We start from the raw sequence: 72,089 nt of genomic DNA, 5'->3' as shown, positions 1-72,089 counted from the left end.
CAGGGGGATTCAGCTGATCCTTATGGATTTTAGGCAGAGTATACAGTATAGGGTGAATGGGGTGAGTGCAACTCAGGAAGTCAAACTCATCTTGGTCAATCCATTTCTGTTGTACAGCATTTGTAAGTGTCACATCAATTTCTTTCTTGAATTTTGTATTGGGGTCCCAGGTGAGTTTTTTGTAAGTCAAGTTGTCACTTAGTTGTCGCAGGACTTCAGTGCGATATTGGGCGTAGTCCATAATGAGACTATGCTCTCTTTAAGTACATTTACTAACTAACCCTATACCTATACTGTTTCGTACACATATGGCTCTCTGGATAGATATGGTACTCTTAACATACATTAGCACATTTTGGGCAGACTAGGGCTCTCAGATCCATACAACTATCTGCAAGTCAGACGGCTTCTCTTAGCCTTTTTGGGATATGATAGAAGTATACAAGCAATATAGACCCATGTTATGCTGTTGTTTTTGTGATATATACTCAGATGTTTAGACAATTCACCCCTTTCCTACAAGTGTAGGTATGTACAATAATTTTTTGGCTTGCCCCAGCAGTTGCGGCTAACATCGGTTAGCTGTCATCTAATGTTTTCTGACTGCTTGATACAACCCCCCCCTGATGACGTCAGACGGCTATGCAAATTAGCCATGCTCGCTGACACCGTTGCCTGGTCTGAGGAAGGGGTCTGCGTACCCCGAAACGTCACCTTAATAAAAATTTTTATTTTATATACCAAATCCAGTGAGTGCAGTCCTCTTCTATAATGGATTATTGATATACCTGACTTGGCACCCTGGTTGATGTCCCTATTGCATTGTGAGTGCAGACACACATGGAAGTTATATATTCCTCGTCTTTCTTTCTTCTACTACTATATATATATATATATATATATATATATATATATATATCGCCACATGTTACAGTGGTAATCGTAAACATATCCACTGTTAAATGCACCTGTGTGATAGACTGTGAAATGAATTATGACAACTGACAAAATATGATGTTATGAAGGTGATGTTACCTAATAGTGAAAATTACGAAAATTAGAAAATGTAATATTAATGTAGACAACAAATAAGTAAACAAAGTCCTAGGTGTCATAAATCAAACGCTGCTAGATCTACTCATTCATTCAATCCGTCAGGGGCTAATGTGTGCAACTTGTGTATCCAATAAGCTTCTCTACGACGCCAACTAAGCATAGGATTATGGCTATTTTGTGGTATCTATTCAATACAGTGCAATGGGTGTTTTGCACTTTTTAATCGTTCTACTTTTTGGAGATTTAGGGGCTGTCCTGTTTGTAAGCAGTTTTCCCTGTTAAGGGAGGAAATAGCTAAACTTCAAGCTAAGGTAAGTAACATACCTGTTACCTCTACAAAGCTGCCTCAGAAAGAAGCCCCTCTACCCCAGAGATCAGCAAGGAGAGGCAGATGGATCACTGTAGGCTCTGGAAGAATTAGAACAGTAGACCAGAAGCATTGCCCACAACCTCTGCCATTGCAAAACTCCTATGCTGCTCTTGCCGAATATACTTGTGATGAGGAGATTGCTGTTTCTGAGCCCTCTGAAGCTGTAACAGGTAATTTAAATCTATTGGCACCTGATTCTCCAGGTAACATAACACAGGAAAGAACTGCAGATGTGTTTTTGAGAAAAAGACTGTTAGTGGGTGACTCTATTTTGAGGAATGTGTATTTAGGTGAAAGTAAAGGAGAAACAAGGGAGGTTAGATGTCTTCCAGGAGCTACTGCTCACAGGGATAAGAATCGTATTTTGAGAATTGTTAAGGCAGCAGAAAAGGGAAGTGAGTTAGATGTGATTGTACATTTAGGAACAAATGATCTGGCTAGTAATCATGTTGCTGCTGTTCAGAAAGAGTTTTGTGACCTAGGTAATCATTTAGAGACTGTGGCATCAACTCTATCATTTTCTGCTATTTTACCTGTGTATGGCCAGGAAGCAGGAAAGATGGAGCGGATAACAACATTTAATTCTTGGTTAGATAAGTGGTGCAGGGAACGAGGATTTGGTTTTATTGGCCATTATAGCTCTGTTTGGAAAGATACTAGGTTATTTAGGAGAGATGGCTTGCATTTGGATGCTAAAGGAACAGAGTATCTGGGAGAGGAGTTTAAATACTTTATTAGAAATCATTTAAACTAATAAAGGGGGGTAGCATTAATATATCCTTCTGCCCCCCACAGCATGCCAAAACTGTTAGTCCAAGTAACAATTCTAGAAATTCTAGTAGAAAAATTCTTCGTGCCATGAGCACAAATGCTCGCAGCTTAGGAAATAAATTACCTGAACTCATTTCAATAATGACTAGGGACAACTTGGATTTAGTAGCTATAACAGAAACATGGTACAATGATTTGCATGACTGGGACATAGTCATACCTGGATACAGGTTATTTAAAAAGAACAGAGTAGGAAAGAAAGGTGGAGGAGTTGCTTTGTATGTAAATGAAAATATAAAGGTTACTGAAATTGTAGGAACAAATGATGAGGTGGAAAGTATTTGGGTGACTTTGGAAATTGGAGATAAAAATGTTTTTAGAATAGGGGTTGTATATAGGCCTCCATTGCAGGATGAAAAACTGGACAATCTGTTATTAGATGAAATAACCAAAATGACCATGAAGGGTAAGGTTATAGTACTGGGGGACTTTAATTTGCCAGATATAGACTGGAAGATTCCTTCTGCCAGATCGGCTAGAAGCAGGTATATTCTTGAATCTCTGCTAGGGGAATCACTTGAACAATTAGTCAAGGAACCAACTCGTAAGGAAGCTATATTAGATCTAATACTTACAAACAGTGATACAGTTTCAGATGTGTCTGTAGGTGAGAACTTAGGATCCAGTGATCATCAATCTGTTTGGTTTAGTATTCATGTTCAGGAACTGTCCACCCAGACTAAAACAAAAGTTTTAGACTTTAGGACGGCAGATTTTTCATTAATGGGAGAATACCTAAAGAACTATTTAAAGGGGAAAACTCTTATTACAGGGGTTCAAGAACAGTGGGAATTTGTGAAAGGTGCCATTTTAGATGCAACCGCACACTGTATTAGACATGTCTGTAAAAGTAAAAGAAAGCGGAAACCAATTTGGTTTTCCAAAGAAGTAGCACATGCTGTAAAGACAAAAAAGATAGCTTATAAAAATTACAGACACACACAAGCAGATGATGATATGAAAATATGGAGACTCCAACAAAAAAAGACTAAGCAGTTAATTAGGAAGGTTAAAGCTCATGCAGAAGAGAAGATAGCACAGTCAGTAAAACATGGGGACAAAACATTCTTTAGATATATCAGTGAAAGAAGAAAAAATAAGGTAGGAATAGTAAAATTGAAATCAGTTGATGGTAGAATAATAGAAGCAGATAAGCAGATTGCAGACTGTCTCAATGATTACTTCTGTTCTGTTTTCACTAAAGATTGTGAAGATACAATGTCTACATTAAGGGATGCAACGCAAAATAGAAACAAGCTTAACAGTAATCTTTTTACAGAGGATGAGGTTTTGTTAGCATTATCAAAAATAAATGTTACAAAGGCAGTGGGTCCTGATAATATTCATCCAAGGGTTTTAAAAGAACTTCGATCAGTGCTAACTGTCCCATTAACTGATCTGTTTAATCAGTCACTATTAACAGGAGCTGTCCCAGATGATTGGAGAATAGCAAATGTAATACCCCTTCATAAAAAGGGCAGTAGAGAAGAATCTGGCAACTACAGGCCAGTTAGTTTAACTTCAGTAGTAGGGAAATTAATGGAAAGCCTCTTAAAAGAAAGAATTATGACTTACATAAAGACAAACAATTTAGAGGACCAAAATCAGCATGGTTTTACTTCAGGGAGATCATGTCAGACTAATCTAATTGACTTCTTTGATTATGTAACAAAAGTATTAGACAAGGGAGGAGCAGTTGATGTAGCATATCTAGATTTCAGCAAAGCATTTGACACCGTCCCACACAATAAACTTATTCACAAACTATATCTCCTTGGTCTAGATTCAAAAATTGTGAACTGGGTGGAATGCTGGCTTAAGGACAGAAAACAAAGTGTCTTAGTAAATGGAGTTCATTCAGCAGAGGGGGCTGTTACTAGTGGTGTTCCTCAGGGGTCAGTTCTGGGGCCTGTTTTGTTTAACATATTTATCTGCGATATCAGCAAAGGGCTACAGGGGAAAGTATGTCTCTTTGCAGATGATACAAAAATTTGCAACAGAGTGGATGTTCCAGGGGGGGGTAGACAAAATGAGAAGTGATATACAACAATTGGAGGATTGGACAAATGACTGGGGTCTAAAGTTTAACACAGCAAAGTGTAAAATAATGCATTTAGGGAAGAAAAATCCAAATGTTAATTACAGACTCAATGACACTTTACTGACTGTTACAGACGAGGAACAGGACTTGGGAATTATTATTTCAGATGATTTAAAACTTAGTAAACAATGTAGTAATGCAGCGAGTAAGGCTAGCAGAATGCTTGGATGTATTGGTAGAGGTATTTGCAGCAGAAATTTGCAGCTGGGCCTATGGCTCTTATCTGCCGTCAATATCTATGTTTCTATGTTTCTAGGTAATATGGAGGTCGTTTTAAGACTTCCTTTGTGTGCATATGCACAATGTGTAGATACATTGTGTTTTTAAAAATTCCATAAGTAGATTCACATGATAGTCTCTTAGTAATCTTAAATTGCTCTCCTGTCTGATTAGATGAAAACATTTTGGTCCCACTTTCAAAATAAGGGATTGTGTTTTATAGCACTCGATAGTGCTACAATTGCGTCTGATCCGTCAAAATTGTCCGTAGAGTGAGTGAGACTCTGCCCAGCGAATTATCTTTGAGACTTCTAACATCGCTAGGGAACTCCTGGTTCCCCCTTGATGGTTGATGTAAGCCACAGTCGTGATGTTGTCCGACTGAAATCTGATGAACCTCAGTGTTGATAACTGAGGCCAAGCTAGAAGAGCATTGAATATTGCTCTTAACTCCAGAATATTTATTGGGAGGAGTTTCTCCTCCTGAGTCCACGATCCTTGAGCCTTCAGGGAGTTCCAGACTGCGCCCCAACCTAGAAGGCTGGCATCTGTTGTTACAATCGTCCAATCTGGCCTGCGAAAGGTCATACCCTTGGACAGATGGACCCGAGAAAGCCACCAGAGAAGAGAATCTCCGGTCTCTTGATCCAGATTTAGTAGAGGGGACAAATCTGAGTAATCCCCATTCCACTGACTTAGCATGCATAATTGCAGCGGTCTGAGATGCAGGCGCGCAAATGGCACTATGTCCATTGCCGCTACCATTAAGTCGATTACTTCCATGCACTGAGCCACTGACGGGCGTGGAATGGAATGAAGGACACGGCAAGCATTTAGAAGTTTTGATAACCTGGACTCCGTCAGGTAAATTTTCATCTCTACAGAATCTATAAGAGTCCCTAGGAAGGAGACTCTTGTGAGTGGTGATAGAGAACTCTTTTCCACGTTCACTTTCCACCCATGCGACCTCAGAAATGCCAGAACTATCTCTGTATGAGACTTGGCAATTTGAAAGCTTGACGCCTGTATCAGGATGTCGTCTAGATACGGAGCCACCGCTATGCCTCGCGGTCTTAGAATCGCCAGAAGTGAGCCCAGAACCTTTGTAAAAATTCTCGGGGCAGTGGCCAACCCAAAGGGAAGAGCTACAAATTGGTAATGCCTGTCTAGAAAGGCAAACCTTAGGAACCAATGATGATCTTTGTGAATCAGTATGTGAAGGTAGGCATCCTTTAAGTCCACTGTGGTCATGTACTGACCCTCTTGGATCATGGGTAGGATGGTCCGAATAGTTTCCATTTTGAATGATGGAACTCTGAGGAATTTGTTTAAGATCTTTAGATCCAAGATTGGTCTGAAGGTTCCCTCTTTCTTGGGAACCACAAACAGATTTGAATAAAATCCCTGTCCTTGTTCCGTCCGCGGAACTAGATGGATCACTCCCATTACTAGGAGGTCTTGCACACAGCTTAGGAATGCCTCTTTCTTTATCTGGTTTGCTGATAACCTTGAAAGATGAAATCTCCCTTGTGGAGGAGAAGCTTTGAAGTCCAGAAGTTATCCCTGAAATATGATCTCCAACGCCCAGGGATCCTGAACATCTCTTGCCCACGCCTGGGCGAAGAGAGAAAGTCTGCCCCCCACTAGATCCGTTTCCGGATAGGGGGCCATTCCTTCATGCTGTCTTGGGGGCAGCAGCAGGCTTCCTGGCCTGCTTGCCCTTGTTCCAGGACTGGTTAGGTTTCCAGGCCTGTCTAGAATGAGCAACAGTTCCCTCTTGTTTTGAAGCGGAGGAAGTTGATGCTGCTCCTGCCTTGAAATTTCGAAAGGCACGAAAATTAGACTGTTTGGCCTTTGATTTGGCCCTGTCCTGAGGAAGGTTATGACCCTTGCCTCCAGTAATGTCAGCAATAATTTCCTTCAAGCCAGGCCCGAATAAGGTCTGCCCCTTGAAAGGAATGTTGAGTAATTTAGACTTTGAAGTCACGTCAGCTGACCAGGATTTAAGCCATAGCGCCCTACGCGCCTGGATGGCGAATCCGGAATTCTTAGCCGTTAGTTTAGTCAAATGAACAATGGCCTCAGAAACAAATGAGTTAGCTAGCTTAAGCGTTCTAAGCTTGTCAATAATTTCATTCAATGGAGCTGTCTGGATGGCCTCTTCCAGGGCCTCAAACCAGAATGCCACCGCAGCAGTGACAGGCGCAATGCATGCAAGGGGCTGTAAAATAAAACCTTGTTGAATAAACATTTTCTTAAGGTAACCCTCCAATTTTTAATCCATTGGATCTGAAAAAGCACAACTGTCCTCAACCGGGATAGTGGTACGTTTTGCTAAAGTAGAAACTGCTCCCTCCACCTTAGGGACCGTCTGCCATAAGTCCTGTTTAGTGGCGTCTATTGGAAACATTTTTCTAAATATAGGAGGTGGGGAAAAGGGCACACCGGGTCTATCCCACTCCTTGCTAATAATTTCTGTAAGCCTTTTAGGTATAGGAAAAACGTCAGTACACACAGGCACCGCATAGTATCTATCCAGCCTACACAATTTCTCTGGAATTGCAACTGTGTTACAGTCATTCAGAGCAGCTAATACCTCCCCAAGCAATACACGGAGGTTCTCAAGCTTAAATTTAAAATTAGAAATCTCTGAATCAGGTTTCCCAGAGTCAGAGATGTCACCCACAGACTGAAGCTCTCCGTCCTCATGCTCTGCATACTGTGACGCAGTATCAGACATGGCTCTAACAGCATTTGCGCGCTCTGTATCTCTCCTAACCCCAGAGCTATCGCGCTTGCCTCTTAATTCAGGCAATCTAGATAATACCTCTGACAGGGTATTATTCATGATTGCAGCCATTTCCTGCAAGGTAATCGCTATGGGCGTCCCTGATGTAATTGGCGCCATATTAGCGTGCGTCCCCTGAGCGGGAGGCGAAGGGTCTGACACGTGGGGAGAGTTAGTCGGCATAACTTCCCCCTCGACAGAACCCTCTGGTGATAATTCTTTTATAGATAAAGACTGATCTTTACTGTTTAAGGTGAAATCAATACATTTAGTACACATTCTCCTATGGGGCTCCACCATGGCTTTCAAACATAATGAACAAGTAGGTTCCTCTGTGTCAGACATGTTTAAACAGACTAGCAATGAGACTAGCAAGCTTGGAAAACACTTTAAAACAAGTTTACAAGCAATATAAAAAAACTTTACTGCGCCTTTAAGAAACACAAATTTTCCCAAATTTTGAAATAACAGTGAAAAAATGCAGTTACACTAACGAAATTTTTACAGTGTATGTAATAAGTTAGCAGAGCATTGCACCCACTTGCAAATGGATGATTAACCCCTTAATACCAAAAACAGAATAACAAATGACAAAAACGTTTTTTAAACAGTCACAACTGCCACAGCTCTACTGTGGCTTTTTACCTCCCTCAATACGACTTTTGAAGCCTTTTGAGTCCTTCAGAGAAGTCCTGGATCATGCAGGAAGAAGCTGGATGTCTGTGTCTGTAATTTTTGCTGTGCAAAAAAACGCCAAAATAGGCCCCTCCCACTCATATTACAACAGTGGGAAGCCTCAGGGAACTGTTTCTAGGCAAAATTCAAGCCAGCCATGTGGAAAAAACTAGGCCCCAATAAGTTTTATCACCAAACATATGTAAAAAAACGATTAAACATGCCAGCAAACGTTTTAAAATACACTTTTATAAGAGTATGTATCTCTATTAATAAGCCTGATACCAGTCGCTATCACTGCATTTAAGGCTTTACTTACATTACTTCGGTATCAGCAGCATTTTCTAGCAAATTCCATCCCTAGAAAAATATTTTAACTGCACATACCTTATTGCAGGAAAACCTGCACGCTATTCCCCCTCTGAAGTTACCTCACTCCTCAGAATATGTGAGAACAGCAAAGGATCTTAGTTACTTCTGCTAAGATCATAGAAAACGCAGGCAGATTCTTCTTCTAAATACTGCCTGAGATAAACAGTACACTCCGGTACCATTTAAAAATAACAAACTTTTGATTGAAGAAATAAACTAAGTATAAAACACCACAGTCCTCTTACGACCTCCATCTTAGTTGAGAGTTGCAAGAGAATGACTGGATATGTCAGTGAGGGGAGGAGCTATATAGCAGCTCTGCTGTGGGTGATCCTCTTGCAACTTCCTGTTGGGAAGGAGAATATCCCACAAGTAATGATGATCCGTGGACTGGATACACTTAACAAGAGAAATAAGGTCATCTATGTATCGGCCATAGAACACCAGACTCGCACCCATAGGAGACCCATACACATGGGTCTCCTCAAATTTGCCCATGTAAAGATTGGCAAAACTGGGTGCGAATCTGGAGCCCATGGCCGTAACTTGTATCGTTAGAACAACAAGGGCGCCCCCCCTTTTTAATTAGACACTTCTTTTTTCACCTGAATGCTAGCCTGTCTAGTCATTTAGGTGGGCTCCTGCTAGAATCACTTTCCTGGGCTACATAGGAATCACTTTCCTGGGCTACATAGCAGCTTGTTCCAGGCAGCGGAAGGACCCGTTTGGTGGAGCTATCTAGCCGGGGTAGCCGGGTATCCGTCACAGTTTCCATCTTGAAGGACGGTACTCTGAGAAATTTGTTTATACTCTTGAGATCTAAAATTGGTCTGAAGGTTCCCTCCTTTTTGGGAACCACAAACAGATTAGAATAGAACCCCTGGCACCGTTCCTGCATCGGAACAGGAACTATCACTCCCAGGTCGGAGAGGTCCCGTACACATTGTAAGAACGTCCCTCCTTTTGTCTGGTCTACAGATAATCTTGAAAGCAGAAACCTGTCCCTGGGAGGAAAGTTCTTGAACTCTAGTTTGTATCCCTGGGACATAATGTCCACCACCCAGGGATCCTGAACATCTCGAACCCAAGCCTTAGTGAAGGAAAGTCTGCCCCCCCCACAAGATCCGGTCCCGGATCAGGCCCTTCATTATGTCTTTGATTCAACAGCAGGCTTTTTGGATTGTTTTCCCTTGTTCGAACAAGACTGATTGGGTCTCCAGGAAGGTTTGGACTGTTCCAGCTTGGAAGAGGAAGTGGATTTCCCTTGAAATTTCGAAAGGAACGAAAATTACTCTGACGTCCCTTTTGTTTGTTTCTCTTATCCTGAGGGAGGAAATTGCCCTTTCTTCCCGTAATGTCAGAAATTATTTCCGTCAAACCCGGTCCAAACAAGGTCTTTCTCTTGTAAGGAAGGCCAAAAGTTTAGACTTAGATGACACGTCCGCAGACCAAGATTTTAGCCATAAAGCTCTGCGGGCTAGCACAGCAAAACCTGAAATCTTTACTCCCAGTATAATAACCTCCAGGGAAGCATCCGTAATAAAGGAATTGGCCAACTTAAGGGCCTTTAGCCTATCCTGGATCTCTTCAAGGGGAGTGTCTGTCCTTATAGAATCAGACAACGCATTAAACCAGTATGCAGCCACACTAGTGATGGTAGCAATGCACACCACAGGTTGCCATTGTAAACCCTGGTGTACATACATGTTCTTAAGTAACCCCTCTAATTTTTTGTCCATAGGATCCTTAAAAGCACAACACAACTATCCTCTATGGGAATAGTGACCAGAGTGGAAATTGCTCCTTCCACCTTGGGTACTGTTTGCCAAGACTCCTTGATAGAGTCTGCTATGGGAAACATCTTCTTAAATATAGGGGATGGAGAAAAAGGAATACCCGGTCTCTCCCATTCCTTAGCAATGATCTCAGTAGCTCGATCTGGTACAGGAAAAACCTCCACCGAGGAAGGTACATCAAAATATTTGTTTAGCTTACTGGATTTCTTAGGATTAACTACGACCATAGTGTCACTGTCATCCAATGTAGCTAAAACCTCCTTGAGTAACAGACAGGTGTTCTAGCTTAAACCTGAAAGATACAACTTGAGTATCAGCAGGAGAAATTACACTGTCAGAATCTGAGATTTCACCCTCAGATGCTACCGAAGTATCCTCCCTCAGGCTTCTGAAAGGGGGCGTTCGAAATAGTGACAACTGGATCAGTAACCTCGCTAACTGAATGTTTATTTTTTCTCTTGTGTTTTCCCTGCAACATGGGAAAAGCAGACAACGCATCAGAAACTGCAGAAGGGAAGCAATGTCTTGCAACGTAACTCCAGGAGAAGTTAGAGAGGAAGCGCAGGGCACTGCATGTGTGGGCTGTAAAATTTGGGATGCTTGAGGAGAAAGCTGTAGCAAATATTGAACATTGTCATTAGACTCCTGAACAGCATCCGCCTTAGAAAATGATGGCTCAGAAAAAAGTTTATCCCTATAATTTAAAGTTTTCTCAATACATGAGGAACAGAAAGGGATTGGTGGTTCCACATTGGCATCAAAACATAAATAACAATTGACATTTTTCAAAGCCTCTTGGTCCATTCTGACTCACAATGGATCAAACTATCAGATAAAAAGATCAAATTTTTTAATAAAAATTAAACAGAAAAACATTAGTCACTTTAAATTTTAAACCGCAACTTTTTTTATTTTTTATATGCAGAGAGGCTTACATCACTAAACAATACTGCAGAACACCTCTACACCTCAGCTTACTTTGCTGAGGTGCCTACCTGCCCTGCTGACACTGGCTCTTCCTGTGCAGGAGTCGTTCCCTCTAGCAAAAAATCCGGACTCGGCAGCAGTTATAGAAAACCGGTCTCCGGTCCTAGAAACGCATGCTTTTAGAAAAACATGCGTAATCGAAATTTAGACTCTACTCTCTTTCCCTCCGGTCACTAGGAAGTGAGGGAAAAGTGGCACCTAACTTTACCACTTCCTTGCTCTAACATAGGCAAAAATAATGACTGGGGTGGGAGGGAAGGGAGGTGATATTTAACAGCTTTGCTGTGGTGCTCTTTGTCGCCTCCTGCTGGGCAGGAGTGATATTCCCATTAGTAATTAGATGATCCGTAGACTCATCATGTCATTAGAAAGAAATACTTTTTAACAAAGTCACTAACAAAAGCTATTTTAATATGTAGGAAGGACATGCTTACTTTTCAAAATACCATTAATATTTATTTGAATATATATTTTAAGTCCAGATATAGAGATAGAAGTTTACTTCATTAAAGGGAAGTTGTTCACTAAACTTTGCATAGATGTGTTGTAGATGATTCATTTATGTAGCTCATCTGGGGGTGTTTTTGTAAAAATGTATAGTTTTGCTTATTTTTAAATAACAATGTGCTGATTTTCAGACTCCTAACCAAGCCCTAAAGTTTTAGATGTATACAGACTTTAGATTGCTTCTGTTTGTATAATAGGTCTATTCATATGCAGGGGAGGGTCTGCTCTCAGCCCCTTTCAGTGGGTGTGCCAGACTAATCTCATCAACAGTGCTAAATTGGGAGCTTTTAAGTAAGTTTTTAAAAGGTTTTATACTGGATTTTTATATCAGTATCTGTGCATATTTTTTATAGTAGTGTCTATAACATGCAGTTAAATTAAAATTGGTATGTACCTTCACCTTAAATTTTTAATTTTCGCACCTTTTGTGGAACATATATTTTTATGTATCAAATTTGACTTGCATAAAGTTATAGACTCAATTTTACATGTGATCAAGTTTACTGATTCTGGATAACCCAAGAGCTGTTGCCCTTAAGGAAGAAGTCTGATCTGAGTATACATGTAGGCATGAGAATATGGGTTTCAAGGACTAGAGGTTTGATTTAGGCACTAATCTGGGTATGGGTCTGGCATAGGTGTTGCAGTGTAAGAAGTCTGATCTGAAGGCTAAATATGGACAGGGCCTAGCAGAGGGCTAAAATATTTTATAATTTTTATGCTGTACATATTTTAACTTTTCTCCTGCTTATAAAGAGTTACGATCGATATTGAGGACAATATAATTTTGAGCTTGTAGAAATCATTGTGAAAGTAAAGCTCTAACATAGTTTTGCCAAGACCTCTTTTTTAATATTCTTAAAACAACCTCTTTTAAATGACTGAGCAGCACAAAATAACATTTATAGGCATGTTTAGATATCAAAGCTCAATATACCACAAAAGAAATTCTACAAAACAAAGTCAAACCATTTGTTTACAGTCCGTTTATTTGAAAATATCAGTATAATTTGTTATGAAGAAACAAGAGATAAATCTTCAGGCCAAAGCCACAATATAAATTGCATAATAAAAAGGACTTACATACTTTAGAAGATTATAGCAATATTGTGTACAATCCATTTCAATCATCAAGTATGTCCTCAAATATAATCAGGTTGGTTAAAAATTTTCAGAATTCTAAACCTATAAAAATGTATTTACAAACACAAGTTTAGCAAACATTTCAGTACTAAAGCCTTTTCCTTATAAATAAACAAAAATTGTATAGAAACATTTCTTTTTCCTATTGGTTGCCTGCATTGCGTTTCATGAAATTATTTTATAATAAAGAAAAAAAAAAAAAAAACTTCAAGTATGAAAAGTGCGTTATTGCAGTAATACCTCAATGCAAGTCCAAAAAAACCTTTATTAAAACAGTCATGTGTAAAAAGAAGTAAAACAATCAGTGCATTCCACTCATCCATGAAGGAGTTCCATTTACGTCCACAAAGCCCAAATGCAGCACCAGGGCCGGAGTGGATGAGCGTGAACGGTAAGTGTTTCTACCCACTTTATCTCACTATTTGTGATGTACATTTAGTACTTCAAACCAATCGTTATCCGTCATAGGTTGCAGACACTTGCATGTTTCCAAGTTCATCATCTTCATCAAGTGTTCGTTTTACACTTCCTGAACAAGAAGAAATGCATTAACCTATGAAACATGGTGCATATTCTTGCTTAAAGGGACAGTAAACATCTTGTAAATTGTAAGATATTTCTATCTTGCTATAGAAGAACAGACAAGTCTAAATCTTTTCTAAAAAAAAAAAAAAAAAAATCAAAAGCCAAACTCCACCCACCACTTGCCTCATTTGGAGGAGCAAATCTGGGCTCGAGTCTGCAACTGACAAGGCTAACTACAGTCATATTGATAGTATAACGTGCTTTGTTTTGCAATTCCTATACTTTATAGGCAATTATGGAAAGTTATGTAGCAGGGTCAGCTTTGATAAGTCACAGTTACATGAAATGGGACAAAATAATAAATGTATATTGCACTTTGTATTAAAATCTCAAAGTATTCACGGTTTACTTAAAGGGACAGTCTAGTCAAAATTGAACTTTCATTATTCAGATAAGACTTGTAATTTTAATAAACTTTCCAATTTACTTTTATCATCAAACTTGCTTTTTTCTCTAGGTATTCTTAGTTGACACTAAAAACTTAGGCAAACTCATATGCTAATTTCTAAGCCCTTGAGGGCTGCCTCTAATCACATGCTTTTCAACACAGAGACTGAAAGTACACGTGGGCCATATAGATAACACGGTGTTCAGGCACAGAAAGTTATTTAAATTTTAGCACAACACAATGCTAAATGCAAGTCAATAGATAATAAACAGTCACAGTCATGTGATCAGGGGGCTGGAAGAAGGTTCTTAGATGCAACATAATCACAGAGGTAAAAAGTATATTAATATAACGGTTGGTTATGCAAAACTGGAGAATGGGTAACAAAGGGATTATCTATCTTTTAAAACAACATTCTATTGTAGACTGTCTCTTTAAAGTGACTGTTGCAGGTGGAAAAGCTAAATAATGGAATCAAATAATACTTTTCTCATCTGTACTAGAATACCAGGAAAGTAAAAACAAATGTAATTTTGAGATATAGGCAAAAAAGGATTCTAGTAACAGTAAGGAAAAGTTCTGTACACAGTAGTAGGTTGTCTAACTGTTCTACTGTCACAATACAGAAGCTGCCTTGTGACTGATGGGGCTATGGATACCCATGAAACATAAGCAGCTATATTTCTAGTACTTTGAACTTAATGGACAGCTGAGATATTACCAATGAGACAAGTGGCCATGATTACATCATCAGGAATTCCAGTGATCTAGTGACCAAGCTTAGTACTCAAAGAGATTTGGAATTATGTGGACAAATAATTCCCATGTTTTATTTTACATAGTGTAAAAAACAATAATGTGCTTTAAATATTACAAAATATTGAGCAGGAAAGCTATAGGTATAATTCCCCCCTCACTCAAGTATATATAATAGTTTCACTTTGTCCCGCAAAGAAAGGAGAGTGTAGAAGCCAAGCCCTCCTATCAAAGCAGGATATGAGAGAAAAAAAAAAAAAACAGTAACGGCAAGTATAAGTTTGTGCTACGCCATACCAAGCCAAAGGAGTTAGTGTAACTAACATGTACATTAATCGCAACACCCACATCTGACACCTTACCTGTAGCACCAGACTGAATAGATAAAGGTCTTCCCAGTTGAAGTGGAGACATCATTTTGATGGTTAATTTTGCTAGATAGATGGCTTCATATTCCTAGAAAAGAATATTAAATATGCAATGTGGTTAATTGCAATGAACCAGATAATGTTTTTTTTTTAATGTATTGTGAAAAAGGCCCCTGAAAACAGAGAATAATTAAGTTACAAAAACTGTGATACTTTCCTTACATTATAAATGGATAAAAATGATCATATTCACAAGTATTTTCAAACAAATGCAAATAAGAAACAGAAGAAAAAAACTACCTGAAGTTGATGAACAAATCCAGCATTGGGATTGATACAGAATCTTCTTTCTTGGACATATGTAAAAGCATCCCTTAACAAAAAAAGGGGAAAGGCTGTGAAATTTATTGACACAACAGGAAGGTGTGATTTAATAAAAACAATAAAAAAGATTCAGGCTAGTATATCATTTTATCACTGACAACACTGCAATGCTGTGTGTTTAACTTTTACAAAGTGGTACATAGTTAAAGAAATTAAACTTCCATGATTCAGATAGAGCACACAATTTTAAACAACTTTCCATTTTACTTCTATTATCAAAATGTGCACAATATGTTTATATTAACTTTCTTCGCACCAGCTCCTACTGAGCATGTACAAGAATTCACAGTATATACATTTTGTGATTGGCTGATGGCTGTCACATGATGCAGGGGAGATGGAAAATTTTATTAACTTTAAAATTCTGAATAAATGCTATTTCATCATCTTTTTAATAAAAGTACTGCTCGGGAATAGCAGGTAAGTGGAGGGTCCAAAGCAGAAATGGTTTATGATTTAATCAGTAGTGGCAGTCATTGGGCGTGTTCACTCAAGACCAGCAGTTTTCTGCTGCTCCTGAGTGGCACTTGTACTATTTGCTTAACCCTTTCAGCAGATTAAACACAAAGTTGCAGGGTCACTAGTGATAAAATTACATGCTCTAATGAATTAAGAGCATGTAATATTTTCACTATAATAGCCCTTTAATTGCCAATTCTTTTTAGAACTTTGAAATAAAGAAATTGAATTGTTATAATACTTACCTCTTAAATACAGTTGCTTGTCTCTATAAAATACTTTTAAATCCATATCTAAAAGCATTAATAAAAGTAAAGGAATACCTGCATAAGTTCCTTAAAGTTTGTATTTCATATAGAACATGTTGCTCTGTATCTACTCAGCAAGATCAAACAATAAGTGAACTGGAGAATTTTGCATCTGACAAATATTTTGATTGTATTAACTAAAGCATATAGCAATAAGTTTCAGCTAACTTGGTGCGGAAGTACAATCTAAAAAAGGTGCGAATCTCATCTCATTGTGTTATCCACCTGGATGCTCATGTAAAACAGAAAACAACATGTGACTAAAGAAATTACCAATTACAGCACGACAGCCATACTTTCTGAGCAATTGGATTCAATTGTAACTCCATCGGTTCTGACAAGGATTTAGATTTTTTTTTTTTTTTTTAAAAACACCAATTTCATACTTTTTCTCTGCAGTGTACATGAGAAACACAGTTTTAACAAAGCTGGTGAGAAGATTCTAAATGACTTCAGAGTTACAGCCTCGATTTCCAAAGCCATGATGTCACCGTTTATTATTATTTTTTTTTTTTAAAGTGAATAAACTGAGTATTATCAGCAGATATCGTCCTGCTGCTGCGGATTACCAGCAATGTGTGAGGTCAGTGCACTAAGCTTTTAGTCCTCTTAATAAAAAATAAAGAAAATGGTACAAACAGTAATAGTCCACACTTGATATGTGGATTGCAGATACTGAATAACTGTTCTGTGTTCAATAAAGGTGTTACAGATTACATTCCAGGTGTAAACTTAACGGATATAAGATTCTTGTTACAAATTAACATTACACCTGGAACATGATTTAGACCATATTATCTAGGCCTCATCATTGAAAATAAAAAAATGCAACTGTCATAAAGCTGTAGGTAGGTAATACAACGTTTAGAAATATTTAACACGTTAGCAAAAACTATGTTATCTTCACAGGGACATGAACATACCTATCAGTAGAGGTAATGTTCTAGTATTTTCTAACCAAATAAAATAATGTGTAGAACAGGTTACATATTCTCTTATTTCCTAACCCACAGCTACTATGTATATAATCAAACTTATTTTAACCTCTTAAAGTGACGGTAAACTTGACATGCTTTAATATCAGGTCCGGAATCTAAGCAATATTTTAGAAAGACTTTATTTGATCACTTCTTATGAAGATGCGCTGTAACTTACTTTTAAATCTAGCCATGACATTCTAATATCCCATGCTCAGGCAACCCACTTCAAAACTAGTATTTTTTGTGAACTAATGGTTTGAACTGTTCTCTAATCTGCGCTCCTCCTGAGGCATCCAGTGATTGGCCACTGGATCTGATACCAGCATGCACTGGATCATGCTAGTATTTAGGCTCAATTTAAGTATACAATCTCTGTTACTGGCTGTCACAGTGATTGTATACTGCTGCTGGTTGGCTATCTGTCCCTGTGATCGCTAGCCTATTAAGCTATTTCTGCACTTCCTCAGTCTATAACCGCCACATGCCTCAGAGGCACGCTAACAGCCCAGGACATCAATATTGTACAGGGAATGCGCTGGTCCTTAATGACTAAATGACCAGAGCAAGGGGTTAAAAAAAAATCTAGAGTAAATGGAAATTTATGTTTTACAGTTTAATAACACTGTTAGCAAAATGTCATGTTTTATCATATGACATTGCTCCAGTTCACTGATGAACTTCAAATTAATTCAGGCACTGTATAGGTGTATTACCAAACATGACCAGTATAAACATTTAAAGGGCAGCTTAAAGCATCGGCATACCATACCTGTATTTTATTCCAAATGTTTCCATAATATATGCAATAACTAAGGCAGCACTTCTAGAAATCCCTGCGTTCCCATGAATAAGAACCTTTCCTGCATGTTGAGAAAAAAAAAAAAAACATATATAAATTACAATGTAAAGCCTAGATATTCCCCTACTGTTCAGCAAATTATGCTGTATTTGTAGGCCTTGCTTCATATAAAAAAAAAAAGATTTACTGCAGTACTATGTAACTTACAAAACCTAGAATATTACAAAATGTTTCCATAATATATGCAATAACTAAGGCAGAACTTCTAGAGATCCCTACATTCCCATGAATAAGAAAAGAACATTTCCTGCATGTTGAAAAAAAATAAATATATATATAAATTACAATGTAAAGCCTAGATATTCCCCTACTGTTCAGCAAATTATGCTGTATTTGTAGGCCTTGCTTCATATAAAACATTTTTTACTGCAGCACTATGTAATTTACAAAACCTAGAACTATGTAAAAAATTTAACAAGTGTAAGAAAACGCAAAAAAGTTTGTTACATTAATTTGAAACCTGTTTCATACTGTGTTTGGTTTGCAAATTAAGTTTAGTGGGTCTACTTTTTTTTATTCATATTGAATCCACATTTTATAAAAATGCATTTCTTTGTTGCTTTAAAACATCAAAATTAGCTACCTAAGTGTTGATGTTTGAACTCCTAAATATTTAGTTTAAGCAAAGGCATGGGAACATTTGCATATTGTAACTGAACTGAAAAAATCAACATAAAAAAGTAAAAATGCTCAACATAAGCAGATAAATCCAAACATACCTCCATTTTGCAAACTTCCGTCAATAAACTCCTTCGTCTACAAAAAAAAAAACTTTATTAAAAAAAAAAATGTGCATCTAAAATGAGTATCTTTCTATGGTACAGTATCTCACAAAAGTGAGTACACCCCTCACATTTTTGTAAATATTTTATTTCTTTTCATGTGACAACACTAAAGAAATTACACTTTGCTTAAATGTAAAGTAGTTAGTGTACAGCCCGTATAACAGTGTAAATTTGCTGTCCCCTCAAAATAACTCCACACAGCGCCATTAATGTCTAAACCGTTGGCAACACAAGTGAGTACAACCCTAAGTGGAAATTTCCAAATTGGGCCCAATTAGCCATTTTCCCTCCCCGGTGTCATGTGACTCATTAGTGTTACAAGGTCTCAGGTGTGAATGGAGAGCAGGGTGTGTTAAATTTGGTGTTATCGTTCTTACACTCTCTCATACTGGTCACTGGAAGTTCAACATGGCACCTCATGGCAAAGAACTCTCTGAGGATCTGAAAAAAAGAATTGTTGCTCTACATAAAGATGGCCTAGGTTATAAGAAGATTGTCAAGACCCTGAAACTGAGCTTCAGCACGGTGGGCAAGACCATACAGCGGTTTCACAGGACAGGTTCCACTCAGAACAGGCCTTGCCATGGTCGACCAAAAAAGTTGAGTGCACAAGCTCAGCGTCATATCCAGAGTTGTCTTTGGGAAATAGAAGTATGAGTGCTGCCAGCATTGCTGCAGAGGTTGAAGGGGTGGGGGGTCAGCCTGTCAGTGCTCAGACCATATGCTGCACACTGTATCAAATTGGTCTGCATGGTTGTCGTCCCAGAAGGAAGCCTCTTCTAAAGATGATGCGCAAGAAAGACCGCAAACAGTTTGCTGAAGACAAGCAGACTAAGGACATGGATTACTGTAACCCTGTCCTGTGCTCCGATGAGACCAAGATAAACTTATTTGGTTTAGATGGTGTCAAGCGTGTGTGGCGTCAACAAGGTGGGGGAGCGCAAGGTCTCTAACATCCACCAGCACCGTGATGTCATCATGGAAGAGTGGATAAGGACTCCGGTGGCAACCCGTGAAGTTCTGGTGAACACCATGCCCAAGAAGATTAAGACAGTGCTGGAAAATAACGGTGGCCACAAAAAATATTGACACTTTTGGACCAATTTGGACATTTCCACTTAGGGGTGTACTCACTTTTGTTGCCAAAGGGTTAGACATGAATGGCTGTGTGTTGAGTTATTTTGAGGGGACAGCAAATTTACACTGCTATACAGACTGTACACTCACTACTTTACATTGTAGCAAAGTGTCATTTCTTCAGTGTTGTCACATGAAAAGATATAATAACATATTTACAAAAATGTGAGGGGTGTACTCACTTTTGTGAGATACTGCAGGGCTCAAAATTTCAGGTTGTAAACTACTAGCCAGGCCAAAATGTTACTCGCCACTTCTAATCCCATTCCCACCCACTACCTGCCCACACCACACCCACTACTCCACCCCCTCTTTGCATATTTTTTAGCCATTGTGAAACACATTATTGTGCATTCATTTTTAATATTTATTATTTTATACCTCAAGTTAAATAATACTACATACAGTAATAGATTAACAAAAATAAGCGCATAGCAGTTAGCAACATCAACTTGGTGGTTCTGGGTAAGACAACAGCTGGATAGAAATAGGAAGTTGTTGAAGTGAGAGAATGCAGAGAGTGCTGACAGCCATGGAAGGTCATAGCAGACCTGGAGATTTCCTTTTAAAAATTATCATCTCCTCCCTTTTCTCTCTTAACTATCTTTCTCCACTCCCTCCTCTCTTCAATCTCTATTTTTACCCTCTTCCATATCTCTCAGGCCATATCTTCTCTTTACACTCTCTTATATCTTTTTACTCTCTTTTTTCCCCCACTCTTTAAAGGACCAGTCAACACAGTAGATTTGCATAATCAGCAAATGCAAGATAACAAGACAATGCAATAGCACTTAGTCTAAACTTCAAATAAGTAGCAGTTTTTTTTTTCTGACAATTTTAAAAGTTATGTCTTTTTCCACTCCCCCTGTACCATGTGACAGCCATCAGCCAATAACAAATGCATACACGTACCATGTGACAGCCATCAGCCAATAACAAATGCATACACGTACCATGTGACAGCCATCAGCCATTCACAAATGCATACACACTTATTCTTGCACATGCTCAGTAGGAGCTGGTAACTCAAAAAGTTTAAATATAAAAAGACTGTGCACATTTTGTTAATGGAAGTAAATTGGAAAGTTGTTTAAAATGGCATGCTCTATCTGAATAATGAAAGTTTAATTTTGATTGAGTGTCCCTTTAAGCTATCTTCCTCTCCACTTTCCCATCTCTCTCTCTCTGCCCCATTTATCCTCTCACAAGTAACAGTCTAAGCACTAATGATGTTCCTACAGCCCTAGAGGGATAACATATCCTTGCCCTTTCTAGCATATATACTATCCCTTTAGGTAATATTTTAGCACATTGCCCAAAATGTGCGTTTGTCAATTCTGCAATATAAGTGTACATTTTTTCACTCACTAACTTTTATTCGCCACCATTCAATTTCCACTCGCCAATGGCTAGTAAAGAGTGGAAATTTTGAGCCCTGGATACCGTATATATAAAATCAAATAATTTATTTAACCCTGGCATGCTGTGTATGATATGTTTAATAAGGATGTTTCTGGCCACAGCAATCTCTAGTCACCCCTGTTTGTTCTAACAGGCAACTTGAAGGGGTTGCTGCAATATCTAACTTCCAATAAAGCTTCTTCATAAAAGAGAATGGCTATACCAAACAGTTAATCTGTACAGAACATTGCACTGCATGCAACTGAATCTAGGACAATGAAATCTGATGGCTGGTAGAAGTTTAAACACTTTAGAGTTCTTGAACACAGTCCTGCTATTTTTATGTGTCTAAAAGTAGTTAAAGATGTTCAGGATTTATCCGTATCTCCAACAGGGTATACTTGAGAAACAATGAAGCAAAAATAAGCAGTGGGAATTAAGAATAATACACACTAATGGATTCATTTTTACTAATGATTAACTCATGAGCTTAAAAGGGACAGTCTACTTGAATTTTTTTTTTTATTGTTTACCGATATATTTATACACTTTTTACCTTGTATCTAAACCTCTGCAGACTCCCCCCTTATCTCAGTGCTTACAAAGTTGCAATTGTAGCTAATACGTACTGACTCCTGTATAACTCCTCAGGTATCTAAATTGAAAAAAAATGTAAAATTGACTGAGATAAGAGGCGGTCTTTTAAGGACTTAGAAATTAGCATATGAGCCAACCTAGGTTTAGAGAACCAAGCAAATTTTATGATAAAAGTAAATTGGAAAGTTGTTAAAATTGCATGCACTATCTGAATCAGGAAAGTTTAATTTTGACTTGACTGTCCCTTTAACTGCAGTTTGTTAATTCTTAATATTTCTAACAGGTGCAATTAACCCTTACCGATCATCGTGTGTTTTAAAAACGTTATTTACTATGTTATCAATTAAAAAAATTAAAAAATAATTGATAAAAAATGGAGCTGAACACACTGCCATGAAAAGTGCCACACTAAGACGAAACATGCAAAAAAAGAACAAAATTGGTTTGCAAGCCTAATTTCAGGCAAATTCTCATTGAACATTCATGAGAAAAAAAGTGCAAAAAAAAAAAATGAAATGTATGCTTACCTGATAAATTTGTTTCTTTCTTGACACAGTGAGTCCATGGATCATCATAATTACTATTGGGAATATCACTCCTGGCCAGCAGGAAGCGGCAAAGAGCACCACAGCAAAGTTGTTAAATACCACTCCCCTTACCCACAACCCCCAGTCATTCAACCAAAGGGAAAGGAGAAAGGAAGTAATATAAGGTGCAGAGGTGCCTGAGGTTTATGTAAAAATAAACTGTCTGACAATACAGGGCGGGCCGTGGACTCACTGTGTCAAGAAAGAAACAAATTTATCAGGTAAGCATAAATTTCATTTTCTTTCTAATGACACAGTGAGTCCACGGATCATCATAATTACTACTGGGAATCAATACCCAAGCTAGAGGACACGGATGATAAAGGAGGGACAAGACAGTTAACCTAAACAGAAGGCACCGCCTGCTTGAAGAACCTCTCTCCCAAAAAATGCCTCAGCTGAAGCAAAATTATCAAATTTAGAAAATTTAGAAAAAATGTGTAAAGATGACCAAGTAGCAGCCTTGCAAATCTGTTCCACAGAAGATTCATTTTTAAAGGCTCAAGATGAGGAAAACAGCCCATGTGGAATGAGCAGTGATTTACTCAGGAGGCTGCTGTCCAGTAGTTTCATATGCCAAACGAATAACACTCCTCAGCCAAAAAGAAAGAAGTAGACAAAGCTTTCTGACCCTTGTGTTTTCCAGAAAGCACAACAAACAAAGAAGAAGACTGACGAAAATCTTTAATCGCCTGCAAAAAATAACTTCAACGCACAAACCACATCCAGGTTAAGGAACAACAATTTCTTGATTAATATTCCTATACGAAACCACTTTTGAAAGGAAACCTAAGGAAGTAAGCAGAACTACCTTAACAGAATAAAAAATAAGGTAAGGAGACTCATACTGCAGCACTGAGAGCTCTGAAAGTCTACTAGCCGCAGAAAAAGCAACCTTCCAGGGTAACAATTTAATATCCAAAGAATGCATAGGTTCAAACGGAGCCTGCTGAAACACTCTAAGAACCAAATTAAGACTCCATGGGTGTAGTAGTAAACTTAAACATAGGCCAGATTCTAACCAAGGCCTGACAAAAAGATAGAACATCTGGCACATCCGCCAGACGCTTGTGCAACAAAATAGATAAAACAGAAATTTGACCCTTCAGGGTACTAGCAACTAAACCCTTCTCCAGAGCCTTTTGGAGAAAAGACAAACTTCTAGGAATTCTAACTGTATTCCAAGAATAGCCTTTGGATTCACACCAATACAGATATCTACGCCATATCTTATAATAAATTCTTCTAGTCACATGCTTGCGAGCCTGAATCAATGACCGACTCAGAAAACCCACGCTTAGATAGTATCAAGCGTTCAATCTCTAAGCAGTCAGCTTCAGAGAAACGAGATTTGGATGAAAAAAAAGGGCCCCTGAAGTAGAAGGTCCTTCCTTAACGGAAGACTCCAAGATGAAAAAGATGACATCTCCCCCAGATCTGCATACCAGATTCTGCGAGGCCATGCCGGAGCAAAGAGCATCACTGACGCCCTCTCCTGTCTGATTTAAGCAATGACTCGTGGAAGGAGAGCAAACGGAGAAAACACATACGCTAGACTGAAGTTCCAAGGAACTGCCAGAGCGTTTATCAACACAGCCCGAGGATCTCTTGACATCGACCAGAACCTTGGAAGCTTGGCATTCTGACGAGAAGCCATGAGATCCAATTCCGGCTGCCCCCACTTGAGAACCAAGTTGGCAAACACCACCGGGTGAAGTTCCCACTCCCCCGGATGAAATGTCTGTCTGCTTAGAAAATCCGCTTCCCAATTGTCCACCCCTGGAATGTGGATCACAGAACGCAATTGTGGATCTCTCTCCACTGAATAATCCTGGCTACCTCTAACATGGCTAAGGAACTCTGAGTTCTTCCTTGATGATTGATGTAAACCACTGACAGTATATAGTCCAAACGAAACCTGATAAACTGGTCTGAAGCTAACTGAGGCTAGGCCAGAAGAGCATTGAATATTGCCCTCAGTTCTAAAATTTTCATGGGAAGAAGCGATTCCTCTCAAATCCATATACCCTGAGCCTTCAATGAGCCCCAGACAGCTCCCCACCAACCCAGCAGGCTGGACCCGCGGTCAAAATCACTCAGGAAGGTCTGCGAAAGCAGGCTCAGTGGGAGAGGTGTTCCTGAGACACCCACCACAGAAGAGAATCTCTTGTCACCTAATCCAGAAAGATTCGCGTAGACAGATCCTCATAATCCCCTTTCCATAGTCTGAGCATGCTTAACTGCAGAGGCCTGAGATGGAACCGAGCAAACGGAATGATCTCTATAGCTGACACCATCAGACCAATTACCTCCATACACTGAGCCCCTGATGGCCGTGGAGAGGACTGAAGGGCAAGACAAGAGTTGAAGATCTTTGTTCTTCTGGCTTCTGTCAGAAAAACCTTCATCTCTAGAGAATCGATATTAGTTCCCAAGAATATCACCCTTGAAGATGGAACCAAGAAACAATTTCCTAAATTCACCTTCCATCTGTGGGAGCGCAGAAAAGACAACAACTCTGTGTGGGAGATTGCTTGTTGAAAAGATGACGCCTGAACCAGAGTATTGTCCAGATAAGGCACCACTGCAACACCCCGCAACTGGAGAACCGCTAACAACGCTCCCAGAACCTTTGAGAAAATCCTGGGAGCCGTTGCCAGGCCGAAAGAAAGTTCCACAAACTGAAAATGTTTGTCTAGGAATGCAAACCTCAGAAACTTGTGATAATCCTTGTGGATAGGAATATGTAGATACGCATCCTTTAGATCCACAGAAGTCATGAACTGACCTTCCTGAACCAGAGGAAGAATGGAGCAAATAGTGTACATCTTGAAAGACGAAACTCTGAGAAACTTGTTTACACTCTTGAGGTCCAGAACAGGACTGAAAGTTCCCTCTTTTTTGGGAATTACGAACAGATTGGAATAAAATCCCAGACCCTGTTCCTGAATTGGAACAGGAACTATCACACCCAGGACGGACAGATCCTGAACACATTTTAAAAATGCCTCTCTTTTTATCTGGTTAACAGATAACCTTGAAAGATGGAACCTGCTCCTGGGATGAAAACATTTGAACTCCAATTTGTATCCCTGGTACACTACGCCCACAAATCCGAAACATCCTGAACCCAAGCCTGAGCGAACAGGGAAAGTCTGCCCACCACAAGATCCGCTCCCGGACAGGAGCAGCCTCTTCACGCTGACTTTGATTCAAAGACAGGCTTCTTAGACTGCTTCCCCTTGCTCCAAGCCTGATTGGACTTCCAGGAGGACTTGTACTATTCCTGCTTGGCAGAGGAAGGGGAAGGCTTGCCTGAAAAGTTTCGAAAGGAATGAAAATTACTCTAGCGTCCCTTAAACTTGTTTCTCTTATCCTGAGGGAGAGAATGTTCTTTACCTCCCGGTAATATCAGAAATAATCTCAGCTAAGCCTGGCTCAAACAAAATCCTACCCCTGTAAAGAATAGAATAAAAGTTTAGACTGACAACACATCCACAGACCAGGACTTTAACAATAAAGCCCTGCGAGCCAGAATAGCAAAACCAGAAATATTTGCACCCAATCTGATGACCTGCAAAGAGGCATCCGTGATAAAGAAATTTGCTAACCTAAAAGCCTTAATCCTATCTTGGATTTCATCCATAGGTGCATATGTCTGAATAGAATCAGAGAAAGCATCAAACCAATATGCTGCCACACTGGTAACAGTAGCAATACACACCACAGGCTGCCATTCCAGACCCTGGTGAAAATAAATCCTTTTAAGTAACGCCTCCAAATTTCTATCCATAGGATCATCAAAAGAACAACTATCCTCAATGGGAATAGTGGTCCTCTAAGCCAAAGTGGAAATTGCTCCTTCCACCTTAGGAACTGTCTGCCAAGACTAATTAACCGAGTCAGCAATAGGAAACATCTACTTAAAAATTGGAGAAGGGGAAAAAGGAACCCCAGGCTTCTCCCACTCCCGTGCAATAATCTCAGACGCACGGTCAGGAACAGGAAAAACCTACACCTCTGAGGGAACATCAAAAAACTTGTTAAGTTTACGAGATTTCTTTGGATTAACTACTAGTGTAGTATCAGAGTCCTCCAAAGTAGCAAAAACCTCCTTAAGCAGCGTTCCGGAGGTGCTCATGTTTAAATCTAAAAGTTACCACTTCAGAATCAGAAGAAGGAACTATATAGATATATAGAGATATATATATATATCAGAGTCTGAAACTTCCCCCTCAGACACCATGGAAGAATCGTCCTCCTCAGACCAATGGGAAGAAACATTCAACATAGCCATACCTGATTCACATACCTTCCTCAATGAATCCTTATATCTCCTTATACACTTCCCCTGTAACACAGGAAAAGCCGCCAGGACATGAGTTACCGCATAGAATATCTGGGTAGCAACGTCTTGCAAGGAAACTCCAACTGGAGTAGAAACACTGGGCACTGCATGAAATGACACTGAAAAATGGGACGCACAAAGAGAAATCTGCGGGATGTTCCAAACAGGAGACCCCCTGAACAGGAGACCCCCTGAACAGGAGACCCCCTGAACAGGAGACCCCCTGAACAGCATCCACCTTAGCTAATGATGGCTTAGATTCAAAAATCTTATCCTTATACTGTAATGTCCCCTCAATACATGAGGAACAAAAAGGCATTTGAGGCATGTAACAGCCTGCAAAGTCTCTTCCATCTTTACCAAAAACAAATCAAATTGGCTTCCAAAAATTTGAAAACAAAAAAAGTTACTGTCCCTTTAAATTTTAAAATGCAACTTTTTTACTGCAGAAAAATATGATTGCTTTTAAAGCTAAAAAACACCTTCAGGCAGCCTCCTTACCTCAACAGACCCTGCTGAGGTCCCTACATGACCCCCTGAAGCCGGAAAATACTCCTGACGATCCTGACCCAGCAGCCTTTGAAAGGAAATGCAAACCGCAAAAAAAGCAGCCCTTAGCTCCCAGAGAACCTCCACACACCGGAACAAGGAAGTCATCCGCAAAAAACACCAAACAGAATTGCCGCCTCAGAATAAGCCCCTCCCATTCGTGGACGTCACTAAAAGTCCGGCTTCCATTGTTATTTTCCGGTTAAAAAAACATACAGAGCCTCTCCTAAGTGTCACACAGTGCCCAAATACTGCCCAAACATAAACCCACACTGGTTTAACAGTCCCTGTACCCATCAAAGTGCCAAACTCTCTTTAAATAAAGAAAATAAAAACCGGCACTTACCTGAGTCAAATCTGCCCAGCAGCAGGGCAGCTCACAGATATGGAAAGGCTTCCTCCCCCATAGACCCGTGGAACAAACGAAGGACTGACTACTCTTAATTAGGCATTCCGGATAGGGCAGCATCAAACATGGAAGGCACAGTGAAATGAAAAATCCCATCAGTTTCCAAAAATCTCTTGATTAAAGAATCTTCAGACACCTAAAAACATTACCACCTCCTTGCTGAAGGCAAAGAGAATGACTGGGGGTAGTGGGTAAGGGGAGTGGTATTTAACAGCTTTGCTGTGGTGCTCTTAGCCGCCTCCTGCTGGCCAGGAGTGATATTCCCAATAGTAATTATGATGATCCGTGGACTCACCGTGTCATTAGAAAGAAATCTTTTGCATACAAAGAGAGAAGCGCTCTACCAGGAACGAACAACAGCTCAGTGGCTTGTTCTATGGCGATTTACCACCCGGAAGCAGCCTCTTTTAGACCAGTGTGCTTTTCACAGAAGAAAACTTTCCTGAAGTATATCAGTCTGATCCCGCCAAGTAAGGTCAGTCCAGCCCCGAAATACCAGGCAATTCTCCTCTGAACAAGGAACATGACAACCCCAGACGATCGTTTCGGCCTCCTATGGGCCTCGTCAGTGAGGTGCAGCCACATTCCTCTAAGCACACTGGGCAAGGAGTCCACGTCTGGTTTCCCCCATCACCCATAGGGAGACTTCCCCAGGGTCATAATAATTTGCATACAAAGAGAGAAGCGCTCTACCAGGAACGAACAACAGCTCAGTGGCTTGTTCTATGGCGATTTACCACCCGGAAGCAGCCTCTTTTAGACCAGTGTGCTTTTCACAGAAGAAAACTTTCCTGAAGTATATCAGTCTGATCCCGCCAAGTAAGGTCAGTCCAGCCCCGAAATACCAGGCAATTCTCCTCTGAACAAGGAACATGACAACCCCAGACGATCGTTTCGGCCTCCTATGGGCCTCGTCAGTGAGGTGCAGCCACATTCCTCTAAGCACACTGGGCAAGGAGTCCACGTCTGGTTTCCCCCATCACCCATATGGAGACTTCCCCAGGGTCATAATAATTTGCATACAAAGAGAGAAGCGCTCTACCAGGAACGAACAACAGCTCAGTGGCTTGTTCTATGGCGATTTACCACCCGGAAGCAGCCTCTTTTAGACCAGTGTGCTTTTCACAGAAGAAAACTTTCCTGAAGTATATCAGTCTGATCCCGCCAAGTAAGGTCAGTCCAGCCCCGAAATACCAGGCAATTCTCCTCTGAACAAGGAACATGACAACCCCAGACGATCGTTTCGGCCTCCTATGGGCCTCGTCAGTGAGGTGCAGCCACATTCCTCTAAGCACACTGGGCAAGGAGTCCACGTCTGGTTTCCCCCATCACCCATAGGGAGACTTCCCCAGGGTCATAATAATTTGCATACAAAGAGAGAAGCGCTCTACCAGGAACGAACAACAGCTCAGTGGCTTGTTCTATGGCGATTTACCACCCGGAAGCAGCCTCTTTTAGACCAGTGTGCTTTTCACAGAAGAAACCTTTCCTGAAGTATATCAGTCTGATCCCGCCAAGTAAGGTCAGTCCAGCCCCGAAATACCAGGCAATTCTCCTCTGAACAAGGAACATGACAACCCCAGACGATCGTTTCGGCCTCCTATGGGCCTCGTCAGTGAGGTGCAGCCACATTCCTCTAAGCACACTGGGCAAGGAGTCCACGTCTGGTTTCCCCCATCACCCATAGGGAGACTTCCCCAGGGTCATAATAATTTGCATACAAAGAGAGAAGCGCTCTACCAGGAACGAACAACAGCTCAGTGGCTTGTTCTATGGCGATTTACCACCCGGAAGCAGCCTCTTTTAGACCAGTGTGCTTTTCACAGAAGAAAACTTTCCTGAAGTATATCAGTCTGATCCCGCCAAGTAAGGTCAGTCCAGCCCCGAAATACCAGGCAATTCTCCTCTGAACAAGGAACATGACAACCCCAGACGATCGTTTCGGCCTCCTATGGGCCTCGTCAGTGAGGTGCAGCCACATTCCTCTAAGCACACTGGGCAAGGAGTCCACGTCTGGTTTCCCCCATCACCCATAGGGAGACTTCCCCAGGGTCATAATAATTTGCATACAAAGAGAGAAGCGCTCTACCAGGAACGAACAACAGCTCAGTGGCTTGTTCTATGGCGATTTACCACCCGGAGGCAGCCTCTTTTAGACCAGTGTGCTTTTCACAGAAGAAAACTTTCCTGAAGTATATCAGTCTGATCCCGCCAAGTAAGGTCAGTCCAGCCCCGAAATACCAGGCAATTCTCCTCTGAACAAGGAACATGACAACCCCAGACGATCGTTTCGGCCTCCTATGGGCCTCGTCAGTGAGGTGCAGCCACATTCCTCTAAGCACACTGGGCAAGGAGTCCACGTCTGGTTTCCCCCATCACCCATAGGGAGACTTCCCCAGGGTCATAATAATTTGCATACAAAGAGAGAAGCGCTCTACCAGGAACGAACAACAGCTCAGTGGCTTGTTCTATGGCGATTTACCACCCGGAAGCAGCCTCTTTTAGACCAGTGTGCTTTTCACAGAAGAAACCTTTCCTGAAGTATATCAGTCTGATCCCGCCAAGTAAGGTCAGTCCAGCCCCGAAATACCAGGCAATTCTCCTCTGAACAAGGAACATGACAACCCCAGACGATCGTTTCGGCCTCCTATGGGCCTCGTCAGTGAGGTGCAGCCACATTCCTCTAAGCACACTGGGCAAGGAGTCCACGTCTGGTTTCCCCCATCACCCATAGGGAGACTTCCCCAGGGTCATAATAATTTGCATACAAAGAGAGAAGCGCTCTACCAGGAACGAACAACAGCTCAGTGGCTTGTTCTATGGCGATTTACCACCCGGAAGCAGCCTCTTTTAGACCAGTGTGCTTTTCACAGAAGAAAACTTTCCTGAAGTATATCAGTCTGATCCCGCCAAGTAAGGTCAGTCCAGCCCCGAAATACCAGGCAATTCTCCTCTGTGCTTAGAGGAATGTGGCTGCACCTCACTGACGAGGCCCATAGGAGGCCGAAACGATCGTCTGGGGTTGTCATGTTCCTTGTTCAGAGGAGAATTGCCTGGTATTTCGGGGCTGGACTGACCTTACTTGGCGGGATCAGACTGATATACTTCAGGAAAGTTTTCTTCTGTGAAAAGCACACTGGTCTAAAAGAGGCTGCCTCCGGGTGGTAAATCGCCATAGAACAAGCCACTGAGCTGTTGTTCGTTCCTGGTAGAGCGCTTCTCTCTTTGCATACAAAGAGAGAAATCTTATTTTTGAAAACAACTTGCAAGGGATCTCAATGCTCAATTTAGACAGAGCAAAGCAGTTTGAAAACCATCAGGGACCAGGGAATTTACTTATAAATTAGGGTGAAGTTTCTTTTAAAGGGACAGTAAACCTTAAAAATAATGTTATCTAATTCTGCACATAGTGCAGAATTATATAACATTATATTAGCCAAACATTATAAAACATAATTGTACCCTATTAATTTTTTTTTTTAAAAACCGCTGTTTTACAGACCCGCTCTCTGTACTCTGCTGAGCGGGTCTGTTATATTTACTCAGCGCATCGAGCCAGCTGTATAGTCACAGCCCAGCCCGACCACGCCATAAGACTAAGTGCAGCTCGCTCCTGCTCTGTCTGACAGCAGGAGCGAGCTGCACTTAGTGCTATGGCGCGGTCGGGCCGGGCTGTGACTATACAGCTGGCCCGATGCGCTGAGTAAATATAACAGACCCGCTCAGCAGAGCACAGAGAGCGGGTCTGTAAAACAGCGTTTCTTTAAAAAAATTTATAGGGTACAATTATGTTTTATAATGTTTGGCTAATATAATGTTATATAATTCTGCACTATGTGCAGAATTATATAACATTATTTTTAAAGTTTACTGACACTTTAATTTAAGATATTGCAAAAACACATTCAAAGATTGGAAACCAACTCAAAGTGTCTGAAATGTGATGTTTAAGCAAGTTAAAGGAAGATTAAACACTAAATAAATGCTAGGTAGGATGATGCATTCAAAGAAAAGATTAGTGTGAGAATAACATGTAGATGTATTTTTTAAAGTTTCATTAGCTGTATAAATAGTGACAAACACAAAATTTATGTTTACCCGATAAATTTATTTCTTTAAGATGTGGCGAGTCCACGGGTTCATCTTAACAACTGTTGGGAATACCACTCCTCGCCAGCAGGAGGCGGCAAAGAGCACTACAGTAAAAACTGTTAAGTATCACTTCCCTACCTATAAACCCCAGTCATTCAACCAAAAGTAAATGGAGAAAGGAAAGCAACACAAGGTGCGGAGGTGTCTGAAGTTAAGTAAAAAACCCAAAAAGAAAAAACTACAAAAAAGGGTGGGTCCGTGAACTCACCACATCTTGGTAAGCATAAATTTTGTTTTCTTCCAAAGATGTGGTGAGTCCATGGGTTCATCTTATTTACTGTTGGGAACCAATACCCAAGCTAGAGGACACAGATGAATAGGGAGGGATAACAACCAGCATGCCTAAACAGAAGGCACCACCGCTTGAAGAACCTTTCTCCCAAAAGCTGCCACAGCCGAGGCAAAAATGTCAAATCTGTAAAATTTAGAAAAGGTATGTAAAGAAGACCAAGTTGCAGCCTTGCAAATCTGCTCCATAGAAGCTTCATTTTTAAAAGCCCAAGAAGAGGCTACGGCCCTGGTGGAATGAGCCCTAATTCTCTCTGGAGGCTGCTTCCCAGAAGCCTCGTAAGCCATGCGAATCACACTTCGCAACCAAAAAGCAAGAATAGAAGCAGAAGCCTTCTGACCTCTATTCTTTCCGGAAAAACAAACAAAGAGAGCAGAAGACTTGCGAAAGTCTTTAGTCACTTCCAAATAAAACTTAAGAGCACAGGCAACGTCCAAATTATGTAACAGATGTTCTTTATCCGAAGATGGTTTCGGACACAGAAGGGACAACAATTTCCTGATCAATATTCCTAGTAGAGACAACTTTGGGAAGAAATCCCAACTTAGTGCAAAGAACCGCCTTACCGGCATTAAAAATAAGATAAGGAGAATCAAACTGCAAGGCAGAAAGTTCAGATACCCTCCGTGCAGAAGAAATCGCCAACAGAAACAAAACCTTCCACGATAGAAGCTTAATATCAAGAGAAAGAAAAAAGGGTGCAACAGCACTACACTGGTATGGGGGAGATGTTTTTATCAAAATTGATTAATTTCCTGAGCTAGAGTGCTTATGCATGAATTAACTCGAAGAACAGGATCAACATAGAAGTTGAGAAAGTCTGCATTTCTTTAGCACTTCATTCTCCCCATAGTCTATAATCAACTGAATTTGTGATTAGAACACCAGTAGTAGGGTGAAGTTGGTGATTTAAATTAAAATTTAACCTTTATTAGTTTAATTAAAAAATAGAACACACAACATAAAAAGTTAAAAAACACAAAAAGAGTGGGCCAATAGAACGAGTCTGTCACATAACTCAGTGTTAACCGTATTATTAAATTAAGAGATGTGAGAATCTGGTCACAATACTGTCTAAATAATGTGGAGATTGAATGTATTTAAATCTCCTGGGAGAAGACAAAAGAATAAGTATGTGTTGGTGTTTCCCTGAGTATCAATATAACTCAGTAATGAATTGGATACTTTTTAGGTTTATCAGGTTGGTGATCTTGAGTTTATTGTATTTTTCTCTTGTTTATAATAATGCACTAAATCATAGTGAGAAAAAATAATAACAGATTGAGCTCAATTGGATAAGCAGTTATTTATAAAAATAAATGTCGGTGAAGTACCCGTATTTTGTACTTTTGGTTGTTAGATGTCTTTTGTCATTGGCTCATATATTTAGATTGCCTTGTATCTGCAATCATTACTTGGGTTTATATTGTTTTATTTGGAATTACTAAGTTGTGAGCGTTTACCAATTCACAGTTGGTTGATTAGCTTTATTGGTAGCTTAATGTCTTTTATCATAGGCTCATGTGCTTTAGATTGCTTTTGTGTCTGCAATCTGTACTTTGATTTTAATTATTATCAAGTAATACGAAATAGTACAATTATTTATGGAAGTAAATATAGGTGAAGTACCCAGATTTTAACCTTTTGGTTACTAAATGTCTTTTACCATTGGCTCATTTGTTTAAATTATCTAGTATCTGCAATCATTACTTAGATTTGAATTATTGTCTGGAAATACAAAGTGATGGACTTATACTGGTAATACAAGATAACTGACACTGACTGCTTCTCAGTCTATTAGTTAGTTTAATTAATAGTTGGTCACTCTCAGAAGGTGATGTAACTTGTGGTCTGTGTGGTGTGAGCGTTAAATTTTTATACTTAGTTAGAATTATACCACTTTATATGGGGGAGTGCTGGCCAAATTGCTTCAAATATATAATATATTGTAACTAGTGAAGTTACATATGCAGAAATGTATCAATCTTTTTGATTCAATATGAATCTTTTTAAATAGAAGTTGTACTCCCTAATGGTATGACCTTTGAGGTAAATATCTAAGTTACCAATGCTATTAAACTAACTAATAGACTGAGAAGCAGTCAGTGTCAGTTATCTTGTATTACCAGATAATAACTGAAATCTGAGTACAGATTGCAGACATACAGCAATCCAAAGCTCTAGAGCCAATGACAAAATACATCAGACTGATAATAAAGCTAATCAACCGATTGTGAATCAGTATAAGTCCATCACTTTGTATTTCCAGACAATAATTCAAATCTAAGTAATGATTGCAGATACTAGATAATTGAAACAAATGAGCCAATGGTAAAAGACATTTAGTAACCAAAAGGTTAAAATCTGGGTACTTCACCTATATTTACTTCCATAAATAATTGTACTCTCGTATTACTTGATAATAATTAAAATCAAAGTACAGATTGCAGACACAAAAGCAATCTAAAGCACATGAGCCTATGATAAAAGACATTAAGCTACCAATAAAGCTAATCAACCAAATGTGAATTGGTAAACGCTCACAACTTAGTAATTCCAAATAAAACAATATAAACCCAAGTAATGATTGCAGAAACAAGTCAATCTAAATATATGAGCCAATGACAAAAGACATCTAACAACCAAAAGTACAAAATACGGGTACTTCACCGACATTTATTTTTATAAATAACTGCTTATCCAATTGAGCTCAATCTGTTATTTTTTCTCACTATGATTTAGTGCATTATTATAAACAAGAGAAAAATACAATAAACTCAAGATCACCAACCTGATAAACCTAAAAAGTATCCAATTCATTACTGAGTTATATTGATACTCAGGGAAACACCAACACATACTTATTCTTTTGTCTTCTCCCAGGAGATTTAAATACATTCCATCTCCACATTATTTAGACAGTATTGTGACCAGATTCTCACATCTCTTAATTTAATAACACGGTTAACACCGAGTTATGTGACAGACTCGTTCTATTGGCCCACTCTTTTTGTGTTTTTTAACTTTTTATGTTGTGTGTTCTGTTTTTTAATGAAACTAATAAAGGTTAAATTTTAATTTAAATCACCAACTTCACCCTACTACTGGTGTTCTAATCACAAATTCAGTTGATTATAGACTATGGGGAGAATGAAGTGCTAAAGAAATGCATACTTTCTCAACTTAATATCAAGAGAATGCATCAGCTGAAACTGACGCCGCTGCAAAACATTCAGAACAAGATTAAGGCTCCAAGGTGGCTCCAATGCCTTAAATGCCTTAAACACAGGCCTGATTCTGATCAAGGCCTGACAAAAGGATTGAACATCTGGCACATCTGCCAAACGTTTGTGCAATAACACAGATAAGGCTGAAATTTGACCCTTCAAGGTGCTAACAGATAAACCCTTCTCCAGACCCTCCAGGAGAAAAGACAAAATTCTTGAAATCCTAACCCTAATCCAAGAATATCCCTTGGATTCACATGAATCATAGTCTCAATTACTGACTCGGAGAACCCACCCAAGCGTTCAATCTCCAGGCAGTCAGCTTCAGAGAAACGAGATTTGGATAAAGAAAGGGTCCCTGAAGAAGGAGGTCCTTCCTCAGGGGGAGCCTCCACGGAGGTAGAGACGACATCTCCACTAGGTCCGCATACCAGATTCTTCGAGGCCATACTGAAGTTCCAAGGGACCGCCAATGCATCTATTAGACAGGCTTGTGGATTCACTTGATTTGGAACCATACATGGAAGCTTGGCATTTTGTCGATATGCCATCAGATCCTACTCCGGAGTCCCCCATTTGGATATCAACCTGGAGAACACCTCTGGATGAAGTTCCCGTTCTCCGGATCAGCCTGGTCTGCCTGCTTAGGAAGTCCGCTTCCATAACATCTCTGTGTGAGATGCTGCTTGCGGAAAGGAAGGGGCCTGAATCAGAATATCGTCCAGGTAAGGAGCCGCCGCTAAGAGAGCTCCTAGGAGCTTTGAGAATATCCTGGGAGCCGTAGCAAGGCTGAACGGTAAGGCTACAAACTAAAAGTGATGGTCTAGAAATGCAAACCTCAGGAACTTGTGATGATCCTTATGAATGGGAACATGCAAGTATGCATCCTTTAAATCTATGGTCGTCATAAATGGACCCTCTTGGATCAGAAGGGAGAATCGTCCGAATAGTCTCCGTCTTGAAGGATGGAACCTGGAGGAATTTGTGCGACATTTCAAGTCTAGAATTGGGGCGTAAAGTCCCCTCCTTTTTGGGAACCACAAAGAGGTTTGAGTGAAAGCCCAGACCCTGTTCCGGCCTTTGAACAGGTACAATCACTCCCAGTGACGAAAGATCTTCCACACACTTTTAAGAACGCCTCTCTCTTTATCTGGTCTGCAGATAATCTGGAAAGGTAAAACCTGCCCCTGGGAGGACAACCCTTGAACTCCAACCTGTAGCCTTGAAATATTTTCCACAGCCCACAGGTCTGGAAGGTCTCTTATCCAGACCTGAGCGAACTGAGATAGTCTGCCCCCTACCTGATCCAAGCCTGGATTGGGGGCAACCCCTTCATGCTGACTTGAAGTCGGCTGCAGGCTTCTTGGCCTGCTTCCCTTTACTCCAGGACTGGTTTGGTTTCCAGGATGTCTTGTCATCCTGTTTGGACAAAGACAAGGACCGTCTTCTAAAACTTTGAAAGGAAAGAAAATTACTCTGACGTCCCTTTGGCTTGTTCCTCTTATCCTGAGGCAGAAAAGACCCCTTTCCACTTGTAATATCAGAAATGATTTCCGCCAAACCCGGTCCAAAAAAAGGTCTAATCCTTGTAAGGAAGTGCTATCAGTTTGACCTTCGACAAAACATCAGCTGACCAGGGCTTTAACCATAAGGCCCCTCTGGCCAAAACTTGAAGTCTTAGCTCCCAGTCTAAGGACCTGAAGGACAGCGTCCGCAATATAGGAATTGGCTAACTTGAGAGCTCTGATCCTGTCCTGGATCTCATCTAAGGGTGTCTCTTCCTGTAGAGAGTCCGACAAGGCCTCAAAACAATATGAGGCTGCACTAGTCACTGAGGCAATGCATACTACTGGTGCCATTGAAGACCAAGATGCACATAAATATTCTTTAGATAAGCCTCCATCTTTTTATCCATGGGATCTTTGAAAGATCAACTATCCTCAATAGGTATAGTAGTTCTCTTGGCCAGGGTAGAAATGGCTCCTTCTACCTTGGGCACCAAAGACCAAAATTCCTTGATAGATGACTCTACCGGAAACATTTTCCTAAACACTGGTGACGTTGTAAAAGCCGCTCCTGGCTTCTCCCACTCCTGAGCTATGTTTTTCTAAGCCCTATATAGTACTGGGAAAACCTCTGAAGAGGAAGGAACGTCAAAAATCTATTAAGCTTGCTGAACTTCTTAGGCGTCACTACGGCCTGAGTCTCAGAGTCATCCAAGGTAGCTAAAACCTCCAATAACAGTAAACGAAGGAATAAGAAAAAGGCATTACACTGTCCGAATCTGAAATTTCACCCTCCGAGTGAGAGTCCTCCTCATTCTCAGATCTTAGAGGAACCTGAGGTTCAGTGGCAGGAACAGATATCTTATTCTCTGAAATCTAAGACTTCCTCTTGAGCTCCCTGAAAATCTGGGAACTTGGCTAAAGCTGCAGATACCGCTGAAGATACCTGTGCAGCAATCTCTGTCTTTAAAAATGCTCCACTGGGAGTTAGAGAGGAACCGCAGGACACAGTGTTAGATGCCATAGAGGCTTGGGACGAAATAGGAGATGGTCCTGGTAATACCTGGACTGCATCCTCCTGATAGACATTAGGCTCCACATTAAAAAAAAAACAACTTATCTTTACCCTGTAATGTTTGCTTAACACAGGAAGAACAGAATTGCATGGGTGCTGCAATTTGTGCGTCTAAACACAATAAACAAGGATTGAACTGAGTGGACTCCTGGGCCATGTCAGACATGTCTGGTTATTATACCCCCAGCCAACCATAACCGGTTAGCGCTTATGCAACAAAACCTAATGTCAAAATCACCTTAGCTTGTCAAAAGAAGGGGGGAAACCTAACCTTGTAAAGTTAGCAATACAAAAAATAAATTGACAGATGAGCGATATCGCTCCGACTTAACCTCCCTCCGCACCTCAGTATACTAAGGTGCCCTTACTACCACGTCCAACGGGATTCTCCAACGCCACTTTGTATGCGCTCCGTCACCAACCACAGCCACATATACAGAAACCGCCTCCGTAGTGAGCAGAGCTGAAAGAAGGCCCGAATACGTAAGCAGACATCAGGGAGGCGCAAAAACCTCCCATGGAGCAACTGGGAAGGAGGGGGCGTGTCCAAACTAAAACCGCCCGTCTTACAGCAGAAAAAAAAAATCATAGTTTATACAAAGTCTCCAAACGCAGCACCCACTACAAAAAGCGAGCCCTCAGTTAAGATACATTTTATACAACACGGTCTCTCACTAAAACACTGTACCCTTACACCATGGGTGAGCTAATACAGTCCCTTTTATTTTTATATATATATATATATATATATATATATATCTATCTATCTCACAGCAGAAATATGTTAAGTGCCCTTTCTCCCACCTGGAAGGCCCGCACTTACCTGCTCAGCTGTCCGACATGAAGACTAGCTAGCTCCTAGGTATGAGAGGACACCTCTGACTCACAGAGACCTGGTAAAATTGCAGATAAAGTAACTAACTTTGGTATCTGAGATTAGGGCAGCATATGTGGAGAAAACACAGCAAGTATTACTTTGCAAGTTCCACACTGCTTTAAAGCCACCACAGCTCGACCGCAAAGACTAACGTGGAATAAGGCTATACCCTGCAAGCTTGCTTGAAGTATCTATCTTCAGAGAAAGAACTATTTTAATTACACACTAAACTTCACCTCCTCCATGCACGAGAGGCAAAAGAGAATGACTGGGGTTTATGGGTAGGGAAGTGATACTTAACAGTTTTTACTTCTGCTGGCAAGGAGTGGTATTCTTAACAGTAATTAAGATGAACCCGTGGACTCACCATATCTCTGGAAGAAATAAGTAACGTTTTAGTGTCTATAAAACAGGGGGAGCTGTCATGTTGTAACTTAGGTTACCTTCTCTGCTGTGTCCAATTAGGGACAGTTATAAATAGGTCACTAGAGTGTGCAGCCAATTACTGTGTGGAATATAACAGTCATTTCTAACAGGAACTGAAAATCTCACAATTTCAGAATGGAATTACAGGAAAAGGGGACAATATAAACAATGAAAGCATATTGCAGCGTGTGTGTGTGTGTATATGTATATATATATATATATATATATATATATATATATATATATATATATATATATATATATATATATATATCCCCCTTGAAAATATTTGGAAAATGGATATCTACAGCGAAAGAACTGCAATCTATTTCTAGGCTAACCCTGCTGCATACCTTTCCCCAACTGGCTTTGACATACTGCAAAACAATTCCCTTTATACTGACTTAAAGGGACATAATAAAGGGACATATGTTAAATCACTTGAAACTGATGCAGTATAACTATAAAAAGCTGACAGGAAAATATCACCTGAGCATCTCTATGTAAAAAAGGAAGATATTTTACCTCACAATTTCTTCATATCACCAGAGTAAGTGTTCTGTAAACAGTTATACTTCAGCTGCTGTCCAGCTGCAGGTAAAAAAAAAAAAAGAAATGAACTGCAGCCAATCAGCATCAACAGAGGTCATGAACTCTTTTACTGTGATCTTGTGAGATTTCAATTAACTCATGAGATTTCATAGTAAACTTCCTTAAACTGAATTGGGAAATAACATGAGTGTGCATGAGGCAAGCTCCCTTGCAGGTCCCGGGACAGACATAATAATTTGCTGCTTAAAGTCCTTTGCTATGGGGTGTGAATACTAAGGATATTTTGAGGTAAGATATCTTCCTTTTTTACATAGAGATGTTCAGGTGATATTTTCTAGTAATTTTTTACAGCTATGCTGCATCACTTTCAAGTGTTTCAACATTTAGGTATCATGGCCCTTCAATGACTGAATAGCCTTATCTGCAATCTCAAGTGCAGATAGGCTCCTCTAAATAAGGCAAATGGTGGGCGGAGTTTGACTATTGATAAAACAATTTCAGTAAACAAGATCAATAAACATTATCTGATGTCTTCTAGCAACACTTCAAATGAAATGCTGTTCCTTTGCCTTCCTGTACAGACCACACACAGCCTCTTGTGGGGCAGTGACAGGAAGTAATGGACCTTATACAAATGAAGTAAAGTAAAAAGGTAAAATCCTTTTAAAATGATAAATAATAATATTGCAATGATTTCTATTAAGTATAACCCACTGCTTAATGCTTTTTTTAACACCTTCATGACCTTATGACATTCTATGCCGTCCTAACCACACAGGGCTTTAAAGGGACACTAAACCCACATTTTTTCTTTAATAATTCAGATAGAGAATATTATTTTAAACAACTTTCCAATTTACTTCTATAATCTAATTTGCTTCATTTTTTAGATATCCTTTGTTGAAGAAAGAAAAATGTACATGCAAGAGCCAATCACAGGAGGCATCTATGTGCAACAACCAATCAGCAGCTACTGAGCCTATCTAGATATGCTTTTCAGCTAAGAATATCAAGAGAATTAAGCAAATTAGATAATAGAAGTAAATTAGAAAGTTGTTTAAAACTGCAAGCTTTTTCTAAATTATGAAAGAAAAAAAAATTAGGTTTCATGTCCCTTTAAAGTCCTTAGGATGGTATAGAACGTCATCGCCGTTTGGCTGTACTGAAACAAAAGACACTTCCCTGAATTGGATTGCGGGCTGGAGGGCGTGCCTATCATCATAGACAACCCCCCCGAAACGATCCCATCATTGAAATCACGCGACTGTATGAACGATCGCGTGATTACAGTCTTTTACCTATTTGTTTACACCAGAACTTTGTTCCGATGTAGACAAATGAGTACAGCAGGAATGGGTTAAACAAAAGAAACAGACTGTTTAAATCCCTGTTTATATAAATGATTTAATTTTAAATGTACTAGCAAGAAAAAGCAGGGACAGTTACAATGAATGTTTCAGTGGTACATAGTACAGTAAAAGTGGTCAATGGATACCTACCATTGGGAAAAAACGTATTATATTTTCAATAGGATTATCCGCAATATCAAGCACTAAGTATCTGCAAACAGAACCAATGTATAGTAATTATTATTTTCGGATAAACATGCACATTAGTAACACATCTGCAGTACAAATTTAAGAGAACAAAAATGTTAAATGAAATAAAGTGACGCAAGACACTTCCATATATGCCTACATTATAGCACTGCAGTATGAAAAATAAGGTCTTTTTTTTTTTAAATCAACTTAAAATACCACTAACACTACTTCATACTGTTCACTAAAATGTCCCTTTTACAGGAGAAAAAAAGGCAATGTTTGCAAGTATCAACCAAGCTATTAGTATCCCAACCTCCATGAGAATCCACAGAAAACAAAAACAAAAGAAAAACACAAAACCAAACCACAAGGAAGTAAAGAAATGTAATATAGACCCACTCTGTTTTAGCTGCTAGAGGTGTTATTTTTTTATTCTTCTAGATTTTAAATGTCAAGTAAAGGGACATGAAACCCAACATTTTTTTTTTTTATTATTCAGATAGAACATACAATTGTAAACAAAATGCCAATTTACTTGTATTAACAAATTTGCTTCATTTTTTTTCCATTCCTTTGTTGAAGCTGCGGAAATACATTACTGGGAGCTAGCTGAACACATCGGGTGAACAAATGACAAGAGGCATATATATGTAGCTAGCAATAAGCAGCTACTTAATATTTGTACTATAATTAAAAAGGCTCAACGTTTGTACTTTTTAAGGCAAGTTAGAAAATGTGGCCTGTCTCAAAAATTGTTAACTTGCTTTTATTCAGCCATCATCAGAGAAGTTTTATTATCCTCTATTTAAACCTGGTATAGCTCTGCTATATTATCTTTAAAAGAGAAACTACACCGAATTGTGAGAGCTGCAAAAAAGTCCATTGGGTGTCAACTTATTTCTCTTAATTTGTTTTATCGGATTCATGTCACCCTGGGCATTGTTTTTTTAATCGTCTGTTTTCTAAATATTCCCCCCCCCCCCCCCCAAGCTATTAAAATAGCAAACAGGAATACTTCTCTTCTTTTCACTTTTGGTAATACACTTTAGTCACTTTGTGAAAATATTTGATTAGATTTTTACACTGCTGATTGTATTCGTTTGTTCATTCTAATCAGATACCTTTGTAACATGAAAAGTTATTTGTATACTTTTCTTTTTTTATATTTGGCAGATAAAATTATTCTATTTCCCAACAATGCATTGCTGCTCCTGAGACTTAGGTTATTCTTTTTAACAAAGGATACCAAGAGAACAAAACAAATTAGGTAACAGAAGTAAATTGTAAAGTTGTTTAAAAATTGCAAGGTCTATCAGAATCATGAAAGTTTAATTATGACTTTAATATCCCTTTAAATGTATTGCTTGCTGGTTTTGTTTTTTAACCCCTTAATGGGTACGTCACTGGCCTTTCTATGGGGGTGCCGAGACCACGCTTCTATAGCAGGCCTTCAGGAGGGAGGGTCTAATAGCGTGGTCTTGCCGCTCATGTCAAGACCCGCACTATTATAGCCAGACAATCTCTTAACGACCAGCGACGTACAGAGTAGTTTTGTTTATGGTGTTTAACAAAGTTTTGTTTACAATCATATCTTTATACTACAGTGCATGAGCTCTTACAAAGCACTGTTAAAAAAAAAAAAAAAAAAAAAAAGACTTCTCTAATTTAATTTACTTAATGTAGCAAACACAAAGGGCTAGATTACAAGTGAGGTGCAAACTGTTTAGCACAATCGATATTGTCTTAATGAGAGCATTTTTAATTGTGCTGATATTACAAGTTGAGCGCAATTGCGATTTACGCTTCAATCCTTTACAAAAATGCAATTGTGTTTGCACGATCTCAGGCGTTAGGTTTTTTCTCCATTGATTTCTATGGGGGAATACATGCACACAAAAAAATTAAGTTAGGAGTTTTGCGCTATTCGGGTTACCGCTTGTGCAAAATGCGTTTTTTTTAACTTGTAATACAAACCCAATCCGACTAGTGCAAAAAGCTTAACTCTAGCAAAGTTTTCAGTCATGGGAAAAAAAAATACCGTGCCACTTGTAATCTAGACCAAAGTGTTTTGCAGTAGTATTACAGCAACAGCATACGAATGACTTCTACAAATCTTTAAATTATTTTAAGAAGATATATAACAGATTGTTAGAATTGTAGAGAATAAATTATTTAGGAAACAAAGTATGGATATGCCATTCAGTGTTTTTTGCACACCTGTGCTACTTATATACTATATAAAGGGAGAATAGCCATCTTGCTTTTATAAGTGTGATGAAGCAGCCTTAGATTTTGGCTTTGAAATAAGTGACGTGCAAATAAACAAATCTTTTTCTATTGTTTCCTTTCTCTTTATTATCTTGAAGTGTTTTTGGAGAATGGTGCAGTCCTGTATTCAAAAAGAATTGGCAACAGTTGCACCGAGTGGAGAGTCCTGACCTTGGGGCCAGCTAGCTCAGAAGATCTGGCATTTTCTTGTTAAACTTTATGTTGGACATTTGATCATTTCTATTTTTTCCTTTTTAACCCCAAAGCTTTATTAATGTTTTCCTAAACAGTGGTATTTGGCAACTCCTGAAGTTTCTAATATAAAAAAAATTACAATTTGTAAATATTTCTTTGAAGAACTAATAGGTCTTATTTGAAAAGTTCTACAGAGTAGTATTAAATGACTTACCTAAATAACTGTTGAAAGTTTGGTTTAATAAAATTTGCTTCAATACTTTGTCTTATGCAGACTATGTGGGTTATGCCATATTTTTGAAGTATTGATAACTGGGGGAAAAATAAAAGTAAATAAATCCTTTTTCGATAAAGTTTAATAATAATACAAACATTTAATTCAGCAGCAACAAGCACACAAACAAATTTGAACATTATTGCTGCATGTGTTTATATTACCAGTGAGATCATGAGTTTATCAATATGTGCCACATCAAAGATTAACTCTTAGGGTCCAAGATTATTTCAATTATATTTAAAGTCTGATTTAACATGATTATACAACTAACATGGAATGATTTTTCTGTGGGATAACTCCCAAGCTGAATTTGTTCTAACATTACCTGCACTTTAACTGAAACAGTATATATTTACTGTGCTTAAAGGGACATTAAGCACAAAATAAATGCAAACACTAAATAAATGTTTGATAGAATAATGCATTCAAAGAAAAGATTAGTCTGTGAATAACACAGATGTATTTTTAAAGTTTCATTAGCTGTTTAAATATTGACAAAATAAGTGCAAAGTTTTAGTGTCTATAAAACAATGGGAGCTACCATGTAACTTATGGTACCTTCTCGGCTGTGGCCAATTAAACAGTTATAAATAGGTCACTAGAGTGTGCAGCCAATGGCTGTGTGGAACACAACAGTGTCCTGCACTTCCCTTTCTAACAGGAACTGGAAAGCTCACAATTTCAGAATGGAATTACAGGAAAGGTAGATAAAGTAAATAATGAAAGTATATTGCAGAGTTTTTTTATATATACAAAATGTATCAATTTGTATTACCATCTCAAAGTGTTTAATGTCCCTTTAATGTTTGTCTATCCTGCTAGCATAGGATAGAGTATTTGTAACATTGGCAGATAAGCCATGACCATATAAGATAGAAATAACTGACAGATAAATGTGTGTGTCACAGCAAAACCAGGAGTATGTCTCCAAATGGATATAATATGCTGAAACTAGTATTTAGGTGTGTCATGTCAATTTCACATGTACATAGCATACCTTGCTTTTATTTGCTGCTGAATATGGACCTAAAAATAATCCAGGCAAAATTTCCTAAAGAAAAAAATAAAATTAAAAAAAAAAAAAAAGGGATACAGACACCAGCGATTACTTTCTTCATATCACAAAGGAAAAAAAAAATATAAAGCATAAATTGATTGCATTGTAAATACACATAGCAGAGGGACAACTCACCTGCATATCCCTTCTCATTGGATATGTCCAATCCTTAAAGGAGAAAAAAAAATTCATATCAACACAAAATAATTTTCTCGGCTAAAAAAACAAACAAAAATCTTAAAGGACCATTGCATACAGAAGAATTATATAATCAGGAAATGGATAACAAAAAGACAAAGCAGTAACAGTCTGAATATCAAATTAGTTGATTATTTTTTTTTTTTTTTACAAATTTCAGTTACTTGTATATACCTGAACTATTGCACATGCTCAGTATGAGCTGGTGCAACAGAAAGTGCGCACATAAAAAGATTATGCATGTTTTGATAATGGAAGTAAATATGTATTTATTTATTTTTAAATGCATGAAAGTTTAATTTTGACAAGTGCCCTTTTAAAAGAGAAACTTAAAGTGACAGTCAACTCCAAAATCGTTATTTTTTAAAAAGATAGATAATCCCTTTATTACCCATTCCCTGGTTTTACACAGCCAACATGGTTATATTAATATACTTTTAACCTCTGTGATTACCTTGTATCTAAGCCTCTTGACAGCCCCCTGATCACATGGCTATTTATTATCTATTGACTTGCTTTTCTAACCAATTAGTGCAGTGTCATCCACAACCCACAAGCATGAGCACAATGTTATCTATATGGCCCACATGAACTAGCAGTCTCCTGTTGTGAAAAGCTAATAAAAAAGCATGTGATAAGAGGATGTCTGTAGTTTTTTAGAAACAGGCAGAAATTTAGAGATTTAAATGTTATAAAGTATATTATATAACAATGTTGGTTGTGCAAAGCTGGGGAAAGGTTAGTAAAGGCGTTATCTCTCTTTTTAGATAATAACAACTCTGGTGTTGACTGTCCCTTTAACTTATTCACACAAGTAAGCAATTTTTTAAACCATAAAACAGGTAGCTTAATGATTCATGGTATAGTAGATTTGTAATTCCAGTTACAAAAGTTACCACTGCTTTAGTGCTTTTACGTTGCATGCAGCTTATGGAGCAATATAGCCGTATATCCTGTGTACTCTTATTTACAGCACACACTTGCATACAGTGCCATCATCAACCTAAAAAAAGTTAAAGGGACAGTCTACTTGAAAATTATTGTTTATTACCCATTCCACAATTATAATTTTTACTCTGAATTCCTGAGCCTCTGCAGACTGCCTCCTTATCTCAGTGCTTTTTACAAACTTGCATTTTAGACAATTAGTGCAGACTCATGCATGACTCCTGAGATAAGAGGCGGCCTTCAAGGACTTAGAAATCAGCCTCTTAGCTTACCTAGGCCTTCAACAAAGAATACCAAGAAAACAAAGCAAATTTGGTGATAAAAGTTTAATTTTGACTTTAACGTTCCTTTAATATTGGCACTCAGCATGGGTGATCAGGACATGTCTATTGCACACTAAAACTGTCCTTGTTGATCTTCAAAAAAGAGCTGAAGGCAACGTAGCTTCCAGCAGGTCTGCTCTTACACATAGCACTCAGTGTTCTCCCCAGGAGCTTTTTAGCGGGTGCACCAACCGGCTGATTTTACTGACCACTCGGCTAAAATTTTAGCCAATATTAAGGCATCAGCTTATATTAAAAGTTTTCAATTTGTATTGCACAAATTATCATTAAGTACATTTATGTTAAATTATGCAATACATGTTTGCTTTGGATAGCAGAAAATTATATAATAGAAAATATTATTCTGCCCCCACCCAGCTACTTCCTAATGCCACCCCGCTGGCAAAATTTCCTGTGGAGAACACTGGCACTGCTGTATCTACTTATTGCCTTCTGGGAGATTAAAGCTCTCTGCACATTCACAGTACTGCTACAACCAGTAGGGTTGTGAAATCTTATGATCAGGCAATACAGTTATAGCTTAGTATAGCAAATGACAAGGGATAACCTAATTAAAATAAAGTACTACAACATACATTTGCAATTTACAAACAAGCATAATAAAGGGAAAAAAGTGTTTAACATGACTTCAACTTAGAATGCTGGAAACAGGAGTCCATGTTCAGGGCTTTACAAATCCTGGGAACCATAACATCTAGCATTTTCTTCTGGCTCGGAACCTCGTTCTAAATATATCTATAAAACAAATACCACTGACTTCATATTTCTGCTGGCTCCTGTATTCATAATTAAAGTGTAAACCACTCATCCTATGTGCTGTAGCTCAGATATTCCTTCGATTACATAATATTTCATTGATTAGACATTTTTTAATGTAATCGAAAACTTACAGTATATACTTATTCTAGTGATGCACACTGAACACACTAAACAGTGCATATTTTTGTAATCCCTACAAGAACTTATTTACCTCACTAGTGGGCCACCCCTATATATATATATATATATATATATATATATATATATATATATATATATATATATATATATATATATATATATTTAGAGTGGGGGGTTCTTGGAGGGTGGTATCAAAATCCATCTTATAATAATTATTCTTTTCCCTTTCTGGCTAATCTCCATAGTAGGATTTACCAAACAATGGTATTTTTATAAAACTTGATGGAAATTTCAAAGCATTTTTGAACAGTTTAAACAGATTTTTTTTTAACAGATTAGCACCTGTATTCTGCATACTTTGGTTAGGGTCATATGGGATAGTTTTGAGGCAATTATGACAAGGTTCAGCTTGTTTATTAAAGGGACACTGAAACCAAATTGTTTCTTTCATGATTCAGATAGAGCATGCAATTTTAAGCAACTTTCTAATTTACTCCTATTATCAAATTTGTCTTTGTTCCCTTGTTATCTTTATTTGAAGCAAAGGAGCCAGCCAATTTTTTGTTTAGAACCCTGGACAGCTCTTGTTTATTGGTGGGTAAGTTTATCCACCAATCAGCAAGAACAACCCTGGTTGTTCACCAAAAATGGGCCGGCATCTAAACTTACATTCTTGCTTTTCAAATAAAGTTATCAAGAAAATTTGATAATAGGAGTAAATTAGAAAGTTGCATGCACTATCTGAATCACAAAAAAAATAATTTGGGTTCAGTGTCCCTTTAAGCGTGTACTATGATTTTGTGCCATACTCAGAGGTAACTTATGGAGCCTTTGCTATAAAATCCTCTCTACAACCGTATGATACCTCTTCTTTACCATTTAAAGAGTTAATTCTGTAACTCCAAATTCCTCAGACGTTCTTCAGAAGTTTTATCCTGAGTGGGGGCCTAACTATAAAAAAATATTTACCCACTGCCATTTATGGAAGAAACAGTCAGTCAACCATATTAAAGTCTATGACTCTTCATGGTTAAAAGTCATGAATGACAAAACTACTTGCCTTAAACATTTTATTTAGTAAACCAGAAGACGGTATATAAAGAGAAACACTAGGGATCTAAATTGTTCACTTGAGAAATATTTTAAACAATTACCCCCCAGAAAAATTTGTTATTTAAAGGGACAGTAAACACCTTAAGATTTGTATATTGTTTTATTATGCATACTGAAAAAACTTTGCAATATACTTTCATTATACATTTTGCCCCCTTTCAAGTAATTGCATTTTCTAATTCCTAGAATTTAAACTGCACCCGCTAACTTCAAGGCCAACCCTGCTATATATCTGTCCCTAATTGGATTTAAAGGGAAATTAAAAACCAAATGTTAGATAGAATGATGCATTAAAAAAAAAAAAAGATTAGTCTGAGAATACATGTAAATGTATTTTTAAAGTTTCATATGTGGTTTAAATATTGACAAAATAAGTTAGCTTTTATCTATAAAGCAATGGGAGCTGCCATGTCGTAACTTCGTTTTTTTTCTCTCTGCTGTGGCCAATTAGAGACAGTTATAAATAGGTCAGAATATACAGAATACAGAAATATGACAGTGTTCTCCACTTCCATGTCCAACGGAAACTGAAAAGCTCACAATTTCAAAATGGAATTACAGGGAAAGAAAATAATGAAAGTATATTGCAGATATATATATATATATATATATATATATATATATATATAATTATTTTTTAGTTTATCATTCTTATTACCATATCAAAGGGTTTAAAGTCCCTTCAAATGATAACTGCAAAACAAAGCACTTTATACTAACAAAGTTGTCTGAGGACTAAAGTCCAGATTGGCTCCTACAAATAAGACATAGTAGGTGGAGTTTGGCTATTGATAAATAATTGCAGTAATAAAGGATGATGATTTTTCCTTTAATCGTCAAGCTAGGGACAGTGTACGCATTTTTCTCCCCAACGATCCATTCTACCTACAAATAAATAGCTTACATTTGACAGTAGAAATAGACAGTTTTCTTTTCTGTTGAAACCACCATCTTTAGTGAAAAATATAAATGCTGCAATATTCTTTATAGAAAAGCTGTGCAAACACAAGTTAGCAGCAGCTCTGTGGTTGTGAGCAAGATGGGTACTAAATTGTTCATTTTGCTATCCTTTGTGTAAAAAGATAAGGATGAAGACAGAGAGAGACTGGATAAGATAATGGTCTACTCTATCTGTAAACTCAGCCAATTTAAATGGACTGTTTTGTGGAGCAAAAACAGCTATTTCAAACACACACAACCTAAAGGGATAAATAATTGGAAACACATTAAAGGGACATGAAACACAGATTTGTTTTCTTTCAAGATTCAAAAGCACAATATTTTAAAACAACTTTCCTATTTATTCGGTTTGTGCTTTATTCTCTCAGTGTCCTTTGTTGAAGGTGCAACAATGCATTCCTGGGAGCTAACTAAATACATATGGTTAGACAATGACAAGAGTCATATGTGCAGCCACTAATCAGCAGCTAGCTCTCAGTACTGCATTGCTGCTTCTGAATGAAGCAAATTTGATATTAGAAACAAATTGAAAAGATGTTTAAAACTGCATGCTGTATCAGAATCATGAAGATTCATTTTGACTTTACTGTCCCCTTAAGAGGAACCCAATTTTACAGTACACTGACCCTTTAAATTAAATCATGGGCTACACTACCTATCTGGAACCTGATATTTCCCTACATAACAATGGGTTACAATATGAGACTGAAGGATTTATTGAGTCATATTTGACCAAAAATGAAAATGTGTTTAATCAAACTTATGTTTTAAGATTATCCATACACATTTAAAGCCCTGAAGCAAAACAACTGTTAGAGAAATACAAAATATAGTCGTAAGAGCAAAGTGTGCGTGTCATCTACAGTTTTTTTTTACTACACTACAAATGACTACCTAACTGGTTGTGTGGATGAATATATATATATATATATATATATATATATATATATATATATACACACACACATACAGAACAAAATTATGTTTAGAACTAGGATTTTAACCCACTAACTACAAGAAAGCTGCTGTAATACATTAATACAACACAATGGTTTACATCCCTCTATGACAGTCAAGTTGTCATTGATGACCCAAAAAATGTAAACAAATATTTAGCAGGAGAACACGCACTAGTTTGTTGACCTAATGACATAATGTAGACTTTATATATTGAGGGAATTACAAGCAACAGCTTCTTTAGTTCGACAAAACGGAGTAGCCAGTGCCCGGTCCCCCTCACAGGCCAACGCTCACCTCAGCGTCATCCTTACACTGCGGGAGGGAGGGGAACTCCAGCTTCACTTCCTCCATTTTTCCCCTCCGGCTCTGCTTGTGAGTCCGCTGGTGTATGGCGCAGCGGAGTGAGCAGCTTACACCACGAAAAGACAGGACACAAGAGCAGGGCCGGCTGGCGATTCACATACTACCGCTACCTCCCCTGCCGCCATGCTGCAGTCTACAAACCTATACCGCGCGTAACCGGCGTCGAAACAGGCCCGAGAGCGCGCACGCTGTCCAAAATCTGTCAATGGGACGCAATGACGTCAGGAAGCTCACCAAACAGGATTATGGGGTGTTTGATCCCGTGCGATATTCAGAGTCAAAACTGTATTATGAATGAGAAAGGGATTTACAATACTATAATGTTTTCATTACTAGAAATGCCCTCTTATGCGGCGTTTTACTGCTCACTAATTGTCCCGTTTTTGATGGGACAATCCTTATTAGACATCCTTAGAGACAGTAAAGTCAAAATTAAACAATTTAAATAGAGCATGCAATTTTAAACTTTACAGTTCTATTTTTGCTTTTTTTCTCTTGGGATCCATTGTTGAAGAGTAAACCGGAGAAGGCTGATATGAGCTTAGGATCGTGCACATGTTTTTCGGAATTCTATGGCAGCAGTGTTGCAACTATGTATAACATTGTGATGATAAACATTGTTGCAAACACTTGCCAGATAGCTTAAAGGGACAGTCTAGTATAAATTAAACTTTCATTATTCAGATAGGACTTGTAATTTTAATCAACTTTCCAATTTACTTTTATCATCAAATTAGCTTTTTTCTCTTGGTATTCTTAGTTTAAACTAAACATAGGTAGGCTCATATGCCAATTTCTAAGCCTTTGAGGGCTGCCTCTTATCACATGCGTTTTAAATCTTTTCAACACAAAGAGACAGAAAGTACACGTGGGCCATATAGATAACACTGTGTTCAGGCACAGGGAGTTATTTAAGATCTAGCACAATACAATGCTAAATTTAAGACAATAGATAATAAACAGTCACAGTCATGTGATCAGGGGGCTGGAAGAAGGTTCCTAGATACAAGGTAATCACAGAGGTAAAAAGTACATTAATATAACTGTGCTGGTTATGCAAAACTGGGGAATGGGTAATAAAGGGATTATCTATCTTTTAAAACAATAACAATTCTATGGTAGACTGTCCCTTTAAGACACGTGCCTGCTATTGAGCTCACCTAGGATTATATGAAGAGAACTAAGCAAAATTGATAATAGAAGTAAATTGGAAAGCTTATTTTTAAATGTAATTCTTTTAAAGTTTACTTTTTACTTAACTGTACCTTTATGGGCAAATTTAGATTATCTCAACTTTATGGGAACAAACTCAAATGTAATTCAAGATGCATGGGTATTTCATTCATAAGGAGGTGAGAGTCCACAAACCATTACTCATTGGATTCAACTCCTGGCCACTAGGAGGAGACAAAGATTTCCAACATACATAACTTCCCTGACTATCTCAGTTTTATCTTTGCCGTCACAGGAGATGGTAGAGAATTGAGGTGCTCCAGATTCTTCATTGACAGAGGTTTTCAAACCTACTTGTTTTTTTATACATTTTTCTCTCACAGACCCAGGAATAGAAGAGATGGTCGTACTGGGTAGTACAAGCTTGCCACAGGTGTCGCATGCAATGTCCATTAGCTTCCTCCTGTTGGGACACTCTGCCACAAGTGTCGCAGGGACTTGTTCTTTAGCCTCCTCCTTTTGGCTCATCGTCATACTCCCTTAAGATATCCTCTGCTGTTGTTTGTACAGCACTGGATAGGCTCTCTACTAAAAAGCAGTATCTCTGCAGCTGTGTAAGTAGTGGGTGCATCTCAGGTAAGTACCTCAGCACTTACATAGCCCACAGGCTATTAGGTACATATAAGTATGTATATCAATAAGTATGTATATCACAGCCAGGGGACACTGAACTAGTCACAGACTGTACCACCTTATATTACACTTAGAGTGTTTATGTATGGGGACATTGTGTGATATGTATAGGAGTAACCTTCTGTATTAATGTTTTGTTTTTTTACTTTATTAGCCTTATGTTTTTAATCTTATTCTGGAATCATAATTTTTCACATGCAACATTTGATTTATTGATACGCATATTAGTCTTGCGCGTGCATCTTTCAAGAGCGCTAATGCTTTTTTCTCATAACCAGCAGGCGCATTATAGAGCCGCATGCTCGTATCTCGTGGCTTGCTGCTTTATTCTCTCTTAACCTACAATGAAAGTTGCTGTTGCGTTTGTAGTGCAGGGGTTAATATCCCGCCACACTATTCCTGCTGTTCATCTCTTTTTCTTTCCTCAGCATCAGACATGTTTTAAGCTTTGGGTGCTATAGAGCCGCATTTTCAGATCTTGCTCCTTTTTCTATAATGGGGTGGTTTGATACTGGATCTCATGCAACCCTTAGATAATTTAATGGCTGATTACTAGGCGTTGTGGTGACTCTCCAAGTTTTGGGCACTGCATGGTTAAAACTTAAAGGGACAGTATACACCAGAATTTGTATTGCTTAAAAAGATAGATAATCCCTTTATTACCCATTCCCCAGTTTTGTATAACCAACACATTTATATAAATATACTTTTTACTTCTGTGATTACCTTGTTCTAACCCTCTGCAGACTGCCCCTTAACTCAGTGCTTTTGACAGACATGCAGTTTAGCCAACCAGTGCAGACTCCGAAATAACTCCATGGTAGTGAGCACAAGGTTATTTATATGACACACATGAACTAACACTGTCTAAAAGTGAAAAACTTTGAAAATGGTCTGAGCTAGAAGGCAGTTTTCAACGGTTTAGAAATCAGTTTGAGCCTACCTAGGTTTAGCTTTTCAAAAATACCACCAAGGGAACAAAGCAAATGTGATGATAAAAGTAAATTGGAAAGTTGTTTACAATTGCATGCCCTATCTGAATCATGAAAGTTTAATTTTGACTAGACTGTCCCTTTAAGCTGGGGAACAATGTAATAAGACAGCCGGTCATTACAGTGGACCTTCCATATGATCGTCTCATAGTTGGTATCAACCTTCTTAAAAGGTTAAATACCATAATTGATTTTATAAACAAAATAATTTTGGTCACAGGTCAAAAGGCCTATTTTATTATAAACAGTCTAACATACCTCACTCAAGATACAACTGTCATGTAGTGAAGGAGAAACCAGATGCTGTTGAAATTCATTTTATGAACAGTTTAGTACCTGATATAACTATCCTACAGATAGATGATCAAGCTCCCATCCAGGGCATTGAGGATTATACTATCAAAATTCCATCGGAGAAAATAGCAAATATCTCCCTGGAAGGCGATGACCTAACCATATCCCTCCACAAAGAGAATAACAAATCAACTAAGGGGGGGATCACGCTCAATTCCTTACAGGAATTGAGAAGGTTAGGAATGATTTGTTTTTCCCTTTACAAGTACATGATGTTGGAAAAATCAAATACGCTAAATTAAACTTAAAACAGGAAGCTAGTTGCATCAGCTAAAGCTTATTAGCACAAATAGCATATCCTAAAATGATTACTGGGTACATGACCTGGATGATAACTCTGAAAGCTATAGCATTATTGCTAAATTTTTATTATCCATTTCAAATCAGCTAAACACCTGTTTTTAGTTTTGCCGTCCGATCTATTTACCCTTCTAGCTCAGAGGAGGGCAGCTGTAGTATTGTAGAGGCCTCCCTAGTATTTAATTAACCGATCAAGTAACCGGAATGCTCAAAAATCCAAGATCATGGGGGAAAGATAAATTGCCAATGAGATATGACAGCCTGAATTGTTTCCAGGATTTCAGGAACTAGTTCAAGAGCAAAACTCCTTAGCTAATAGCTGTTCTGATGATAGTGAATGTCAAAATTTAAGAGAACGCCTGCTGAATTTTCAGGAGATTTCCACTCAGGATTCTTAGGACTGTGGGACTACAGTCCTACACATTGCAAAAATACAAAGAGATCCTAATATTACACCTGTATTTGTTAAACAATATCGACTTCCTTTAGCCTCATATGAGTCACTATCGGAAATCATAAGGAATTTGGAAGAAAGTGGTATCATTAGTCCGGTCCATAGTTCTTATAATAATCCCATTCTAGGTATTCTTAAAGTGCCATAAAACAGGTTAAAATTTTTACTTCCAGACTTGATTCACAAAGATCAATCATACAAGCTAGATCCTCCAGCAGGAATATACGTAAGGTATTGCATATAGTGAATTATTTCTGGTTATTACAACATAAATATATAAGAAAGGAGTTAATTCCAAACGCAATGTTGTTGGCTCCGAGAAGGCCTTTGATAGGGTTGAATGGCCGTATCTAATATCATGTCTAGAAAATTACAATATAAAAGGTTCCTTTACTTATTTTCTAAGGAGTGTATACACCAATACGTCTGCCTCCATTATTGTGAATGGAGAGTTGTCATCTATGTTTGACTTGGGCAGAGGCACCCCTTCAGAGTTGTCCTCTGTCCCCTCTTTTGTTCAACCTGGCTGTGGAGCCACTTGCGACTAAACTGAGAAATATATACGTAGGGATAGAAGTAGAAGGGGGAAGATACTATCTTGCTCAATATGCAAATAACATGTTATCTATACAAGATCCTGAGAAATATTTAAATAACATTTTTGAAGTCATTAATGAATTTGGTCAATTTTCAGGATTTAAAATTAATAAAAGTAAATTGGAAGTTTTATGGCTAAATAAGAAGGAAAAATGTGATAGTCAATTTTTGTTTATAACTCCCCCTAACTTTATAACATATCTGGGTATCAATATCTCTACTAGCCCCGATAAATGGTGTAATCTTAATTATGAAAAAATATATTTATCCATAGAACAAACTCTTAAAAAATTGTATAATTTGCCCATTTCATTGATGGGGAAAGTTCATTTAATTAAAATGATGATTTTACCTAAAATCCTGTATCCCCTAAATATGCTATCATTACTGATTCTAAAGAAAGATATTGAGAGATTAAAGATAATTTTTAATAGATTTCTATGGGGAGGAAAAAAAAAAGACCTGTATAAGTTTAGATAAAATGAAACAACCAATATTAGGAGGTGGTATGGGAGTACCAGATATTCATTTGTACAATCTTGCATCATTAGCAAGAACGGCCATAGACTGGTTAGCTGGAACAGAGCACTTTTATGTGAACTCTTTGGAAAAAAAATCTTTAAAGGGAGAGAAAATGGCATTTGCAATACAGGAGTTTGATCCCTCAGTGTGAAATAACATCATGTATAAAGGAATTTTGATAGACTGGGTTAAGATTAATAAAACATTGAAATGCCCAAACAATCTATTTACCAATTAGAGAAAATCCAAATTTTACTCCAGGTATGGAATCATATATATTTAAAGAATGAGAGAGATTGGGGATTCACAAGATAGGAGACTTGATAGATCCAGTGAACAAGTCGTTGCAAACATTTTCGGAACTGCAATACGGATTCGAACTACCTGAGTCACATTTTTATGCTTATATTCAAACATCCCAATATATAAAGAGCATTGTAAAAGTCTCCACCTCCTCTCTATTCAACCCTCATCCATTACAGGATATGATAGAAGGCTTATATAAAGGATTTTTTTCTTATTCTGCCCTTTATAGGGCTCTTTTGAACTTAAGGTCAAGTGAGACAATGGGGAAAATTATAACTGGATGGCAACAAGAAGCCTTGATAACTTTAGATACTAAAGAGATCCAAAACGTATTACAAACATTATGTCTACTGCACAAGATTCTTATTTTAGGGAATCACAGATTAAACTATTACATAGATTCTACTTTACACCAAAATTGGCGGCAAGGTGGTCGAATTATGAGAGGAGATGTACTAAATGCAATTTCTATGATCCTAATTTGAAGCATCTTCTATGTGAATGCCCAAAAATTAATCAATTCTGGGCAAAAGTTAGCTTCTGGGTTTCAAAAGTGTTTAAGACAAAGGTGAACATAAGTTTTTTGAACATGCTGTTTGCCGAAAATAGACAAATAAAACATGATAATGTTAGATTGATGACAATGGTAATTTTGGTGGCAAGAAAGTGTATAATGAAAAAATGGTTGTTGAAGGAGGAACCTAGTATGCATGTTTTTCACTCTGTTCTTTTAGATAAAATTAATATAGAAGTAATCAATGTATTATACGATAAAGAAACAAGACTTAAAGAGTTCCAAAAAAATGGGGTGACTTTATTAGTACTTTGGAACCCCTCAGTAAAAAATTCAATTCTAGCTCTGTTACATCATTATATTTAGGTATAGGTATAATACTGAAAATATTATTATATAGATGTAATCTTTCCCAATCTCAAATAGTTTTAAAGAGCACTATATAGAAATGGGATTCATTTTATTTTGTCTGAATTAGGCATAAGATACTTAGTGGTCTATTTATCAAGCTCCGAAAGGAGCTTGATGCCCAGTGTTTCTGGCGAGCCTTCAGGCTCATCAGAAACACGAGTTATGGACCGCTGCTCCATAACCTGTCCGCCTGCTCTGAGGCGGCGGACAGACATCAGCGAAAATCAACCCGATCCAATACGATTCACAAGAACTGCTGGTGCAATGATAAATGCTGAAAGCGTATGTTGTCGACATTTATCGATGTGCGGAGGACATGGATCTCTATAGCGGATCATGTCCGTCCGCACAGTGCTAAATGAACCCCCTTGTGTGTTCTTGCTTTTTATACAAATTATTTTGAGTGATATAGAAAATTTAAATTGTTAAATAATGAACTGAACTGAATAATGTTTTATAATTGTATACTGTCAATGTATTAATTAGTATTTTATATGTTTTCCTCTTTGTGTATCCGATGAGTTATGAAACTGTTAAATTCTTTTAAAACAACAATAAAAATTATATAATAAAAAAACAGGTTGAGATATGTGCATATCCTAAAAAGGCTAATTAATTTAAAATAGTTTGTATAAAAAAATGTTTAAAAATTGCTGGCAAGTATTTTAAAATAATTTTCAAAAATAAGCAACATTAATTACATAGCTAAGCTGCCTGGAGCAGCTAACTCCACCCCTCTTATCAGTGTTTAGACAGAGGCATGCTCCAGCAGATAATCCCTATTCACTTTTGCATTCTACCAAAAGAACAATAAACATAGATACAGCCATAAAAGGAATTGTGTGGGGGGAGTTAGAGCTTTCCAAATTCAGAAACTAAAAAGAAAGGGGTAATGGCAAGGCACTGCAGTATAAATTTGCAGGTAAAGTAATTAAAGTACATATATTATTTTGTCTCTATCCCAACTTGTTTTATGTCCCTTTAAGTCCAATGGACAATGGCTTTTGTGTGCTTACTTAAGACAGCTAAACAAAGGTACATATGTCTGGCTGGCCAGTACTATACATTGACCAGTGCCTAGCACAGATGCAGCAATATATTCACAGGCATTGACTGTGCTCAGGGATATCGGACCATAAAGGTGCATAAAGAAGAGCAATACAAATTGGCATTTTCATTTGAAAAAATCCTGTATATTTGGACCAGCTTGCCATTTGGATACATCAATTCAGGACATAAATTGCTGTATTCATACATAAGGCTATACCTGATTTCCTGGAAAGGGGGACATTACCTTATGTTGATGATGTGCTGATCAGGAGCTCAGACTTTGAAAAACACATTGCGGAACTTAAACATGTCCTTGGCTTACTTAAAGGGACAGTCTACACCAGAATTTTTGTTTAAAAACATAGATAATCCCTTTTATTACCCATTGCCCAGTCTTCAATAACTAACATTGTTATATTAATATATGTTTTACCTCTGTGATTACCTAGTATCTAAGCCTCTGCAGACTGCCCCCTTATCCTCAGTGCTTTTGACAGACATGCAGTTTACCCAGTAAGTGCAGACTCCTAGATAACTCCACTGGAGTGAGCACAATGTTATCTATATGACACAGATAAATTAGTACTGTCTAACTGTGAAAAACTTTCAAAATGCTCTGAGCTAAAGGGCGGTTTTCAATGGTTTAGAAATCAGTTTGAGCCTACCTAGGTTTAGTTTTTCAAAAATACCACCAAGGGAACAAGGAACGGTATTCTGTTCACACATAAAATGAATCATCATATTTACTAGAACAGAAAAGAAAAGTACCTACTTCCTAACATAAGCAGTATTCTTCATTTACCCATTCAAACTGTACAATATAATTTGTAAAGAAAAAGAAAAGAAAAAGCCTCCCAGTGGTCACAGAGGATAAAATGGAAAAAAAAAGAAGAAAGACAACCCAAATATATTTTAAGTTCTAAATAAGGTGTCTATACCCATTCATTCTCCCCTAACTTTACTTTCCATTATATATTGAGTTGATTCAAATTTCCTAACCAGGGTTTCCTGTTCAATTTCTTCCAACTGTAGGATCCAGTATTTCCATTTTTTTTAAAAAAATTGTTCAACATTATATTCAAGCTTATACCAAATATCATATTGTTCAATTAAGAACTCTTTCCGAATAGCATTTTTAAAAGACACAAAAGACGGCATTAGGCCTGATTTCCAGTGTTTTAATATTAAGTTCCGTGCCACAATAATGACTATATTTATAAAATGTTGGATATTCTTAATTTTTTTTATCTACAAATAAAAAGATTATCTGTTCCGCAGATAATATAATATCAGTATTGCATATTCTATTTACCCAATAATTTTCTAAAAATTCTGCACCTTTGGACACAGCCTGAAACAATGAAGAATATTTGCCTTAAAAAAATCTTGGACAACAGTTCTCTTCCACCTCATTTGACCATTTAGATCGACCAAATGGAGTTTGGCTCTTCAAAATATTTTGAGAATTAAAATCACCATACCAGATCCAGCCCCAATTTTGGACTGTTTTCTCTAACAGAGTTTCCTGATTTACATTAGTAATTAGACTATATAGTCGTGAGATGGAAAATTTACCCTTAAAAAAGGCATTAATAATGGTTGCTAGCACCGTCCAATCCCATCTTGTACCATACAGTGAAAGAAGCACTAAATAGAGGTCATTCCTTCCACTTCCTTCCATAGCTGATGTATTTTTCCCAGACCTAGATTTTGCCATAGCTTTGCAGCTCCCCCTGGTCTTAGATCTAAGTTATTATTAAATTCTTAAAGTATTTGGAGACTGAAAAATTAATCTTTAAAATTTTACATATTCGATGCCAAGCAATAATAGGATCCCTGAGGAATTCCACTTTTTTCCAATAATCAGGGAGATTTTTAATATGGTTATGGGTCATATTCGTCAAGGAAATGGGTGAACTAAGTTCTGATTCAATTCCTGTTATCGTGAAATAATCACATTTTAATATCATGTCTAGCGTAATTTTTCCCAGTGCAGCCAGATTATAATTTACTATATGTGGGAGAGCAAATCCCATGTATTCCTTAGATATTACTAATTTACTAAAGCCATTTCTATCTTTCTTCTCACCCCATAAGTAGCCTTTAATAGCTAACTTCATTTTCTTACTTTCTCCTCTCCTCAGGAGAAGGGGTACGTTCTAAAAGATATACAAAAGTTTAGGTAGGGCAATCAATTTTAACAAACTAATCTTTCCTGTCAGTGATAGCGGGAGTGATTTCCATTTTGTAAGCTGTTCACAAAAATTATTGACCCCTGTACCTATGTTTAATTTATACCAGTCCTCCAGAATTTTAGAGGTCTTAATTCCCAAATATGTCAAACTATTACCTACTTCTCTAAATAGCCCTGAAGTCGACTCTTTATTTTTATACACCCATAGTATCTCTGATTTAATGGTATTAATTTCATAACTGGAAAAGGTACTAAACACACTAATACTATTGTTGATCGAGGAATTCTGCATCAAAATTAGTAGGTCATCTGCGTATAGTGCTTTTGTTATTTCTTGACCAGCAATTGGTATTCCTTGTATCTCGTTCCTAATTAAAATTGCTAATGGTTTTAGTGCAATATTGAAAATCAATGGAGATAGTGGGCAACCTTGCCTAGTTCCTCTCAATAACTTGAATGGGGATGTTTTATCGTTATTAATCTTCAAAAATGCTGAGGATTCTCTCTGTATAATAATTTTAAAACTTTTTGTATATTACCACAGTATCCAAATCTGTCCAGAGACATTAATAAATGGTCCCATGTAATGGAATCAAAGGCTTTACAAGCGTCCAGGGAAATAATAGAAAGGTCATGTCTTGCCTTTTCGTGTTTAAATTTCTGATTATACGAGGTATTAGATATAGCCAAAAAGATCTTTCTAAGATTCACACTTAATGATCTACCCTTCATAAAGCCAGCCTGGTCCGGTCCTATGATATCCCCCATGGAGAGTTGAATTATTTTTTTAATTAACATTTTGTAATCTAGATTTAATGGTGATATTGGCCTATATGAATCCATGGATTCCGGATTCTTCCCGGGTTTTGAAGATAAGAGTAATAGCTGATTCATTAAAATGCATTGGGGGTGCCATCTGACCGGACCAGAATTTATTGAACATTACAGTCAATATTCCAGCAACATATTTTACAAGAATTTTATAAAACTTGGCTGGTAGGCCATGAGGGCCAGCTGCTTTGTTATTTGCTAATTCTTTGATGATCCTTACAACTTCAGTTTCTAAACAATCGGCTAGATTTAGAGTTGGACGGTTACCGCCCTCTGGTATTTGCAGTCAGTCAGGAAAGGGTCTAACGCTCACTTTACAGCCGCGACTTTTCCATACCGCAGATCCCCCTACGCCATTTGTGTATCCTATCTTTTCAATGGGATCTTTCTAACGCTGGTGTTTAGATTCATGGCTGAAGTGAGCGTTAGAAATCTAACGACAAAACTCCAGCCGCAGAAAAAAAACAGGAGTTAAGAGCTTTCTGGGCTAACGCCGGTTTATAAAGCTCTTAACTACTGTGCTCTAAAGTACACTAACACCCATAAACTACCTATGTACCCCTAAACCGAGGTCCCCCCACATCGCCGCCACTCTATTAAATTTTTTAACCCCTAATCTGCCGCTCCGTACACCGCCGCTAGCTAAATTATCCCTATGTACCCCTAATCTGCTGCCCCTAATACCGCCGACACCTATATTATATTTATTAACCCCTAATCTGCCCCCCCAACATCGCCGCCACCTACCTACACTTATTAACCCCTAATCTGCCGAGCGGACCACACCGCTACTATAATAAAGTTATTAACCCCTAATCCGCCTCACTCCCGCCTCAATAACCCTATAATAAATAGTATTAACCCCTAATCTGCCCTCCCTAACATCGCCGACACCTAACTTCAAGCATTAACCCCTAATCTGCCGACCGGAGCTCACCGCTATTATAATACATTTTTTAACCCCTAAAGCTAATTCTAACCCTAACTCTAACACCCCCCTAAGTTAAATAACATAATTTATGTAAGAACTTACCTGATAAATTCATTTCTTTCATATTAGCAAGAGTCCATGAGCTAGTGACGTATGGGATATACATTCCTACCAGGAGGGGCAAAGTTTCCCAAACCTTAAAATGCCTATAAATACACCCCTCACCACACCCACAATTCAGTTTAACGAATAGCCAAGAAGTGGGGTTATAAGAAAAAAGTGCGAAAGCATATAAAATAAGGAATTGGAATAATTGTGCTTTATACAAAAAAATCATAACCACCACAAAAAAGGGCGGGCCTCATGGACTCTTGCTAATATGAAAGAAATGAATTTATCAGGTAAGTTCTTACATAAATTATGTTTTCTTTCATGTAATTAGCAAGAGTCCATGAGCTAGTGACGTATGGGATAATGACTACCCAAGATGTGGATCTTTCCACACAAGAGTCACTAGAGAGGGAGGGATAAAATAAAGACAGCCAATTCCTGCTGAAAATAATCCACACCCAAAATAAAGTTTAATGAAAAACATAAGCAGAAGATTCAAACTGAAACCACTGCCTGAAGTACTTTTCTACCAAAAACAGCTTCAGAAGAAGAAAACACATAAAAATGGTAGAATTGAAAAAGTATGCAAGGAGGACCAAGTTGCTGCTTTGCAAATCTGATCAATCGAAGCTTCATTCCTAAACGCCCAGGAAGTAGAAACTGACCTAGTAGAATGAACTGTAATCCTTCGAGGCGGAATTTTACCCGACTCGACATAGGCATGATGAAATAAAGATTTCAACCAAGATGCCAAAGAAATGGCAGAAGCTTTCTGGCCTTTTCTAGAACCGGAAAAGATGACAAATAGACTAGAAGTCTTTCGGAAAGACTTAGTAGCTTAAACATAATAATACAAAGCTCTAACAGCATCCAAAGAATGCAATGATTTCTCCTTAGAATTCATAGGATTAGGACATAATGAAGGAACCACAATTTCTCTACTAAGGTTGTTAGAATTCACAACCTTAGGTAAAAAATTCAAAAGAAGTTCGCAGCACCGCCCTATCCTGATGAAAAATCAGAAAAGGAGACTCACAAGAAAGAGCAGATAATTCAGAGACTCTTCTGGCAGAAGAGATGGCCAAAAGAAACAAAACTTTCCAAGAAAGTAATATAACGACCAAAGAATGCATGGGTTCAAAAGGAGGAGCTTGAAAAGCCCCCAGAACCAAATTCAAACTCCAAGGAGGAGAAATTGACTGAATGACAGGTTTTATACAAACCAAAGCTTGTACAAAACAATGAAATATCAGGAAGATTAGCAATCCTTCTGTGAAAAAAGAACAGAAAGAGCAGAGATTTGTCCTTTCAAGGAACTTGCGGACAAACCTTTATCTAAACCATCCTGAAGAAACTGAAAAATTCTCGGTATTCAAAAAGAATGCCAGGAAAAAATTATGAGAAAGACACTAAGAAATATAAGTCTTCCAGACTCTATAATATATCTCTCTAGATACAGATTTACGAGCCTGTCACATAGTATTTAATCACAGAGTCAGAGAAACCTTCTTTGACCAAGAATCAAGCGTTCAAACTCCATACCTTAAAATTTAAGGATTTGAGATCCTGATGGAAAAAAGGACCTTGCGACAGAAAGTCTGGTCTTAACGGAAGAGTCCACAGCTGGCAAGAGGCCATCCGGACAAGATCCGCATACCAAAACCTGTGAGGCCATGCTGGAGCTACCAGCAGGTGGAGAATACTCTTGGAAGAAGAACTAGAGGCGGAAAGATATAGGCAGGATGATACTTCCAAGGAAGTGATAATGTATCCACTGCTTCCGCCCGAGGATCCCGGGATCTGGACAGATACCAGGGAAGTTTCTTGTTTAGATGAGAAGCCATCAGATCTATTTCTGGGAGTTCCCACATTTGAACAATCTGAAGAAATATCTCTGGGCGAAGAGACCATTCGCCCGGATGCAACGTTTGGCGACTGAGATAATCCGCTTCCCAATTGTCTATACCTGGGATATGAACCGCAGAGATTAGACAGGAGCTGGATTCCGCCCAAACCAAAATTCGAGATACTTCTTTCATAGCCAGAGGACTGTGAGTCCCTCCTTGATGATTGATGTATGCCACAGCTGTGACATTGTCTATCTGAAAACAAATGAACAACTCTCTCTTCAGAAGAGGCCAAGACTGAAGAGCTCTGAAAATTGCATGGAGTTCAAAAATATTGATCGGTAATCTCACCTCCTGAGATTCTCAAACCCCTTGTGCCGTCAGAGACCCCAACACAGCTCCCCAACCTGTAAGACTTGCATCTGTTGAGATATAGTCTAGGTCGGAAGAACAAAGAAGCCCCCTGAACTAAACGATGGTGAACTGTCCACCATGTCAGAGAGTGTCGTATAATTGGTTTAAAGATATTAATTGAGATATCTTTGTGTAATCCCTGCACCACTGGTTCAGCATACAGAGCTGAAGAGGTCGCATGTGAAAACGAGCAAAGGAGATCGCATCCGATGCGGCAGTCCTAAGACCTAAAAATTTCCATGCATAAGGCTACCAAAGGGAATGATTGTGACTGAAGGTTTTGACAATCTGATAACAATGTTAAACTTCTCTTATCTGACAAGGACAGAGTCATAGACACTGAATCTATCTGGAAACCTAAAAAGGTTACCCTTGTCTGAGGAAACAATGAACTGAATGGTAAATTGATCCTCCAACCATGATCTTGAAGAAACAACACGAGTCGATTCGTATGAGATTCTGCGAAAATGTGAAGACTGAGCAAGTACCAAGATATCGTCCAAATAAGGAAATACCAAAACCCTGTTCTCTGATTACAGACAGAAGGGCACCGAGAACCTTCGAAAAAAATTCTTGGAGCTGACGCTAGGCCAAACGGTAGAGCCACAAAACTGGTAATGCATGTCTAAAAAGAGAATCTCTGAAACTAAAAGTGATCTGGATGAATCGGAATATGCAGATATGCATCCTGTAAATCTATTGTAGACATATAATGCCCTTGCTAAACAAAAGGCAGGATAGTCCTACAGTTACCATCTTGAATGTTGGTATCCTTACATAACGATTCAATAGATAGATCCGGAACTGGTCTGAAGGAATTGACCTTCTTTGGTACAATGAAGAGATAGAATAAAACCCCAGCCCCTGTTCCAGAACTGGAATTGGCATAATTACTCCAGCCAACTCTAGATCTGAAACACATTTCAGAAATGCTGAGCCTTGCTGTGTTTACTGGGACACGGGAAAGAAAAAAATCTCTTTGCAGGAGGCCTTAACTTGAAGCCAATTCTGTACCTTTCTGAAACAATGTTCTGAAACCAGAGATTGTGAATGGAATTGATCCAAATTTCCTTGAAGAAAACGTAAACTGCCCCATACCAGCTGAGCTGGAATGAGGGCCGCACCTTCATGGGTATTTAGGAGCTGGCTATAGGTTTCTATAAGGCTTGGATATATTCCAAACTGGAAATGGTTTCCAAACTGATACCGCTCCTGAGGATGAAGGATCAGGCTTTCGTTCCTTGTTGTGAGGAAAGGAACGAAAATTATTAATAGACCTAAATTTACTTAGATTTTTTATCCTTTGGTAAAAAAGTTCCCTTCCCTCCAGTAACAGTTGAGATAATAGAATCCAACTGAAAATCGAATAATTTATTACCCTGGAAAGAAAGGGAAAGCAAAGTTGACTTAGAAGACATATCAGCATTCCAAGTTTTAAGCCATAAAGCTTTTCTAGCTAAAATAGCTAGAAACATATACCTGACATCAACTCTAATGATATCAAAAGTTGGTATCACAAATAAAATTATTAGCATGTTATAGAATAATAATAATGCTATAAAATTATGATCTGTTACTTGTTGCGCTAAAACTTCTAACCAAAAAGTTGAAGCTGCAGCAACATCCGCTAAAAATATAGCAGGTCTAAGAAGATTACCTGAACATAAGTAAGCTTTTCTTAGAAAGGATTCAATTTTCCTATCTAAAGGATCCTTAAATGAAGTACTATCTGCCATAGGAATAGTAGTACGTTTAGCAGGAGTAGAGACAGCCCCATTAACCTTAGAGATTTTGTCCCAAAACTCTAATCTGTCAGATGGCACAGGATATAATTGCTTAAACGTTAGAAGGAGTAAATGAATTACCCAAATTATTCCATTCCCTGGAAATTACTTCAGAAATAGTATCAGGGAGAGAAAATACTTCTGGAATAACTACAGGAGATTTAAAAACCTTATTTAAACGTTTAGATTTAGTATCAAGAGGACCAGAATCCTCTATTTCTAATGCAATTAATACTTCTTTAAGTAAAGAACGAATAAATTCCATCTTGAACAAATACAAAGATTTATCAGCATCAACCTCTGAGACAGAAACCTCTGAACCAGAAGAACCATTATCAGTATCAGAATGATGATGTTCATTTAAAAATTCATCTGAAAAAAGAGAAGTTTTAAAAGACTTTTATGTATACTAGAAGGAGAAATAACAGACATAGCCTTCTTAATGGATTTAAAAAATAAAATCTCTTATGTTATCAGGAACACTCTGAAAATTAGATGTTGACAGAACAGCAACAGGTAATGTAACAGTACTAAAGGAAATTTTATCTGCATTAATAAGTTTGTCATGACATGCAATACAAACAACAGCTGGAGAAACAGATACCAAAAGTTTATAGCAGATACACTTAGCTTGGTAACTCCAGCACTGGGCAGCGATTTTCCTGAAGTATCTTCTGACTCAGTTGCAACGTGGAACATCTTGCAATATGTAAAAGAAAAAACAACATATAAAGCAAAATTGATCAAATTCCTTAAATGACAGTTTCAGGAATGGGAAAAAAATGCCAGTGAACAAGCTTCTAGCAACCAGAAGCAATAAATAATGAGACTTAAATAATGTGGAGACAAAAATGACGCCCATATTTTTTAGCGCCAAATAAGACGCCCACATTATTTGGCGCCTAAATGCTTTTGGCGCCAAAAATGACGCCACATCCGGAACGCCGACACTTTTGACGCAAAAAAACGTCAAAAAATGCCGCAACTTCCGGCGACACGTATGACGCCGGAAACAGAAAATTTTTTTTGCGCCAAAAAAGTCCGCGCCAGGAATGACGCAATAAAATGAAGCATTTTCAGCCCCCGCGAGCCTAACAGCCCACAGGAAAAAAGTCAAAATTTTTTAAGGTAAGAAAAAATGATTGAAACAAATGCATTTATCCCAAGTATGAAACTGACTGTCTGAAAATAAGGAATGTTGAACATCCTGAGTCAAGGCAAATAAATGTTTGAATACATATATTTAGAACTTTATAAAAAGTGCCTAACCATAGCTTAGAGTGTCACAGAAAATAAGCTTACTTACTTACCCCAGGACACTCATCTACATGTTGTAGAAAGCCAAACCAGTACTGAAACGAAAATCAGCAGAGGTAATGGTATATATATAAGAGTATATCGTCGATCTGAAAAGGGAGGTAAGAGATGAATCTCTACGACCGATAACAGAGAACCTATGAAATAGACCCCGTAGAAGGAGATCATTGCATTCAAATAGGCAATACTCTTCTCACATCCCTCTGACATTCACTGCACGCTGAGAGGAAAACCGGGCTCCAACCTGCTGCGGAGCGCATATCAACGTAGAATCTAGCACAAACTTACTTCACCACCTCCATAGGAGGCAAAGTTTGTAAAACTGAATTGTGGGTGTGGTGAGGGGTGTATTTATAGGCATTTTAAGGTTTGGGAAACTTTGCCCCTCCTGGTAGGAATGTATATCCCATACGTCACTAGCTCATGGACTCTTGCTAATTACATGAAAGAAATAATTTTTATCTAACGAAATAAATTAACTCTTATTAAATAAATTATTCCTATTTAAAGCTAAATACTTACCTGTAAAATAAATCCTAATATAGCTACAATATAAATAAAAATTATATTGTAGCTATTTTAGGATTAATATTTATTTTACAGGCAACTTTGTAATTATTTTAACCAGGTACAATAGCTAAAATAGTTAAAATAATTACAAAATTACCTGTAAAATAAATCCTAACCTAAGTTACAATTAAACCTAACACTACGCTATCAATAAATAAATTAAATGCAATACCTACAAATAACTACAATTAAATAAACTAACTAAAGTACAAAAAATAAAAAAGAACTAAGTTACAAAAAATAAAAAAATATTTACAAACATTAGAAAAATATTACAACAATTTTAAACTAATTACACCTACTCTAAGCCCCCTAATAAAATAACAAAGACCCCCAAAATAAAAAATGCCCTACCCTATTCTAAATTAAAAAAGTTCAAAGCTCTTTTACCTTACCAGCCCTAAAAAGGGCCCTTTGCGGGGCATGCCCCAAAGAATTCAGCTCTTTTGCCTGTAAAAAAAAGCATACAATACCCCCCAACATTACAACCCACCACCCACATACCCCTAATCTAACCCAAACCCCCCTTAAATAAACCTAACACTAAGCCCCTGAAGATCTTCCTACCTTATCTTCACCATTGTTTAGTTTAGAATGAATAGAGCGCTGAAACTATCAGATCCCAAACTCCCTATAGATATAAGCTCCTTCCAATTTATATATGTGTGAAATGTTCAGAAGAATTTGTGTAGGAATAGGGGCGTGGTACACTTAAGGGATGTAATTGGATTTTTAAGGAATACAAAATTTTTTCAATTTTTTACTTTATATTACAGATATTACTGGGTCCATATATCCATGTTTGAAGGTGTAAAGAGAAAATTAATAAAACTTATTTTGTGAATACAAACAAGTGTGAATAAAGTGTTTAAACCATATAAAAGTGATGCCTTTTAAAATACTCTTTTCTATTATCAATGTATTAGTTTTATTATACTGTTTTATAAAGAAAAATAGGTGATTTGGAGGGGTTGTGTTCCTAGTCCATAAGAGTGCACTAATTGTGTAAATTTTCTATATTTAGAATTTTGGTGAAAGCAATTATTTGTGATTAATAGTGTTAATTTCCTATGTTAAAAAGTATTGTGTAAATGTTAAGTGGCTGATTTCTTAAATGAAATATGTCAAAAAAACTGTGAACAACAATAATAAATAATAAACGACTAACTTATGAAATTAAATCAACAGGAAATTTATTAAAAATTATTATTAAAAAGTTTCTTATATTTGGTAATTACCACTAGATATCAGAAATTTCTCTGGGACGTCTCCCAGATGTAATATGAGTATTCAAATGACCATATAAAAAAACTCAATATGTGTCAATTCTGCTACATAAAAAATTACTAAACACAGAAACAAATTAAAAAAGGTCCGTTTTTAAAAGCTCAAGAAAAGATCCCAAATAACTACTCGTATTATGTAATGAGGATTGATGAGTTCAAAGTAAGTTTTTGTATCCTTTGCTTCTTATACTTTACTGGATACCGCTCTTAGGCCTAGATTTAGAGTTCGGCGGTAAAAGGGCTGTTAACGCTCCGCGGGTTTTTTTCTGGCCGCACCATAAATTTAACTCTGGTATCGAGAGTTCAAACAAATGCTGCGTTAGGCTCCAAAAAAGGAGCGTAGAGCATTTTTACCGCAAATGCAACTCTCGATACCAGAGTTGCTTACGGACGCGGCCGGCATCAAAAACGTGCTCGTGCACGATTCTCCCATAGGAAACAATGGGGCTGTTTGAGCTGAAAAAAAACCTAACACCTGCAAAAAAGCAGCGTTCAGCTCCTAACGCAGCCCCATTGTTTCCTATGGGGAAACACCTCCTAAGTCTGCACCTAACACCCTAACATGTACCCCGAGTCTAAACACCCCTAACCTTACACTTATTAACTCCTAATCTGCCGCCCCCGCTATCGCTGACCCCTGCATTACACTTTTAACCCCTAATCTGCCGCTCCGTAAACCGCCGCCACCTACGTTATCCCTATGTACCCCTAATCTGCTGCCCTAACATCGCCGACCCCTATGTTATATTTATTAACCCCTAATCTGCCCCCCACAACGTCGCCGACACCTGCCTACACTTATTAACCCCTAATCTGCCGAGCGGACCTGAGCGCTACTATAATAAAGTTATTAACCCCTAATCCGCCTCACTAACCCTATCATAAATAGTATTAACCCCTAATCTGCCCTCCCTAACATCGCCGACACCTACCTTCAATTATTAACCCCTAATCTGCCGACCGGAGCTCACCGCTATTCTAATAAATGTATTAACCCCTAAAGCTAAGTCTAACCCTAACACTAACACCCCCCTAAGTTAAATATAATTTTTATCTAACGAAATAAATTAACTCTTATTAAATAAATGATTCCTATTTAAAGCTAAATACTTACCTGTAAAATAAATCCTAATATAGCTACAATATAAATTATAATTATATTATAGCTATTTTAGGATTAATATTTATTTTACAGGCAACTTTGTAATTATTTTAACCAGGTACAATAGCTATTAAATAGTTAAGAACTATTTAATAGTTACCTAGTTAAAATAATAACAAATTTACCTGTAAAATAAATCCTAACCTAAGATATAATTAAACCTAACACTACCCTATCAATAAAATAATTAAATAAACTACCTACAATTACCTACAATTAACCTAACACTACACTATCAATAAATTAATTAAACACAATTGCTACAAATAAATAAAATTAAATAAACTATCTAAAGTACAAAAAATAAAAAAGAACTAAGTTACAGAAAATAATAAAATATTTACAAACATAAGAAAAATATTACAACAATTTTAAACTAATTACACCTACTCTAAGCCCCCTAATAAAATAACAAAGCCCCCCAAAATAAAAAATTCCCTACCCTATTCTAAAATACAAATATTACAAGCTCTTTTACCTTACCAGCCCTGAACAGGGCCCTTTGCGGGGCATGCCCCAAGAATTTCAGCTCTTTTGCCTGTAAAAAAAAACATACAATACCCCCCCCCCAACATTACAACCCACCACCCACATACCCCTAATCTAACCCAAACCCCCCTTAAATAAACCTAACACTACCCCCCTGATGATCTTCCTACCTTGTCTTCACCATGCCAGGTTCACCGATCCGTCCTGGCTCCAAGATCTTCATCCAACCCAAGCGGGGGCTAGACATCCACTGAAGAAGTCCAGAAGAGGGTCCAAAGTCTTCCTCCTATCCGGCAAGAAGAGGACATCCGGACCGGCAAACATCTTCTCCAAGCGGCATCTTCTATCTTCTTCCATCCGATGACGACCGGCTCCATCTTGAAGACCTCCAGCGCGGATCCATCCTCTTCTTCCGACGACTAGACGACGAATGACGGTTCCTTTAAGGGACGTCATCCAAGATGGCGTCCCTCGAATTCCGATTGGCTGATAGGATTCTATCAGCCAATCGGAATTAAGGTAGGAATTTTCTGATTGGCTGATGGAATCAGCCAATCAGAATATAGTTCAATCCGATTGGCTGATCCAATCAGCCAATCAGATTGAGCTCGCATTCTATTGGCTGTTCCGATCAGCCAATAGAATGCGAGCTCAATCTGATTGGCTGATTGGATCAGCCAATCGGATTGAACTATATTCTGATTGGCTGATTCCATCAGCCAATCAGAAAATTCCTACCTTAATTCCGATTGGCTGATAGAATCCTATCAGCCAATCGGAATTCGAGGGACGCCATCTTGGATGACGTCCCTTAA

The 72,089-nt window shown here is 38.1% G+C and overlaps 1 protein-coding gene across 1 annotated transcript; it reads right to left on the bottom strand.

Annotated features, from left to right (window-relative positions):
- Positions 1-12,673: 12,673 nt before the first annotated feature.
- On the bottom strand, positions 12,674-51,130 carry STYX (serine/threonine/tyrosine interacting protein). The gene is made up of 10 exons (XM_053697587.1): positions 50,904-51,130; positions 45,322-45,354; positions 45,127-45,180; positions 44,067-44,164; positions 41,348-41,408; positions 18,652-18,688; positions 17,843-17,933; positions 15,243-15,315; positions 14,937-15,030; positions 12,674-13,374 (listed from the first exon to the last, which is right to left on the bottom strand). Exons 1-10 carry the CDS (start codon positions 50,958-50,960, stop codon positions 13,301-13,303), a joined length of 672 nt encoding a protein of 223 aa, XP_053553562.1. The 5' UTR covers positions 50,961-51,130; the 3' UTR covers positions 12,674-13,300.
- Between the last annotated feature and the right edge of the window lie 20,959 nt (positions 51,131-72,089).

The sequence above is a fragment of the Bombina bombina genome, chromosome 1 (genome assembly GCF_027579735.1).
Source record: "Bombina bombina isolate aBomBom1 chromosome 1, aBomBom1.pri, whole genome shotgun sequence".
Taxonomy (NCBI): Eukaryota; Metazoa; Chordata; class Amphibia; order Anura; family Bombinatoridae; genus Bombina; species Bombina bombina.
This window is presented reverse-complemented; position numbering and strand designations above follow the sequence as displayed.

Bases quoted from the DNA above. Each gene is read 5' to 3' on its own strand.
- STYX (XM_053697587.1), bottom strand. From the start codon at position 50,960: ATGGAGGAAGTGAAGCTGGAGTTCCCCTCCCTCCCGCAGTGTAAGGAT. The intron at 45,181-45,321 runs GTGAGTTGTCCC...TTTTTTCTTTAG, and splicing joins CAATGAGAAGGGATATGCAG to GAAATTTTGCCTGGATTATT. The intron at 41,409-44,066 runs GTAAGTCATTTA...TTCTGTTTGCAG, and splicing joins AACTTTCAACAGTTATTTAG to ATACTTAGTGCTTGATATTG.